This window comes from Ostrea edulis, chromosome 6 (genome assembly GCF_947568905.1).
Source record: "Ostrea edulis chromosome 6, xbOstEdul1.1, whole genome shotgun sequence".
NCBI lineage: Eukaryota > Metazoa > Mollusca > Bivalvia > Ostreida > Ostreidae > Ostrea > Ostrea edulis.
The window spans coordinates 11,786,614-11,858,702 of NC_079169.1; the positions used below are offsets into that span (position 1 = coordinate 11,786,614).

Below are 72,089 nucleotides of genomic sequence, written 5' to 3' on the forward strand. Positions count from 1 at the left end.
CTCATACGTGTGGTGTATATTGAAAGTGAGAGAAAGCATTAGCTTTATCACACGCCCGTTTGATAAAGCACTTCCGGTCCGAACTACCTTTCACACCGCCCCCGCTTGGATGACATATTATCTGTGTTTATGCATATCGACGCATGAAATAAAGCGTATAACACTTGTTATTTAGAATTTCTTTTATAGCAATTAAAATGATGTTGCCCCCACTGACATATAATGAAAGTTACCGGCCATAAAAATGCGAACTCGATCAGTAACTACTCAAAAATTACGACCAGAAAACAAAAATATATCCACACTATTATCATCGACAAAGAATCAACTACCAAAATCGAAGGTACCTCGACATGCTGCGGTACCAAGTATTCAGAAGCACAGTTTCTTTTCTCTGTAGTCATATTGAATGTACATGTAGGCCTAATAAATCTCAACAGCTTTACTTGCTGGGTCTAAAGTGCCTCGGGATCATTTCCTCTCGCCCTCAGATCCAAAGTAACCACGTGAACAAAACCCAAATGCACAAACACTTCTACTTTTCATTGTAAACTGTTGAATATTCTAATAACGTTGCATTAAAATATTACTTTCATTAATCATTGTTACACATTTTTATTTCAAAAATACGACATCAAACTTTCATCAGAAGGTCGGGCCTACGTCAAAAAATAAATACTCGGTCAATAGTTGTTACTTTGTTGGAATGGCAAAACCATTATTAAGTATAAACTATAATCCCTTTTAAACCAATTTTCATCCATGGTTTCTTTTATTAAAATGCCATTTTATACTGTATATGAATGGATTATAAGCGCACCATTTTTTTCCCGCGTAAGGAAGACTGATAAGCACGACGTCTGAGCCCCGGATTCAAAACAAATTCAATTTGCTATTTCTACCATACTGGAGATCATCTCAAAATTAAGCGAAAAGAAGACGTATGAGATAAATAGAACATCTATAATTGCATATTTTGGTTTATCCAACTCCTTGATATGGTGTATTTATATAAATACACCATATCAACTTGCTGGATAAACCGAATATCAAAACACGCAATATAGATATCCTCTTATTTATTGTATTAAACTATACAGATATTATATGTGGGGCAAAAATGTACGAGAGAAATTACATCTTTATATTAGAGACAAACGATACAAAAGTTTCAAATTTAGGGAAAAGAGTAAATACATTTATTGACAATGTCTGTCATAAATCTAGGCGTAAAATAATCTGAAATACTTGTCAAATTCGGGCACGTATGCGTATTGAAATGTAGCATCGGGTTGCTTTTAAAGTAAAAGGGGTGCCTAAGGGACAAAATTGACTTGTCTAAATATCTTGTCAAGTGAGACAAAATAAGATTGATTAATTGTATCTTGCTTAACGTCTCACTCGAGAATTTTTCACTCATATGAAAAATAGGATATTATAAATTGTACTTTTGTCCAAACTTGAATATGCTAAAATGATAATTCGGGGAGGGGGTGGTGGTAGTTGAGGTATTTATTAACTGAAACTGCGTCATTTTTTTGTACATGTACCAGCGCCCGTTCTTCGCTATATGTACATGTATTAGAGTTGAATGTATAACTGCAATCTCTTACATTCTTTTCTCATTCAGAACGTCTCCCCCACTTTATTACCAAACAATAGTTATGTTTGTAATAATAAAAATGATTTATTCTATTCTTTGATATCATTTCAAAATTAAGGATTATCTCCCTCACGCATAGCTCTTATCCTTAGACAAATTTGACTCCACTTTTTGGCACACTGTTTTCCCCTATAATAGCTCCAAAGCTTCATTGTCATTTCAGATTTCAAACATTTCGGTTGAGCATCACTGAAGAGACATTATTTGTCGAAATGCGCATCTGGTGGATGAAAATTGGTACCGTATAAGTTTTACATTGGTAAGTGATCGGCAGTTTTCCTTGAATTTTCGCAGTTGATAATCCTGATATTTGTACTTTATAAATTAAATTTCTGAAGGTTTACTTTCACTCTTACGCACACACGTTCCTTTTTCATTTTTGCATTGCTATGAAAATCTATCCTTTCATTTTGGTGTTCCGAATGACAGTGAACGCACAACGCACGATGGGCGCAAAACTGTAAACGGTGAGCGAACGGAAAAATGGTAAAGTAGAACGTTTCAGGGACTTTAGCTACGAATAAGGTCACTGTGACGTCATGACAGTTTCCGAAACGGCCTACATTCTTTTTTGCTGACGAAAAAGGTGAGATGATAATTATGGGTATTCTGATTTTTTTAAAAAATATTTCAAGTATTTATCTTGATGTTTACGAATTATATTAATTGTTTTGAATATACAGTTCAAGAAAAATTTGTTTGTTTTTTGCGCATCGCCATGTTTACATGTATATCGCTCTCGAAATGCCAACAGTTGGTTTATACTAAATACCAAATGTTCTTCAGCCATTTATGAAATTGTTTTTACATATAATGATTGATTTTTATGATCATAAAATTAAATTATCGGTCATCAACTTTAATTTGCATTAGCAAAATACGAAGTGCAAACGAGATGAGTATCAATTTTCTCATAATCAGTTATTGCGCATGGAGGTATGTCGTAGAATAATGACCGCGGCATTCCTCTGATCTTTGCAGTAACCGTTGTAGAATGAAAGACAAGCACTTGCGTGTGAGTATTAATGTGTTAACACTGTTCGTTATGTTCACCTCTCCATCATTACTAGTCACTGTATAATCAAAGAATTGTAGCGCGAGTATATAAAGGCACTGGAAAGTGCAACAGGTCAACTTAGTAAGACAAACATTTATACCAACACGATTACGCATTTCAGAGATAGTCACGAGCTATTATAAAAAAGATGCCTGTAATTGTTCTAAAAAAAATAGGACTCGTTTAAGTAACAGCAAAACATTATAAATTGCCTGACATTGTAACAAACTTTTCAGACTGAATTGAATCTGCTGGTAAATACCAGTCATAGTCCGAAACCATGTAGACCAGTCATATTCAGAAACCACGTGAAAAAACAGATACAAAGTCATAATATGTCAACTTTATAAGATACTGCTGCTGTGCATTTTCTAAGACATACATTGACTTATCAGTAGTTCTTGTGTTTACCAAATCAAAACTTAGTCCATTATATCATATATAACTATTCAGTTGTCAACTGTACTACGGGAATGAAATCCAAATCAATGAATACTCATCATCATGTCAACTGTAAGTATGATTTAATCGGTCTAACTAGGGCAGTCCTTCAAAATATAAATGGGGATACTCGATTCGTCTTTGTGAAACACGCCGTCTATTTAACAACTCTTTTATATACTTTACTAAATGTCATCATACAGTTTGCGCAGACAAAATTTCCGTTTTATCCGACAGATGTCTTGACGTAATTATTATTTATTCTCTCAGAAGGCTGGCCGTGTGTTATTCTTGAGTTATACAACGTATATAATTCGTAAATATAGAGTATCCGGAAATATTCAAAGAACTCAGAAGGGAGAATTTTGGCCAGTAAATTAACTTTTTAAAAGCAAATTATATTGGGGTTCTATCGCGCCCTTGAAGTCCTAATGGCGGTGCTAATGGTCAACGACAGATGGGTAATGCTGTTTACAAATCATCGATGTGAATAGAGCAGTGGTTGGAAATCCATGATTGTGAGCTGCAGATATACATTCGTGGTGAACCGCTTTAGTGATTTATTGAGCGACGCATTAAATTTGTTGTGACTTGTTGAGGGACGCGTTTATAGTGAAGTGTTTGAAGTGAACTATAGAAACGCGTTTCTTGTGAACTGTGGGGAGACGCATTTTCTTGTTAACCGTAGAAAGACGCGCTCGAAGTGAAATGTAGACGGGCGTTTCTTGTGAACTGTGGAGAGACGCGTACAAAGAGAACTATAGAGAAGCAGCTTTTTGCAACATTATAAACCAAATTCATTCGTCGAAAAATGATCTATCAACATGTTAAAGAACAATAATTCTAATTGAATACTCTCTAAAACTCTGTTGGACCGATAATAAAAGTTGCACTGTTCTTGTAGTTAACGTTGGCAACGAAATGTCACGATCTGAGGATACACAGTTTAGGGACGACTTTTAAGGCTGAAATGCAAAATATGTAATAATAACGAGATCTTGTTCAACATGAAGGCGACCTACAATAAAAAAAAAAACAACCCATAAATCCTGTGGTTATCGTTACCAAAAGGATTTACAAGTCAAATAAACAATAGAGCTAATTGATAAATGTAGTTTCATTTCTAATGTAAAACTATACGGTACCAATTTTGATGGGCTTTCCTTGTCATCAATTACATCGTTGTCTCAAATTAAAGTATGTCTACGTATTCGTATACCAAATAGTATTTTTCGTGTTCTAACACAACAGGCCAACGTCTGATTCCGCTAGACTCTTTTATGTGATGCACATGTTACATGTATATGTGTATTCGCGACGCTGCATACTGAAAGTTCATATGCTTTTATGACACTGTAAGAGAATCGCTACGTCTGCATCCAGCCTGTCACAAATCAATGCTGACTCCTCCGGGTACCCACACTGTATGTATAAATTAACAATTTAACCGTTGGGAAAACGTCCGATAATTTGTTGTGCGTTTTTAAAATATATTGACGGTAAAACATACTCCCACGTTGTCGCACTCTGCAATAGAATGTTGTTCAAGCCAATTTCATTGATGAATATTATGTTGCCGAGTTAAGAGGGATATGAAAAGGATGGGGGAAGGGTCATGAATTTTGTTGAGTCAGTTGGTTCAATGGTTGCATATTGTTTAATGTCCCACCTTAGAATTTTTCTCTCACATGGAGACGTCGCCATTGCCGGTGAATGGCTGCAAAATTTAGGCCTAAGATCGGTGCTTACGGCCTTTGAGCAGGGAGGGATCTTTATCGTGCAACATCTGTTGTAACACGGGGCCTCAGTTTTTGTGGTCTCATCCGAAGGACCGCTCCATTTAGTCGCCTCTTACGACAAGCAAGGGGTACTGAGGATGTATTCTAACCCGGATCCTCACAGGATGGCGGCAGTCAATATTTGTATATCACTGTGTGAAATGTAAGGAAACAGACAAAGCATCTATCTCAAAATCACTTTTAACCACGTAATTGTTTCGTCATTGGGGTATTTGACATTGCGGAGATTCGAGACAGTTTATACAGCAAGAACTATGTCGCGTCAACACATTATTGACCTTGGAGACGCATTACTGGTTGTGTGATCAGATAATTTCATAACAGAAATTGTGAAAATATTGATATTGTTACAATACTCAGTTCCTGTTATTATCTTATTAATCCTTTGAGAAATCCTAAACTGGTTAAAGAATTGAAAGCATCATGGGCAGACAGACGCAGATGTTTACCTACAGACAGTTTTAATAGTTTTGCAATTTTTTAATGAATTTTGAAGCGTCCAATTAAAACATAAATTTCTTTAAAATGCATTCATTTTGAGGTAAACTCATACCAATATAAGAAAAAAAGGAAGAAAATAGTTTCTTTTTCGATTGGTAAATATCAGTATTAGAGATGTAGGAAATCTAAGTCAGTATGTTTTCATTAACAGAATAAAAATTCAATAAGAATCCATATCCGAGAGAAAGTAAAAATTAATTCTCATTCCCGGCTGGATTTAGGGTGATTATGGTCTCTTGTAGAGATCGATTCTGTCTGATCTGTTCCATAACATCATTAAAAGTTGTGAGAGTATCATATGCACCATTATCGTAACGCAATTTGTGAACACAAATACGACCTTCGCTGTGATTGCTTACGTCACACAGTATCCTCTAGCCAAGTAATATGAGAGATATTATAAAAATTAAATAACAAAGGAGAAATTAATATTATAATGTATGATAGGTATAGGATTCATTCTAGCGAGCCCGTGGGGGACCCGGGTTAGACAAAGTCCGCAGTACCCCTTCCTTGTCGTAAGAAGCGACTAAATGGGGCGGTCCTTCGAATGAGACCGCAAAATCCGAGGTCCCATGTCACAGCAGGTGTGACACGATAAAGACCTCTCCCTGGTTAAAGGCCGATAGCGCCGAGCATAGGCCTAAATTTTGCAGCCCTTCCCCGACAATGGGGACGTCTCCATATGAGTGAAAAATTCTCGAGAGGGACATTAAACAATGTATAACTAACCAACCAACCAACCAACCAATCTAGCGATGTTGATGCACTGTACATGCGAAATATAGAAATGTATAGTGACGGCGAACCATATAATCATAATATTGTATTAAAAACAGGACAGTATTAAAGATCATGCGTATTTGAAGATAATTAAGAAAGGTCATTTATTACAGGTATGGTTTTATTGCGATATTTTGAGAAACAACATCTAAATGCTGGTAATGAAGTGGGCTCTTAATCCAATCGTCAAGGCAACCTACAACAGCGAAAGAATCAAAGTAATGAAATTGATGCAATAAACAGTATGAATATTGATTAACGCACATAATATGATTTCATTAATCAAGCCTACATTATTTGACTATTTACACTAACACGCTCATAGTACTGGACAATCAACATTTCATTTAAACTCTTTGTACTGCCATGGATGTTTTGGAACCTGTCTGAATTTTTTTTCTCTTGAGAAATTGTAGTGAATTCAGGATTTGAAAATCATAATCCGATAAGGTGGTTTAAGTGCAATAAAAAAGGTTTTGCAAATTATAGGGGAATTCAATTTTGATTTCATTACCAATACGTCATTAGGAGGTGACCTGAACGTAATATACTATATAAGATTACTTAGTTCTATGTCGATTTATTGTGCTTATGTATGCAAAGCAAAACGTTAACATTCTTGGCTCACCGGGAGAACTATAATGGCAAGGTACATGTAGTATATAACGTTGATACAATGCTATACTCCTACAAGTGTTAAATCAATAGTCCCCAGCTAACATTTCTTTGAAATAAAACATCGGTAACACACAATGTGAAATGTATATATACATGTACATATATTGTATTATCATTAGAACTGACCGGTCCGGTCTCAGTGGTAAAGCATTCGCTTTGTAACCGGGGGTTGTCAATTCGAGTTCAGCTCGTGCCATGGCCGTTTCAAACTTAAGACGTTAACATGGGTATTGATTGCTCCCTCTTCAAACCCACGGAATTTAGAAGTGAAAATCACTTGTCTTTCACCTAAAGCTGGTGACGACTCAGTATGAATGGAAAATTCTTGACGGGACGTAAACCAAACAAAACATTGGAACTTTTGTTGTTGTTACCGAAATGCTCTATCTAGAAATTAAAAAAATACCCAAGTCCCATAACTCGTAACGATAACCGATAAATGGAACGTCTATCTTCCCAATTTGAGCATTACTTCGAACTTCTTTGAAAATCTCCTCAACTTATTGTGTGCCATAGATAGTGCTGTTATCTTATTAATAACAACAAACCTGGTAAATCTAAAAATCGCAAGGAGTTTTCCTTCACCCAATCAAGTATTATGTGTACAAATATGAAAAAATCAATATATGCAGCCAGGGGTGCACGAGCCGAGTTGCATGGGATGCAAGGTGAAGATAACGAATAGTGATCAATCTCATAACTCCTACAAGCAATACAAAATAGATAGTAAGCATCCCCTGTTGACCGGTCACACCCGCCGTGAGCCCCATATCCTGACCAGGTAAACGGAGTTATCCGCAGTCAAATCAGTGTGCCAAGAACGGCTTAACAATCGGTATGAAACACGTCAGACAGCATTTGACCCAATGCGAGGTTGTATTGACGAACTAGATCGTTATAACGACCATAGAATTTGCGAAATGCTGACTTCAATCGAGATTGTTGAAATCCCTGTACCATCAACTTGTTTGTCAGTAGCTTACCTCGTAAGGAAAAGTAAAGTCAGGAATGATATGGCATATTTATAATTGTGAAGAACTAATTTCATTTTTAAATTTTTCGAGTTACTGTCCAAAAACCATATTTGTCTGAAGTTTTCAACTTATTTTTAGTCACTGTGACCTTGACCTTTTTTCCTCCAAAATCAATAGGGGCCTTGCTTTACTGGTATCCAACAATATATCCAAGTTTCATTTGATTCAAATATGAAAAAAAATTGAATTATCCTCCGGAAACCAATTTTTTTTTTTGGAATTTTAAATCTATTTTTGGTCACTTTGACCTTTGACCTATTTTCTCCAAAACCAATAGGGGTCTTCCTTACCTAGTACATAACAATATCTTTAAGTATCATTTGATTCGGATTTAAACTTTCTGAGTTATCATGCGGAAACCAAATATTTCTGAAATTTTCATTCTATATTTGGTCACTGTGACCTTAACCTTTTTTCTCCAAAATCAATAGGGGTCTTCCTTACCTGGTACCCAACAATATATCAAAGCTTCATTTGATTCGGATTTAAATTTTCTGAGATATCATCCGGAAACCAAATTTTTCTGAAATTTTCATTCTGTCACTGTGACCTTGACTTTTTTTCTCCAAAATCAATAGGGGTCTCCCTTACTTGGTACCCATCAATATATCAAAGTTTCATTTGATTCGGATTTAAACTGTCTGAGTTATTATCCGGAAACCAAATGTTTCTGAAATTTTCATTGTATTTTCGGTCACTGTGACTTTGATCTTTGACCATTTTTCTCCAAAATCAATAGGGGTCTTCCTTACCTGGTACCTAACAATATATCAAAGTTTCATTTAATTAGATTGTAAACTTTTTGAATAATCATCCGGAAACCAATTGTTGACGCCCAACCGCCCGCCCGCATCACCAAACCAAAAGCCGAGTTCAACTTAAAAATCTTTCCAAGGAAACTTAATTATCGTGACATAGAAAGTGCTAACGTACGGACCGACAGTGTTTTACTATACTGCATGGCGGGGCCTAGCTAAAAAACTATTCTCTCGGATTCTTCTTTCATTGCAGGTATAATGATGTGAGCTTAATACCTGATACAACTACACACGTTGTCTATACAGTGCCTGTCTTGTTGTCGACAATTCCAGTTTGTCAAGGCTAAACATTCATCCCTTGTTGTACAATCTACAATGAAGAATCAATTACTGAAGTATCATGAATAGCCGTAATAAACCACGTAAAGATCAAAGAAAGATAACTCATTTATCAAGTTATTCAGTGGCATTGGTAAAATACCAAAGTTTTAAAATCTCGAAATGCAACTTAATTTACACACGTATATTGACAGAATAAAGAATCTATAATTCTAGAATATAATTCGAAACAATTATAAAAAAGTATGTTTTGTCACGTGATCCTAAGACTAAGAGACAAACTAGTCAGGGTTGTAACTTTTACACACAACAATTTCGAGAAAATTCACCTTTTATATTTATTCTTGAGTAAACTAGAATAGGTACAGTGTTTGTATGTACCCTCGAGTACCCAGTAGTCGTGCGTTTAAGAGAGTATCCGTTTCAAGAAACAGTTAAACGAAATATTAGCTTATTTCACATGATATTTTGACTTACCATGTTATAATATTACTTTCTCTTTATTCAAAATATTTCAAAGCGGCTTATCATGTTTATTATTGAGACATAAAGCAAGTGGAGTTCAACGTCAGCCATATTTGTTTAGGACCAGTAGTCGTGCACCCGGATGTAACAGTAAAATGAGGCCAAGAAAAACACATTTTTAGTGTGTGGTAACTTTTTTCATTCATTTCTTAAATATCACATTCGTTTTATGCATTTACACTTACTATATACAGCTAATGGAAATTAAATATTTCATTAAACTGATTGCATTTCATAGTTTGATGAATTTCAATATGAAACTCAAAATACCATAAATTTCACAACAGAATAAATATGATAGGCATCAAAATAACATCAAAGTCAACTATATTTCGAATAATGAAACTGTTCAAAACTTGGTAATATACAAATTTCAAAAGTACATAAGTTTACTCTATTTACAGAGGGGGCATTTATATTGATCACCAATACGAATCACTCTGATATCAGTGCAGTAGTTTAAGTGAACCCAATGTCTGCACATATCACATTGCACCCACTTCACAAAAATTGTCGGACGGCCTCAGGTGTGTACTTTTTACAAATACAGCAGTTGTTCATCGGAAATGGAAACATCTTCGGATAAAAGATATCCGTTTGTTGGCCCAGGTTCCATAGAATGATCCTTAGTATGATGAGAAGTGTTGATTTTCTTACTACTCTTTAGGCCCATGTAGGAAGGTCCAGGTTCCTGAGAGTCATTGTTAGTCCGACATGAAGTTTTCTTATTCCTTGCATTTGCGGGTCGTTTTCCTGTATATATTACTTACTGGATGAAACATGCTCTTTAAGTTTATCGGACAATTCAAGCTCAGTAATTGCTCTGCCTGATGTTATCTTGCTGAGAGTATTGCGTGGTTCTTTAGCCCTCGATCCTTCATATTTTACATGGACAAACTCCCTCGTGAGTTCAGCAAAAAAAAAAAAGACTATTGTTCTCAACTATAACTTCATTATCATTCTCATCAGCCCTTGCCATTTTTCTTCATGAGTGACCGTCAGGATTGCACATGAAGGTGTCATGGCTTCTGCTGGAACTACATCAGCATTAAATGGGTATATCCCACACTTGCGGAAGACAGACTGAAGGTTTTCTGCTGAAAGAGCTTTCGTATATGCAGGACATGCTAGCGAACAGATATCCTGCTTCAATATAACTGTTGATGTTTCTCTCATCTGTTTATGACACAAATTGTTATAGATTTTCTGGAGGGGACCATAACAACCAACATCCATGGGTTGAAGAATATGACGTGTGTGCTGGCAATACATGGAGTATAACATTGTGTTCCTTGGACAATTCCACCGTAGCAACATAAAGATGGGACTTGTGTGTCCATCCAACAACAACAAAACTGGTTCATTCAATCCACTGGGAACATGTTGAAGGAAGTGGTTCTGTAGCTATTGCAGGAAAATAACAGAGTTAGACCAACCACTCTCTGATATATCACCAGTTGGTCCAGGTGTTGCGCCTTTCATCAACTGTCCTCATGCGCATTCCAAGAAATACAAAGTATGGTGGAATGGCAACCCCCGAGGCACTACCACATCCTAATATAGTGACTGTAGAGGATTTTTCTGTTGTAACTGCCTGTGGAGTTTGTACGGTGCCAGATACTACATGAGGAGGCGCCTGATTAAGGGCAATTCCTTTCTCATCAATGTTGAATATTCTATGGGATTTGTCCAATAAACTGTATTTCTTAAGAATAGTTGAAAGTTCGTCAAAGTACTTCTTCACATTTCCTTATTTTGCTTGTTGGTACTCTAAGGCTCTTGGCTTTACAACCTTCAAATCTGGCCACCGCTTCAACAATCCTCTAAACCATTTACGCGTGGGGGGGGGGGGGGGGGGTTATGTTGGTTAGTCTTTTTACCAAGTTGAATAGCATAATCTGATGCAATGTTAGTCACTTCTTGTCGTATGTATCCATACCCCAGTGCTGCCATTTCCTTCAAGTGGGACACTAGCATGGCTTCTTTCTGTCCTAATACAGGTGCTGGTCCCATAGTGACCTTCTCCATATCAACTTTCCCTTTCACACAGTCACGAAGAGTTTGGACGGGACACTATATTTCCTCGCTGCCTTACGGACACTAATACTCCTATCCTTGACAGCCAGATAGGCATTGATAAGTAATTTTTAATTAATACTCTTAGAATTGGAGAAGTTTGATTTATTCATAGATGTAATATTTTAATATATATGGTAGATTAGTGTACATTATTAGAGCATATTAATAAATTAAATCGATGAAATTTATGAATAAAAGTATTATTCTTTAATCACAATTACTACACACTAATTCCCTACGTCTTAAACAACCTTCCAAATAAAAAAAGGACTACCAAATTTTCAATACACCAACAAATAAAATATTTGGCCTCGTAAACAATCCAAACTACGTGGTAACCTTCACCTTGGGTTGTGCCAATTAGCCATGTGCTTGGTATGTCCACAGGTTGCGGTTCAGTATGATTAACATATACTTTCACAGACAGGGGGGGGGGGGGGGCATTAATAAAATGGCCGATATTTGGGTTTATAATTGTATTTTTATCATTCCTACTTGTTTTTCCCCCGCATATTTCACTTTGAGTAAAAATACAGACGCTCTCTTCTTTTATCTTCGAAAATTAGCTGCTCGTGACGTAATATTTGGGCACGCGCCCCAATTATGACAACAAACAAAATGTAGCACGACTACTGGGCACGCACAACTTTAGGATCTTCAGCCATATATATCCTCCTAGTAAGTGAAGAAACAGTAAATGGCATCCTACTAGTGAAGAAACAGTAAATGGCATCCCAGGATCGAGCATCAGTAATACCCCACTCCTAGGATCTAAAGCACCCATTTCCTAAGATCTACAGCACCTCTATGATCTACATCACCATTAATGCCCCATTCGTAGAATATAGATCACCCGTAACACGCCACTCCTTGGATTTACAGTACCAATCCTTTCTTAAGATCTCACCATCTACAGCATCAGCAATACCCCACTTCAAAGATTTACAGCATCATTAACACCCTACTCTTAGGATCTAAAACACCGTTAACACTTCACTTTTAGGATCTAAATACAATTATCCCACTTTTAGGATTGATAATACCCATAACACACCGCTCCAAAGATTGATAATACCAATAAAGCTATCCTCCTAGGATCTAAAATACCAACATCCCATTTCGAGGATCTACAGTATCAATAGCACTCCACCCATGGAATTATTACACAAATACCATCACACCATTACATGTATATGTAGGTTCTACAACACAAATAACACCCTACTCTAGGGTCTAGTGCATCGATAACACCCATAGCTAAATGAAGGTGAAGATAACGAACAGTGATCAGTCACATAAATGTTATGTGTTGTTATATTTCTATAGAAAAATCCAATGCCCCTGGTACTTACTCCTCTGAGAGGCTACTGTACACGTGCAGAGACCATCAATACAGTGAAGCGCAGCGTCATTCCCACACGAGGTATGGATGCATTCGCTGATGCCGCCGCTGGGGCAGGTTTCACTCCACACAAAGGCTGAAATAGTCAAAAATAATTTCACTACTATTGTCACGCCAGATACAAATTAAATATCATATCTCATGTTTTCAAAGTATACAATATTACATGCATTTTGTCTTCTTTATGCTTATAGTAATTAATTCTAATAGTTCGTTCGCCGAAATTTTGCGACAATTAACCACAATACAGACTTAAATCTAAGCCCCGATTTCAAAAAGTCAATTTAATTAGGTAGGTAGTCACGTGGTACAGTGACGTCACATGCGCCCTTCGGATTGTGAAAGTACTGCGAGATATTATTAAAAACTCAACTTTTAGGGGCCTAATTAATTTACCACGGGCAACATTTAAATCGATGTTGATAAATTGTCCGAGTTTTATATGTGTTCGCCACCAGTGCACACATATAACGATGTAAATACCCAAATAAAGCGAGTAAAGCGTGTATGAAATCGGCAAAATTGTGAGTAAATAATGTTTATATGGGTCGCTGTCTACAAACTGTTTGGGGATGTTATTCCTTTATACATCTGTAATTGGCGCTGTTTTTCTAAAATAAACAGTGCAATCATTATTTATTTTTGGATTAGACAAATTATGATACGTTAAATTGTTGACAACTAGGCCCTATGCCAAGCGTGCATTTCGGAAAGAAAGAAAAAGACAACACACACACAAATCAATAAAAATATTCAAATTTAAAGTGGTAATCACATTATTTTATTTTGATAAAGCAATCTTATTACTATTTTTGAGATTGTGATCTGCACGTCTTTAGGAAGTACGAAGTGGGAGCACGGCGTTATAGCCTACTGACGCACTCAAGATGCTACGAGTTCAATAAAGCACAGGAGTCGGCAATTTTATCAATAAAGTAGAAATATATGAGAAATGGGCATAAATACTACCACTGAGCTTCGCGAGTGTAGCGAGCTCGCTACACTCGCGAAGCTCAGTAGCGAGCTCGCTACACTCGCGAAGCTCAGTGGTAGTATTTATGCCCATTTCTCATATATTTCTACTTTACTGATAAAATTGCGGACTCCTGTGAATAAAGAAACAATTTTATAATTCAATTTAAAGTTAGGAAATACAATATTCTATTATTTGTATAATTAAAAGTTCAATTATTTTGTATCTTTATTTTTTGTTGTTGTAAATCTACCAGTTGGTAGAAGTTACATTGTATCGTCGATATATGTTGTTACAAGGTGAAAGTCAGTTGATCCGAGTGTGTATTGAATTTGAAGAGCAAAACAATGTATGCTATAGGCCTACCAGTGCTTATAGCTTCGATATATCCTTTTTCTCGCAGTTTATCAGGGTCTCTGTCCAAGTGATGTTTGAAAAGGTGACTGGGTGTGTTTTTTAAGGTAAAGTTCTTGCTCCAACAAAAAAATTATCCACGTCTTTTTTCTCGTACCTTCCTTCGAAAAATTGAAAAATACTCAGTCTAAATCCTTTCTACCGACAACTAGTACACCCGAGCACGGCACAAAACATCTTAATGCATTATTATTTACAAGCCGTTAACGTGACAATTGGTTTTTTGTCGATTAAATCTAATCTGTTTATGAAATGGCTAATAGATGTTTTCAAACCCGAGGGCGCATATGACGTCACACAAAATGGCACGTAAACAAGCGAAAGAAAATATGCATATCGCAAGATTTGAATTTCATCGCTTTCAAACTCGAAAACTACGCAAAATATTTCATTTAAAACACATTTAAAGTAGTTTTAGGCATAAAAAGAGTTAATTTTGCTGAAAAAATGAAAAAGTTTAGAAACATGCGTTGTGTCCTTTAAAATAATAGTATTTGATGTTGGACAAATATTCCTCTAACACGCTTTGACAAGATGACAATATATTACAAGGTAAAATGTTTTCAGACAATTGTTACAAAAAACTATCGAATCGATGTGTCTAATATCAATTCTTTATATTACCTACATACTTTAAACGGCATGAGTTAAATTGATTTTGCTATAGAAATAAAGGCACTCTGTTTTCCCTAACTAGCTCTAAAACTTCATTGTTATTTCGGATGTCGAAAATTTCAGTTGAGTATCACTGAAGAGACATTATTTGTCGAAATGCGCATCTGGTGCATCAAATTTGGTACCGTGTACGTTTTACATGAATAAGTAGGTTTAAATACAGGATTTCCTTTATATTTACATAAAATCCTGCTCCCAAAATCGTGCTTGTAGCCACGGTGTCCGTCTTAATCTAGAATATGTTAAAAGCATTCAACAGTTCAGGATAGGTTAATGATAAATCACTTTAGGTGCATGTATTGATTGATTGTTTGGCTGTTTTACGCCACACTCAACAAGTTGTCAGTTACAAGTGTCTGGTGGCGCCCATTGGTGGAGAGAAAACCCAGATGCAATGTACCTGGGTAATAGAGACCACCGACCTTCCGAAAGTAAACTGGGAAACTTTCTCACTTACCGACGCGAGCGGGATTGGAAGCCGCGTTGACCAGAGATGAGAGGCCGTGTGATTTTGAGCACGATGCTCTAACCACTCGGCCACGGAGGCCCCTTAGGTGCAAGTAAAAAGAAATGAAATGTTCGCTCTAAAAGCAGCCATAAACTTGACACCATGTTGATAGTTATGTAATTTAAGAATTGAACAGCACTTTTTGGCTGTTCAAGGTCAATATGGACGAGTTTGGATTTGAGGCAAATTCTTTGAATCGAGCTAGCTCAAACGTGCTATTCAATTCTTATATTTATTTTCATTCACTAAATCACCGTTTGTTTATACTGCTTCTATAAGTGACGAGATATTTCGGGGTGGGGCTGGAGTGGTTGTAGGTACTTATTGGAGCAACGTCCTGGAATGTGATTGATTGATGTTTTCCGCCTCATTCAACAATTTCTCAGTTATCTGGTGGCGCCCAGTTTTTTGGATTGATTGATTTAGACTGTTTAAGGTCCCTTTCGAGAATATTTAACTCGTATGGAGATGTCACAATTGTCGCTGAAGGGTGCAAAATTAAGGCCTAAGCTCGGTCCTCCCGGCCATTGAGCAGGGAGGGATCTTTATAGTGCAACACCTGCTGTGACACAGGACCTCGGTTTTTGCGATCTCATCCGACGGACCGCCCCATTTAATCGTCTCTTACGACAAATAAGGGGTTCTGAGGACCTATTCTAACCCGGAACCCCACGGGATCCTGGAATGTGAACTTGCACAATTGGTAACACGAAAAAGCAGTACGCGATTCCAGAGTATGTATTTGATAATATGAATAATATAACTGACAAAGAAATTTGCTTCAAGATTAATGATCAATTATTCTTGCAAGTTCTTTAAATGGAATTAAGAGGGCAGTCTATATCCTTTCTTTCATATCTTAAAAAAAGTAAAAACCAAAGATAGGTGGAATTATCAAAGACTATACACATGTATAACAGTTAGAAGAGCAATGTCTTCTATATGCACATGATCTAGAAAATGCAAAGAAAGAACTAGAAACTATTCGATTAAATTAATTAAAGGGACAGGGGATGCTTACTCCTCCTAGGCACCTGATCCCACCTCTGATGTGTCCAGGGGTCCGTGTTTGCCCAACTATCTATTTTGTATTGCTTGTAGGAGTTTTGAGATTGATCACTGTTCGTTATCTTCACCTTGCACTAGGATGAGATCAAAGGCCAAAGGATTGAAGAAGGTAAAAATCCTAGTAACGATTTCTGTCATTTCGAGAAAAGAAATTATATTAATATAACAATTCAAAAGAATCGAGAGGGATGACGGTTATACTATTATCAGTCAAAAAGAAATATTAGAAATGGTATGTGATTATTATGAAGATTTATACAAGAATAAAAATACCGAGGGGAATAAAAGGGCATGGGAGAATGATAACATGTGAAATAAGAAAACTGTCTTTTGTAGAAAGCCAAATATTAGAGGGGGAAATCACATATAGTGACACTGATAATTTGAAAAGAATGAATAATGACTCTAGCCCAGGTAGCGATGGTTTTAGAACCGAATTTCTCAAGGTTTTGTTTTTTGGGAGTAGGTCAATTTGTCTTACGATCTTTGAATTATTCATTAGTAAATGGTAAATTATCCATCACTCAGAGATAGGGTGTTAACGCCTGGCTTCCAAAGCCAAACAAGCCTAAACAATACTTGAAGAACTGAGGGCCTATTTCATTAAATAGTCTATAAACTTGGGTCAGGATGTATAGCCAATAGAAGAAAGTTTGACCTAAGTTGATAAATGGGGATCAAAATGGTTTCATATCAGGGAGAAATATATCAGAAAATACAAGGATGATTATATGATATTATGTCATACTCCAAAAATATTCCAGGTGTGACCCTGCTTATTGATTTTGAAAAAGCATTTGAAACAATATCTTGGGTTTTATTTTTTTAATGTACTACGCTTTTTAAATTTTGGACAGGGCATACAAAAATGGTTCAAGATAATTTACACAAATACTATGACAATACACCAAGGTGGGAATTTATCAAGATGATTTTTGAATGGGAATGACTGTAGACAAGGAGACCCAATATCTCGTTATTTATGTTTACTATGTGCGGAAATTCTAGCGATCAAAATACGAAGTAACAAACAAATTCATGGTATACACAATGAAATGTTTCTCATAAAATAATTTGCAGATGACACTTCTATTTTCCTTGATGGTTCAAAAGTATCATTGGAAATAACACTACAAGAGATTCAGGATTTCAAACTTCTATGATATGGATCGGTAGCAAAAGGTTTAGTGTGGAAAAGATAGTGGATAACACTGAGTTGGTTTGGGGAAGTAAGACATTTCAAGTCCATGGAATTGAATTGATATTTATTTGGTACAAATGGTTAAAGCAAATTATAACAAAAAGGTTTTGTCTATCCAACTTTTATTAAATCAATGGAAAAGAAGACCAATATGGCGAATAACGGTTGTTAAGTCCTTAGCAATCTCCACAGTAGTACATTTATTCATTTCAACAAAAGACATTATGATAAATAATTTTTTCGATTTTGTATGGGAAAGCGCTGTGAATAAGATAAAGAAAAAAGTAGTTGCTCAAGAATACATAGATGGAGGTTTAAAAGTGGTAAATATTGAAAACTTCGATACAAGTATGACAATTCCATGGGTCAAAAAATTGTTACGAACTACAAATGCACCAAAGTGGCAGAAGATTTTGGGAGCAAACATAGATCTTTACAAAATAATTAAATTAGGGCCAATCTTTGCATTAAAAATTACAACCTTTAACAGTCATTTCTGGATTGATTTCGGGATATAGGGCTCACGGCGGGTGTGACCGGTCAACAGGGGATGATGTTTACTCCTCCTAGGCACCTGACCCCACCTCTGGTGTCCAGGGGTCACTGTTTGCCCAACTATCTATTTTGTATTGCTTATAGGAGTAATGAGATTGATCACTGTTCGTTATCTTCAGCTTGCATAAATCCTGCAAAAAACTCTGCATATGTTTTGATAAAAACAACGCAACTAAAGAAATATGTAAAAGTGTAATGTGGTATAATGACAATATGCAAGTACATGTAAATAATAAACATATGTTGGTTTTTTTTAAATCATGGTATGAAAATGACATTTTTGGTAAACTCATTTTAAATGAAAATGGAACATTTTTATCATATCATCAATTTACAAATATTTATGGTGTGGTGCAAACAAACTTTTTAGAAGTTTTAGTGTATAACAAGCAGTTAAGAAACATTGTAAACATGTTGCTCTGTATCATTGGAGCAAACAATATGAGCCTATTATGCCATAACATATTTTACCACTTGTCTTTGCTAATGCTGGAAAAAATAATATACAAAATTTTGAATTACAGTGGTGAAACACCAACAGGTCAAAAGAAATGGAACGAAAAGATTGCAATTACAAACCAAGAATGGAAAAATCTATTTAAATTTACAAATGATAGAAAAATAGTGGCTATAATATAGAATATATCAAAGAATATTAACTACAAATACTTTTTTGAAATTTTTTAAAAAATTAATCGATCATAACATGTGTTGTTTTTGTGTTCGAGAAAAAGAAATACTAAAGCATATTTCATATGAGTGTGAAAAAATGCAGAAATTCTTTTTATCTATCGGTTTATACATGCTTTATATATATATATGTACAAGGTGAAGATAACGAACAGTGATCAATCTCATAACTCCTACATATATAATCTTTTACATTTAATATTGTCACAGATAAGAAAGCATTTTTACTTGGCTGTTCTGAGAATGAATTGATTAATATGAAATTTTCATTTGCAAGATTATATATATTCTTCTCAATGAAAAGGCGAAGATAACGAACAGGGAGGGATCAATCTCACAACTCCTCATCTTCACAAGTCAAGAGTTATTGATTCGTTACCTCGCACTAACCCTTGACATCAGTCGCTATTTAAAAGTTGGGCTCGAGAAGAAGCATATGATTGGTTTGCAGCCTGAAGCGCAAACCAATCAGACAACGGCTTTTATAACCGGTTGAAAACAAAACTAAACAGTAAACACGCATGGCGACGGCATTATGGTGTAGAATTTGTGGCCAATTAGTACAAGACAGATACCGTCGATTGATTTTCGGGAGTTCGTTTTGCTTGAAAAACAATTAGACGAGGTTTTGGGGTATGAGCCGAATGAAAATGATGGATTGTCGAAGTACGTTTGTCGACTATGTTTTAACAAATTAAACAAGTTGTCTAAAATTGACTATGAACTAAATAATAAACTACAACAATTAAAGGACGAAAAATATTAATTATTGATTGCGTTACGAAATAATTTAACACGCAATGATGTTGAAAAGTGGGGCGACTATCAGCGTCACTGCATTTTCCTCCAAAATAATGGGAACAACTTCGTAAGATAGCGATTTACCACTGCCGGTTTTAGTTCCAATAAAAACACCTTTTTCTTCTCTGATACATGATATCGAAAGCTTTTGGTTTTCAGTCAAATGATCGATTTGATGTTTTTCACATATCTTTTCGTCAACGGACGCCATTTTTTTTTACTTTCTGTTTATTCCCTTACCAAACTTTCATCTGAAACAAGAAATCCCATTGGCTGATTTATTTTAGCGTATTGCGTCATCCTTTTTCTCGAGCCCAACTTTTAAATAGCGACTGATGTCAAGGGTTAGTGCGAGGTAACGAATCAATAATCCTTGACTTGTGAAGATGATAACTCCTATAAGCAATACAAAATAGTCGGGCAAACACGGAACCCTGGACACACCAGAGGTGGGGGATCAGGTGCCTAGGAGGAGTAAGCATCCCCTGTCGACCGGTCACACCCGCCGTGAGTCCTTTATCCTGATAAGGTAAACAGAGTTATCGGTAGTCAAAATCAGTGTACCAGGAACGGCCTAACAATCGGTATGAAACACGTCAGACAGTATTTGACCCAATGATAGGTTGTATTGACGAACTAGATCGTTATAACGACCATAGATTTTGCGAAATGCTGACTTCAATCGAAACTGTTGAAACCCCTGTACATTGTACCATCAACTTGTTTGTCAGTAGCTTACCTCAATTTAAAAACTGACTATACGCAGAACAAGCTCTTGCGTATCGAATCAGTGAGATATAAAAACTATATGCCTGTGATAATGGAATATTGCTACATGAATATGGGAAGTTGACGATGGAGAAGCTGAAATAATAAACAATTATTGCTGGTTTTTTTTTTTTACGCCAATACGATGAATAAGCCTCCTGAGGAGTACAATATTCATTGAAGTGAATATTGTACTTCGAAGGTGGCTAAATCAAAATTGGTACCGTATAAATTTTACATTATGACCCCTGAGTCGAGGCCTCTGCTGGTGGACTGTTAGTCCCCGAGGGTCTCTACAGCCCAGTAGCTAAGTACTTCGTTACTAGCTTGAAAATACGGATGTATATTTAATTGCTGTTATAAAATTTAGAAATTCATTTCAAAATTAAGGATTATCTCCCTCATGCACAGCTCTTATCCTTAGACAAATTTGACTCCACCCTTTTTTTGGCACGCTTATTTTTGGCTATAATAGCTCTAAAACTTCATTGTTATTTCGGATTTCAAACATTTCGGTTGAGCATCACTGAAGAGACATTATTTGTCGAAATGCGCATCTGGTGCATCAAAATGGGTACCGTATAAGTTTTACATTGACCTAAAAAAACCAGCAATAATCGTTTTATTATATGATTTAAAAAACCCTTTAAGATTGTTCTTTGCTTTAATTGTAATTTATCTTAGCCGAACCCAGTGAGAAACGCGGAATTTTATTGGGCGGCAAAAATAAGTATAATCGATCGCGTGAAATTGGAAGTTCCCGATCTATGTATGTTTTTTGTTTGTTTTGATGTTTCTGCCACACTCAACAATTTTTCAGTTATATGGTGGCGCCCAGTTTTTATTGGTGGAACAGAGAACCCAGATACAATGTACCTGGGTAGAGACCACCGACCTTCCGAAAGTAAACTGGGAAACTTTCTCACTTACCGGCGCGAGCGGGATTTGAACCCGCGCCGGCAGAGGAGAGATGCCGTGTGATTTTGAACGCAATGCTCTAACCACTCAAGCCACGGAGGCCCCGATCTATGAATGGTCCTATGTGGAAAAAAATAATTCCTTATGTTCACCTGGAAGGTCACGTGCAGGTAAACATAACGTAGTATGATTTCTACATTGTTGGATCTCAGCCAATTAGAGAGCTAGGAATTATCCAATCAGTAATAATTCCGTTTGTCATACAGTTAAGTCTTCAGTTTGCCGTTAATGTCTACTTTCAATAAAATATATAAGTTTGAACCAGAAGTGGACGACTCTGTGATGTATTTTATTTCGAGCTCGTCGTGATATATCGAATCAATATATAATTGAAAGTTATTATTATTAATAGGCGAAACGTCGTCGATGTATTTAAATGTTAAATTGATGGCGAGAGCAAAAGATTTTCCCTTCTCACGTAGAAGTTTTTAAATAAATTTTGGTTCATATGAATATAGAAACAGGTCAGTTAGTAAAGGAACACAATTGGTACCCATGGGAATTCCAACAGACTGTTAGAAGACCTGATTACCACAGACTACAACGATATTGTCAATGAGGAACTCTAGTATACTTTTTGTTTCAACTTCAGAGTACTTGTGCGTGGAATCAGAGGGGTGTTTAAATAAGTAACGAAAGACCACTGCTTTATTCTATTCAAAACAAATTATTCAAATCGTGTAACATCGTAATGAAACGCAAAAACGAAGTGATTATTTCGAGAATTCCACCGAGTACTCAAAATTGACCCATATGTACCTTCTAAACAGAGAACCTCAGCCTGAATGCATATCTTGTGACTGTCCATTAACTATACATCACATTCTTTCAGAAGTTAGTGATTTTACGCCCATGCGAAAGAGATTTTTAATAGTGTGCAAATAATGAAAGAGCTGTTTACAAATATCGAGAATCATTATATTATGATTTGTCGAAATGCGCATCTGGTGCATCAAAATTGGTACCGTATAAATTTTACATTATACAATAATGAAAAGAATGCGACTTTTACAGAAAATTTTTTAATAATGCAATTGTTTATATACACGAAGTTTTTGAAACTTTATTTATATTTAACTTTTATGTCCGTCGTTAAAGGGTGCCCCGTGTGTGAAGGATCACAACCCCCTTGACACGCAAAAGATCGTTTCCTTAACGTTCGAAAAAGAGTAGGCTCACTGGAGGCCGTCAATGAAACTTAAAACACTCATAACCAAACTATAATTCAATTAGCTAACGCGGTAAAATGGCTGAAATATTGCCAAAAACGGCGTAAAACCTCAATCAGTCAGTTTATCAATATTCAAGAGAAAGAGAAAGGAGATTGAAAGAATGCATTCGGACCAGCAGGTTTTACAGACATACATGCGATTGCGTCACAATTTGGACATTCTTAATTTTATTACAAGCTGTCTGTGAAGTTGATTGATTGAATATTGTTGCGGAATGCTCGAGAATATTTCACTCTTATGGAGACGTCACCACTGCCGGTGAAAGGCTGCAAAATTAAGACATATGCTCGGCGCTTATGGCCATTAAGCAGGGAGGGATCTTTATCGTGCCACACCTGCTGTGACACGGGACCTCGGTTTTTGTGGTCGCATCCGAAGGACCACCCCATTTATTCGCCTCTTACGGCAAGCAAGGGGGTACTGAGGACATATTATAACCCGGATCCCCACGGGATTGTCAGTGAAGTGTTCTATCAGTGAAGTGTTCTGATCTTGGATTGATGATATGAACTTATTGTTAGGTACAATACCAATCTGGCCACATAGGGATGATTTGATTAACAGTATGCTACAGTAGTTGAAAGCAAGAGTTTTGAACTACGATGACAATAATTACCCGGAGCTAAAGAGCCAAAAGCCATCATCACTCAAGCTACAGTCACAAATGTATTCGGACTACAAGTCAGATACTTTAACAGCTAGTGGAGACTCGGTACATGAAATGAAGGGATTCAGTAATGACAGATAAAGGATTTACAATATCAAAAGACTTAGAAAACATTGATTTCAAGCTTAGAGGGATTTTACCACGATTTTTATTGCTTGTAAATTTATATGAAAATGTGGTGTTTTGAATCGTGCTATTATTATTTTTTTTCGATATAAAGCGTGCTTTAGTGATTATTATGTTCCCCAAACAAAGTTTGGGAACATATTGTTTTTACTCTGTTTCTTATTATTATGTCTCCGAACACAAAGTGTCGGAGACATATTGTTTTTGCTCCGTTTCTTATTATTAGGGTCTTCCGTCTTCAGCGGAAGACCCTTCTATTATTCTATTGTTGATTTTTCACTTTTCTTATTATTAAGGTCTTCCGTCTCCTGCGGAAGACCTTACTATTATTGTTCGCGTTCTTCTTCTTCATTAAGGTCTTCCGTCTCCTGCGGAAGACCTTACTATTATTGTTCGCGTTCTTCTTCTTCATTATTATTATTATTATTATTAAGGTCTTCCGTCTCCTGCGGAAGACCTTACTATTATTGTTCGCGTTCTTCTTCTTCATTATTAAGGTCTTCCGTCTCCTGCGGAAGACCTTACTATTATTGTTCGCGTTCTTCTTCTTCATTGTTAAGGTCTTCCGTCTCCTGCGGAAGACCTTACTATTATTGTTCGCGTTCTTCTTCTTCATTATTATTATTATTATTATTATTTTCCTTGGTAGTACACGCGTTTTTCTCAGCCATTTCTCGATCGATTTTCACGAAATGTTCAGGAAAGATGTCTTTTGGTGACGAGACTTTGCTTGCAAAATTTCGTGCTTGACATCACTTCCGGTCAGGAGTTATCTCTCTTTTAGTGACTTTTTGAAGGGCCTTGTTGTCCACACATCTCCTCCGTCAGTTTTGAAGCTAGAGTCTTGAAATTTCTACACAAGATAGAGTAAACATTTTAGAAGATTTGTGGGGGATTCGATTTTACCGGAGGCGATTTGCCTAAACGCTCGCCTGGACCTGAAAAAACGGATGCCAAAATTGTTCACCGATTTCGGCGATTTTTGACCTTTGATCTCCAATATCTTTTTTCTTGCAAATATTTTGTTAAGACATGTAGAACAAAAGTTGTGCACATTTACGAGATCTTTTCGAAAATATCAAGATTTAGGGGCTAGCCCCTTCAATTAGGGATCTAGAAGGGCTCAAAGTCTAGATCAAATATCTCAAAAATCGTTAATATTTTGGTATAAGTCAAAGAACAAAAAATGTTCATCTCAACAATCCAAATCTATTCATATAAAAATTTAGGTCATATGTTACGTAATAAGGGATTTTAAGGGCCAAAACCATAAATTTTTTACCCCTTGTATCTCGAAAACGACAAATATTTTGAAAAGCAATAAAGAACAAAAGTTGTTCAGAATGATAATCTGAACAATATGCATATTTCGTTTTTACCCTATGTGGCCCCGTTAGGGAGCTACAGTTTGGCCCCTAAAAATTACTTCTAGAAATAACTCGAGAACGGTAAAGAATTTCTAAATACTTGTTGAACAAAAAATGTTTGAAATGTTATGACCTTTCTTACGATATCAAGCAAAAGGGGCTGACCCTTTAAATTAAGGGCCCAGAAGGGTCCAAAGGTTTATGAGAATATCTCAGAAACTATTAATATTTTGTAATAAGTCATTGAAGCGGAAATGTTCATCTAAACGAGCTTGTTCTTATCAAATCAAAAAGTAGGTCATATGTTACGTAATAAGGGATTTTAAGGGCCAAAATCATAAATAATCGACGCCTCATATCTTGAAAACGACAAATATTTTGAAAAGCATTATTGAACAAAAGTTGTTCAGAATGATAATCTAAACAATATGTACATTTCGTTTCTTCCCTATGTGGCCCCGTTAGGGAGCTACAGTTTGGCCCCTAAATATTTCTTGTAGAGATAACTCGAGAACGGTAAAGAATTTCTAAATACTTGTTGAGCAAAAAATGTTTAAAATGACAAGGCCTTTCTTACGATATCAAGCAAAAGGGGCTGGCCCTTTAAATTAGGGGTTCAGAGGGGTCCAAATGTTTTTGAGAATATCTCAGAAACTATTAATATTTTATAATAAGTTGTAGAAGCGGAAATGTTCATCTCAACGAGCTTGATCTTATCAAATCAAAAAGTAGGTCATATGTTACGTAATTAGAGATTTAAAGGGCCAAAATCGTAAATATTTGACACCTCACATCTTTAAAACGACATATTTTTTGAAAAGCATTATTGAACAAAAGTTGTTCAATGTGTCATAACCTATCGATCAATATCAAAAAATGGGTCTGTGGGCCTCATGGCTCGCCTGTAGAGTCGATTTTTGTCGATATCAGTCGATTTCAAAAACTTGTAACTGGTAAATATTTTGTAAGGACATATTGAACAAAAGTTGTTCAGTTTATCGAGATCTATCGATTGATATCAAGAAATAGGCCTATGGTCCTAATAGCTCGCCTGTAGAGTCGATTTTTTGTCGATATCGGTCGATCTTAATAACTTTTTACAGGTAAATATTTTGTAAAGACATATAGAACTAAAGTTGTTGAATCTATAGAGGGCTAACAAATGACATCAAGAAATAGGCCCGCGGGCCTTATGGCTCGCCTGAAGAGTCGAATTTCAAACGAATTTCACCGCAACTTTGCTTCAGAAGCTTATGATATGAAAAATTGATTATATCTAAAGTGTCTTAAAGTCGGAAACTAAATTGGGACTCATTTGTCTTTTCTTTTTTTTTTTTTAACTCCGAGTGCATCAACAAATCGGACGGAAGACCTACTCGTTGCTCGCAATGAGATCGTGTCTAGTTATTATTATTATTATTTTCCTTGGTAGTACACGCGTTTTTCTCAGCCATTTCTCGATCGATTTTCACGAAATTTTCAGGAAAGATGTCTTTTGGTGACGAGACTTAGCTTGCAAAATTTCGTGCTTGACGTCACTTCCGGTCAGGAGTTATCTCTCTTTTAGTGACTTTTTGAAGGGCCTTGTTGTCCACACATCTCCTCCGTTAGTTTTGAAGCTAGAGTCTTGAAATTTCTACACAAGATAGAGTAAACATTTTAGAAGATTTGTGGGGGATTCGATTTTACCGGAGGCGATTTGCCTAAACGCTCGCCTGGACCTGAAAAAATGGATGCCAAAATTTTTCGCCGATTTCGGCGATTTTTGACCTTTGATCTCCAATATCTTTTTTCTTGCAAATATTTTGTTAAGACATGTAGAACAAAAGTTGTGCACATTTACGAGATCTTTTCGAAAATATCAAAATATAGGGGCTAGCCCCTTAAATTAGGGATCTAGAAGGGCTCAAAGTCTAGATCAAATATCTCAAAAATCGTTAATATTTTGGTATAAGTCAAAGAACAAAAAATGTTCATCTCAACAATCCAAATCTATTCATATAAAAATTTAGGTCATATGTTACGTAATAAGGGATTTTAAGGGCCAAAACCATAAATTTTTTACCCCTTGTATCTCGAAAACGACAAATATTTTGAAAAGCAATAAAGAACAACAGTTGTTCAGAATGATGATCTGAACAATATGCATATTTCGTTTTTACCCTATGTGGCCCCGTTAGGGAGCTACAGTTTGGCCCCTAAAAATTACTTCTAGAAATAACTCGAGAACGGTAAAGAATTTCTAAATACTTGTTGAACAAAAAATGTTTGAAATGTCATGACCTTTCTTACGATATCAAGCAAAAGGGTCTGACCCTTTAAATTAGGGGCCCAGAAGGGTCCAAAGGTTGATGAGAATATCTCAGAAACTATTAATATTTTGTAATAAGTCATTGAAGCGGAAATGTTCATCTAAACGAGCTTGTTCTTATCAAATCAAAAAGTAGGTCATATGTTACGTAATAAGGGATTTTAAGGGCCAAAATCATAAATAATTGACGCCTCATATCTTGAAAACGACAAATATTTTGAAAAGCATTATTGAACAAAAGTTGTTCAGAATGATAATCTAAACAATATGTACATTTCGTTTTTTCCCTATGTGGCCCCGTTAGGGAGCTACAGTTTGGCCACTAAATATTTCTTGTAGAGATAACTCGAGAACGGTAAAGAATTTCTAAATACTTGTTGAGCAAAAATTGTTTAAAATGACAAGGCCTTTCTTACGATATCAAGCAAAACGGGCTGGCCCTTTAAATTAGGGGTTCAGAAGGGTCCAAATGTTTTTGAGAATATCTCAGAAACTATTTATATTTTATAATAAGTTGTAGAAGCGGAAATGTTCATCTCAACGAGCTTGATCTTATCAAATCAAAAAGTAGGTCATATGTTACGTAATTAGAAATTTTAAGGGCCAAAATCGTAAATATTTGACGCCTCATATCTTTAAAACGACATATTTTTTGAAAAGCATTATTGAACAAAAGTTGTTCAATGTGTCATAACCTATCGATCAATATCAAAAAATGGGTCTGTGGGCCTCATGGCTCGCCTGTAGAGTCGATTTTTGTCGATATCAGTCGATTTCAAACACTTGTAACTGGTAAATATTTTGTAAGGACATATTGAACAAAAGTTGTTCAGTTTATCGAGATCTATCGATTGATATCAAGAAATAGGCCTATGGTCCTAATGGCTCGCCTGTAGAGTCGATTTTTTGTCGATATCGGTCGATCTCAATAACTTTTTACAGGTAAATATTTTGTAAAGACATATAGAACTAAAGTTGTTGAGTCTATAGAGGGCTAACAAATGACATCAAGAAATAGGCCCGCGGGCCTTATGGCTCGCCTGGAGAGTCGAATTTCAAACGAATTTCACCGCAACTTTGCTTCAGAAGCTTATGATATGAAAAATTGATTATATCTAAAGTGTCTTAAAGTCGGAAACTAAATTGGGACTCATTTGTCTTTTTTTTTTTTTAACTCCGAGTGCATCAACAAATCGGACGGAAGACCTCTAGTTATTATTCTTTTTTTTTCTCCTTACCGATTTTGTGCAGAAGATTTCTCGGAGATGGCTGGATCGATTTGCTACAAATTTTCAGGGTTAATGCGCTGCCATTTGAAGTTTGTACCGCAGTTTCATTTTTTGAAAAATCACTTCCGGTTAGAAGTTATCCCCCTTTTATCGATTTTCAGATGACCATTTTGTCCGGACAAAAACTCAAAAACGACATAAGCTAGAGTGCTGAAATTTTCAGTGATGTTAGACGACATGTTGTAGTTGTGCACCTGGGTTTTCAAAATTTCCGGAAGTGCCTAGTATGGAAGCTCGGTAGGGGTCGAAAATGGAGTTTAGAAAAGTGCCCAATTTTTTTCCACGTTTTCCATCAGAACTTTTTACTCGTAAATATTTTGTTTAGACATATATAACAAAAGTTGTACAGTTTATTGAGATCTTTCGTGCCATATCAAGAAATGGGCCCATGAGCCTCATGGCTCGCCTGAACCATTGAATTTGTTACAATGATTAACTTTTTTCTCACGAAACTTTTGATAAGACATGTAGAATAAAAGTTTTTCAGTTTTGCAAGATCTATCTGATGATATCAAAAAATAGGCCTCCGGGCGTCATGGCTCGCCTGAACAGTCGAATTTGTATCACAATTAATAACATTAATAACTTTTTTCTCGAGAAACTTTTGACAAGACATGTAGAACAAAAGTTGTTCAGTTTCGTAAGCGACAATTTTTCTCCGGTACTTTTTTGTCCGGTAGTGTTCTCAGAAACTACAAAAGGGATCGATATGAAACTTTCCAGGATGATAGTATAGCGTTTGTAGATGTGCATAGCGATAGTCATTTCGTCTGCACGTGCATGCACGCGCGCGCACTGCAATTTTGGTACAAAAAATGGAAAATCAGAATATTAAAAGGATCGATATGAAATCTAAATAGGATGGTAGTATATCATTTGTAGATATGAAAAATGATAGTTATTTTGTCTGCACGCGCACGCATGCGCGAGGACGTGCATTACAAAATTTGTACACTAACTTTGGAATCAGTCTAACTTTTTTGTTGTTCATTGAAATGGCTTGATATTCATATCATAGGTAGATATTGAGACTCTTAACTGATTTGCATGGTCAAAATTACCAATTTGCACGCGCATGCACGTGTGCTTCATTTTGATTGGATAATACTAAAACGTTTGTAACTATCTTATTTATGAAGCAAATGAGATGATATTTACAGCATACGTATACAATATGTGTATCTATATATTGGTGTAACAAAAAATGCCAACGCACACGCGCATGCATCGTTTTTCAAATGTTCAATTTTTAAAGGACGATAACGTTTTTGTTTTTCATCATATTCTATTGATATTAGGGGTTTAGATGTGTCTTGGTACTCCTTACAAATTGCTGTGGTTAGAATTACTGCTCAGCATGAGCATTCACGTGTGCTGAATTCTGATTGGACGATGTTAAAATCGCTATAACTTCCTTATATTTGGTGGCAACATTATGAAATTCATACTGTGGGTATATGATACAAATGCCTGTAGAACGACATCAACAAAAATTCGGAACCATACACGCGTTTGCGTGAATGCACGTGCAACGTTTTATTTCATTTCTTGGTACTGAAATAACCATATTGAACATACTACATGTAATTAAAGGCTAAAATAAAATGATGTTTTGCTATAAATTCACAAGGACATCACTTTTTAATTGGGGGAGGTTTGGGGAACATATGTAACGGTCCCCGTTACAATTAGAACTAGTTTTGTATCGAAAGTGCAAAATGACAGATATGCTTATTCTCGTTAGAGATTTTCGCGCCATTAGTATGTGACGTCATACGTGTCAATCGCGGTGAAGCGAGAAAGCATGAAAACATTTAAACAAGTTGTGAACAGCACATACAGCAGGCTATTGATACAAAATGGAGAGATTCAACGGTTACAAGTCCCATTATATTGAGCTGTACAGTATATATATGTAGCCGTAATAATCAGCACACACAAAAAAGAGTTTCTTTACTATTTTGTAGGCTTAGAACTAAATTTTAAAATACTTCAAACCAACGGAAAACCATCTTCAATGACAAACTTACACATTTCATTCTAACCCATTTAATTCATTATATCGAAATTTCTGTTTACAAATTAATATAGGCTTGTTGTCATTCAGAATGGACATAATCAGAGACTGCCTTCGGTTCGAGAACTCTTGATATCCTACCAGGTATTGAGGCAATCAAAGTCGCCGCGGGTCTGGCAACCACAGAAATTTCACTGTAGCATAAACTTTATATATATATTTATATTCACCTTTGATTTCATATGCAACGATATACCCCCCCCCCCCTCTTGAAGTTTTGAGTATTGACCCCATGTACGAAATGACTACACGGTTACCCCTACCTCCCTCCCCCGATCAAAATAGCAATAAATTGAAAAGTTGAAAAAATGCCAGTTAATAATTATCAAAAATGCTGAAATACGGCGGCTTTATTTTTAAAAAATGACTGTACGTGCCAACGTAGTGAAAAAATTGCAACAATATAATGAATGACAGCCCCCCCCCCCCTTATTTTTTTAAGTAATGAGAGGGACAATGGTCGTCATCGGCGAGTTATCGCTCTTTTACACATAGGCGGCGCTGCAACTAACTTGGTCCTTTCGCTATATGACGTTACGCGTACCAGCCTACCAGAAAACATTTTCAAAGTTTTACGTCGCAGTCATGGCAATGATATCAAAATATGATGGCATGCCCTTGCAGCAGCTGAAAGAACTAAGAAAGAAAAATGCTAGAGTTTCTGAACGAAAGAAAGAATTAATCGAAAGGTAAATATGATATGGTATGCATGTCTGACACGATATCGTGATACTGTTACTGTTAGGCTTAGTAAAATATGCAAGCGAATACACAAACTAGTATAGTTGAAGCACAAAGATACATTGCTTACTCCTCCTAGGCACCTGATCCCACCTCTGGTGTGTCCAAGGGTCCGTGTTTGCCCAACTATCTATTTTGTATTGCTTGTGGGAGTTGTGAGATTGATCACTGTTCGTTATCTTCACCTTGCATTGAAGATGTCACTTTCCTTAAACATCCGGGAATTGTATTATGACTGGAAATTATGAGTGAGATGTTACACGTTCAAAATTCCTCGGGCTCTTCAAAGCTCCTCTCCATGTCGTGACATGTAAGTAATCCTTTAACCTTTGCCATAGGTAAGTTCTCAAAAGAAAGTTTTAAATACATTTCATATAAAACACAGTAGCATCTAATAATCTGCAATCACCTTTTGTAGTAATATGTGTTGAAATGTGACACACAACTAGTAATGTTTGTCGTAGTACCATAGATGAGTCAACTTTCACGGTTTGTGATATATATTTCATTGAAAAATATACTTTGCTTCACCAATTATTCTAATTAAATTTTTGGCCGGTATGCACAAAGTGCAAACGGCTTATAAAATGGTGAATGACACGGGGGGTGGGGGGTGGGGGGGTTGTAGGGGGACCAAGTTGCATTTAGCGCCACCTATAATTTTCGTCATGTTCGGTAACTCACAAATGTACGTAATTATAAGGTAGAGGTTACGACTATTGGCCCCATCTCTCCCTCTGAAACACACACTATACGATTTAAGAAGTCGATATATTTTCATCAGATTGTTAATTTTAAAATCCCCCCCCCCCCTTAAAAATAAAATTATGAATTAAATCGATATCGGTAAATCGACTGTTTCCTTCGAAACATTGTACATGTAGGTCAATGCATCAATTTAATTAAAAGCAAATCTTTTCTACCTTCTCCAGTGTAACGGTTAGAGAAGAACTGATTTTAATTAGATCAACATTGGCTAATGCATGTTACACTCTACATATACAGACCTCTAATGCTTAAAATGTTATGATCTACAGGGGAACACAGTCAAAATGTTTGCAAACGAACTGCATGTGTCATTCAGATATATACCAAAAGTTGAAAATCCCATACTTTATGTGAGTGGGATCTCCGTCCGAGTCCGTCAATGCCGATGTACGTATTATGCTAATATCAAATGTTTGCTGACGGAATTTCTTTAAGATTTGGCTCAGCGGCAGGTTCAAATATGTATGGCGGAATCTTAAATACTAACGGGATGTCATCGATGTCGGAACATTAATTACCCATATCATTCTGTATAATTTATGACTTTCAATAGAATCTATTCACACACACATACGTAGCTGCTGCAGCACATTGACACGTATGACGTCATGACGTATCACGTGACTAGATAGATCATTAGTGACGATTTGAGAAGCGGAAGCTTTGAATATATGCAGATAAAATGCATGTTTGTATCAATTAATGGGAGTAATGAAACAATATAACAGCAGAAACGTGCTTTACTAAGGTTATTCCTTCTTATTTTAATTACATTTAAAATCGTGGTAAAACCCCTTTAATATTCCACTATTTATGACCGCTGCGGTGGCCGAGGGATTAGAGCGTTCACCCCTGTATGCGGAAGGCCCGGTGTTCGAATCCAGGCCGCGACAGACCTAAGTCGTTAGAATAGTAGTGACAGTTCCATCGCCAAACGCTCGTCATCAGGTGTGAATGTCATGGGTCCTCAGAGATGCCCTTACAAACGGATGCCCGTGTCACAGTGGGTGTGGCACGCTAAAGAACCCTCACTGCTCAATGGTCGTCAGCGCCGAGCATAGGCCTAAATTGGTCTTTGTGACGTCTCCATATGAGTGAACAAGAGTACCGCAAACGGTACATAATACGCCCGTGAAATGCTTACATAGGGTGTTTTCCTTGTGCTATAATTTGTATAATTTAGCTTCAAGTAGTATCAGCCATCATGAGGCTGTGACAAACTTTCATATGAACAAAGGGTCTTAGCTTAAAAATTGAGATTTCCTCAAATTGGACCAAGTTCAACAACCTGCAATTTCTTCAAAAAAGGAAGAAAATCAAAATCCTTCACCAGATGCACATCTTCAGTACCTTTACAAACACTCCACAAATTAAGAAGGTCCTCAGTTGAAAACTGTGGGAGGGGTTGGGCAGACAAATTATGTACCTTTCATAGAATATTAATTTCTAAATAGACTAAGTTCAACAACCTGTAATTTTCTATAAAAAATTGTAGAAAATCAAAATCCATCCCACATGCACATCTTCAATACCCATACAAACACTCCACAAAATAAGAAGGATCTCACTTGAAAACTGTGGGAGGAGTAAGGCGGACAAATTATGTACCCTCCATATAATAATTATTTCCAAATAAAGTGGCAAAACTCCAGGAAAAAAGGTAGAAATGGATCAAAATTGCAGAATGATTCAGAGTGACCCAAAGAGAAGCTACACAGCAAGTTTCAGCATGACATGTGAAAGGGAAATGAAATTATAATGAGAAAACCCCGAACAGACGGACGGACGGACGTACAGACATCGCTGTGCCATAATACGTCCCGTCTAAAGACGGGCGTATAAAAATTTTCGAGCGAGACGTTTGACGATGGAACTGTCACTACCTGTTTTAACGACTTAGGTGTGTCGCGGCCGGGATTCGAACCCCGGCCTTCCGCATTCGGGGCGAACGCTCTAACGTGTAAGATATATTGCTGTTATAAAATTTAGAAATTCATTTCAAAATTAAGGATTATCTCCCTCATGCATAGCTCTTATCCTTAGACGAATTGACTCCACTTTTTTTGGCACGCTGTTTTTGGCTATAATAGCTCTAAAACTTCATTGTTATTTCGGATTTCAAACATTTCGGTTGAGCATCACTGAAGAGACGAGATATTATTTGTCGAAATGCGCATCTGGTGCATCAAAATTGGTACCGTATAAGTTTTACATTATGACCCCTGGACCGAGGCCTCTGCTGGTGGACTGTTAGTCCCCGAGGGTCTCTACAGCCTAGTAGCTAAGTACTTCGTTACTAGCTTGAAAATACGGATTTATATTTAATTGCTGTTATGAAATTTAGAAATTCATTTCAAAATTAAGGATTATCTCCCTCATGCATAGCTCTTATCCTTAAACGAATTTGGCTCCACTTTTTTTGGCACGCTGTTTTTGGCTATAATAGCTCTAAAACTTCATTGTTATTTCGGATTTCAAACATTTCGGTTGAGCATCACTGAAGAGACATTATTTGTCGAAATGCGCATCTGGTGCATCAAAATTGGTACCGTATAAGTTTTACACATACGAGGGCGAGTCAATAAGTAATCAGCCCATCCCATTTCCAATTGACCGAGGCGATCACGATTTTCATACATGTTTTATACCTGGGTACAAAATTGCACGCGTATCGAGTCATTCTTTAATAAGATATTGAATGTCAACGATAGCTAGTGATGCAAAGACATGCTTTTCATCTAAAGTTGAGTACCGTGCTATAATTCCGTACTTGTATTTAAAAGGTAAATCTTATGCTCATGTTAAATTCTGGGTAGGGGGATGTAAAACGCAATAGAACGTCTTTAGAAGATAAACCATGGTCTGACGCCCACTGGATGCCACCGAGGAAAAAAATGTGCAAGAAAGTTCGGGATACGGTATACTGTGATATGCATTAGATATTTCACATGGATATAGCGTTTCCACAATCTTGTATGATCGTTTAGGTATGCGCAAGCTAACAGCCCATTGGGTCCCCAAACCCTTAGTGATGAGCAAATGCCAATCAGAGGATCACTACGCAGCGCCTTTTTAAGGCATACTAGGCAAACAGATGATTTTCCTTTGCGTCTGGTGAGTAGATAATTGAATAAAGCTCAGAGAACGCAGTGGATACGGCCTGGACCTCCAAGACCAAAGAAGTTCAAGATGCAACCATCTGCTGGCCACAGTATTTTTGGACGCAAAATGCGTTATGTTAGTCTTTTTACCCAAGAGAAGTGCAATAACTGGAGTGTACTATGCAAATTGCTGGACCAGCTGAGAACCACCACCCGTGAAAAACGCCGATGTAAACTCTCTAAAGGTGTTCTGCTGCAATATGACATCGCGAGAGTCAATATTTGCAAAGTTGCAAAGGATGCTCTAGAGCGAAACAGGTATGAATGAATACCACATCTTGTCTATTCGGCTGACCAAGCTCCTAGCGACTTCTTCCTATTCCCCGTGGATGCCATTTCTGGTTTGACGAAGAAATCGTGACGGCAGTTGAGGAGTGGGTCAATGGAGAGGACCGAGACTTTTAGTTCTGGGCTGATTAAGTGCATCACACTAGATAACAATTACATTTAAAAAAAAAAAAAAAAAAAAAAAAAAAAAAAGAAGTGGGTCTCAACCGGAAATAAATCAGGCTGGTCGCTCATTGATTTGCCCTTGTAGAATCAGGGAGATTTTAGTTTGTTCAATATAGGAATTTTTGTACATCCCAACGTACCCCTTTGGGTGGGTGGGAGGGGGTCGTCCTATACTTTCGTCAGGGCAAAATCACCATGGAAGTCTGGTCTCATAAACTTGGATATGGTTTTACCCAACGTCTTTGAATTCAAAGTTTGAAATTGAAACAAAATTTACTGCAAACAGGTTAGCAACTACAACTCAACATTGACCGATCGCTTTGGCAAAATACCCAGCAGCGCATGAACTATGAATCAAGGATAGTCTTATTCTCGATGTGAAGCTTATGGGGATCATCTCCTTTCTTTTTGCTCCTGTAAAATCTGACTGTGATGTGAACTTTGCCGTTTTCAGAAAATTCATTAACTTTTTTATTTTGTACATGTAACCCTCTTTGAAATAAACAACCCCACTTTCTTTGGATTTCCAAGAAAATACATCTTTCTCATAACAGTCAAACGGGAAACAGTTGTAGACCCCTCATCTTCTTATTTTGGCTCGCCATTTGTTGATGGAGGTCGGAGTCCCGTGCGACTTCTTTCTACGAGTGGGCTGGGCGTGGAAGATTGAATTGCACGGTGCACTGTATTTTGGAGCTACATGTATGAGGCCACATGATTGGGATGATAATCCACGTAAGTTTACAATCTTGATGTAACCCTCTTTGAAATAAACAAGCCCATGTTCTTCCGATTTCCAAGAAAATACATCTGTCTCATAATAGTCAAGCGAGAAATCATACGGTGTCAGTTGCAGACCGCTCATCTTCGTATTTTCGCTCGCCATTTGTTGACGGAGGTCTGAGTCGCGTGCGACTCGTTGCTACCGTGACATACTCCAATTATACATGTATACTGTATGATATGATGGGCATATATATAAAGAATCAGTTCATTTTTTACACACATGAATAAAATGCTTATGCAAGGTAATGTAATTTAAACATGCAGTCAAGCATAAAATTTGGTCACTTTCCCAGTGTAATGACCTGGGGTATATAATTATATTTTGGCCAAATGTTCCTTGTGTCTTTTAATTTCATTGGTGTTTGAGTTTGTTTCATGTCATTGGATTGGTCTTGGAGAGTTCCGTTCTTTGTGGTCAGTGTTTATTCAGTTTTTGAAGAGACTTGATTTCAGTGGATGCAAGGTGAAGATAACGAACAGTGATCAATCTCATAACTCCTACAAGCAATACAAAATAGATAGTTGGGCAAACACGGACCCCTGGACACACCAGAGGTGGGATCAGGTGCCTAGGGGGAGTAAGCATCCCCTATTTTGACAATTAGACATAGACCGACATTTTTCCTCTTGATTGGTAAGTAACTAATTTATTACTAATGCTTAACAATTCTATAATTCCTTTACTAAATGTTAAATCTGTAATTTTGCATAAAATTCCTTTTGTTGCCACATTCCTGGAATAAATTATCAATGAGAGTGAGACTTAGGTAATGTAAATATCTGTGATAGTAATGTATATGATTTGTCTCACTGTAAAACTTATACGGTACCAATTTTGATGCACCAGATGCGCATTTCGACAATTAATGTCTCTTCAGTGATGCCCAACCGAAATAACAATGAAGGTTTAGAGCTATGGCATACTATAAAACCTGCCTGGCCCCATTGGCCTGGCCTGGCCCCGATTTTGGCCTCTAATTATGCTCCATCCCAAATTTTGGCCTGTCCTCAAATTTGGCCTCTAAAAAAATTTTTGGCCTCAACCAAAAGAATTTTTTTAATTCAAAATTTTGATCAAATTCATTGATTTATTATTGGTTTAAGTTTTTCAGTCATATAGCAGATAAATGATATGTTTCTGTTCTTTTGTAAATGTGCACTTTAAAATAATCATTAACTACCACCAATCTGATTAATTTTATTGAATATCTATTGATCAGTTTATTGATCAAATCATTTTCTTTTCCCTTCATATCCTCTGGTGTGTCCAGGGGTCCGTGTTTGCCCAACTATCTATTTTGCATTGCTTGTAGGAGTTATGAGATTGATCACTGTTCGTTATAATCACCTTGCATCTGTATGTACTAGTACACTCCAAACACGTATACACAACTAATGAAAGATTGGTATATTGATTTTTTTTCCAGAATTATGATTGATTTCATTGATTTATTATTGGTTTTGTTTTTTCAAAATTGTTGAACATAAATGATATGTTTGTGTTGTTTTGTAAATATGCACATTGAAAACTCTCATTTTACTAATGATCCAATACACTTATTGATAATGAATTTAAAAACAGAAATTCACACTAGTTTAATGATGAATCATCACACTTCACACACTACAATGTAGAGTACCGCCTTCACTCTCATTGATAAGAACAATGAGTTTAATAGCTAGGTATAAAAATACTACCATAAATCATACAGATTGAAACTACAACTTTGATGAATTAAGGATGTTCATATTTGAAATAAACATGTAACACTAGTACTGTAATGGGATATCAGATTATTTACAACATATTATTCTACAGCATGGGTCTTGACAGGAAGTCAAGGTTGAGGTTAATCTATGAGATACGGTTTGAAATATCACACAGCTCTGCACAGAACGTTTATTTTCATTAATTATCAGAATGAAAGATGTTTTTGATGACAGTCTAAAAACGTTAAGAACAAAATTAAAGCTGCACTTTGTGAATTTGTAGATGCATAAACCTTTTTTCTCCATTATAAGAAAATATTATGAATATTACATGTATCTGATATTTGCTTATAGCTGCTGCAGTGGTTACATGTAGAGGTACAAACGATTTTTTTGTTATAACTAATTAATGCAGGCTTTGATATAAAATAAGAAGAGGGTGGACAGATTGAATGTAATAATTGTAATTAGTTCTGTTTTACTGTTGCTTTATCACAAAACCAGAAAAAATCACAATTTTGAAAATTCCGACAGACAGTTTTGTATACCTTATTTAGTTTAGGCACAATCTTAAAATGAGTTACTAATTAAGATTTTCTGTTGTATCAAACACACCCTATTTGCAAATGTTGGACTGTTCCATTGTTTCTGTATAATGGAATTTCCAACTTCAGCAAAAGTTTTCATCACCATCCTTTAATATGGTGATAGATATTTCCTTTATCCTGACAGGGCAGGCCTTCATAGCATGGGAACTTGTCACATTTACAATGCGTATTGAAAATTAATTATGAAATCAAGAAAGAAATATTTATAATACATCATATCCGTTTTAATCTACATTGTTCATTCAAGGTAAAGTATAGATAAATGAACACTAAAATACAAATCTAAAATCCTTAGTTTATTGACAATTATCATTATGCTAGCAAACGTTTCACTGTTTATTTTGATTTTTTTTATATGTCATTTATCATGCTTTGGAAATTAAACAAGTAACACTAAATGTGTGGTATCTGCACATTGAAAACATTAAGGCCACGTGCTCTGTTCTGAATGTTCGCTGATCTAAAATCGAATTCATTATAATGACAACACAATTGTAACACTTTTATAATTTGTAAATTGATATCAAATTGAATTCTATTGAATGCAAAAAATATCAATAAATCAATCATTTCATCAGTATACTTTTTGGTGTACTAGTACATAAGTTAGGAAGGAAAAAGCAAATAATTTTGTCAAATAAACTAATCAAATAAAATCAATCAGATTGGTAGTAGTTCATGTTTATTCTAATGTACATAATCATTTAATTTCTACAACTTTGAAAAACTAAAACCAATAATAAATCAATGAAATCATTCATAATTCTGAAAATAATCCATCAATATGTCATTTGTTTCATTAGTGTGTACTAGTACATTCAGCTATAAATTAAAGGAAAAGAAAATGATTGATTCAATAAACTGATAAATAGATTTTCAATGCAAGGTGAAGATAACGAACAGTGATCAATCTCATAACTCCTACAAGCAATACAAAATAGATAGTTGGGCAAACACGGACCCCTGGACACACCAGAGGTGGGATCAGGTGCCTAGGAGGAGTAAGCATCCCCTGTTGACCGGTCACACCCGCCGTGAGCCCCATATCCTGATCAGGTAAACGGAGTTATCCGCAGTCAAAATAAAATCAATCAGATTGGTGGTAGTTCATGATTATTTTAAAGTGCACATTTACAAAACAACAGAAACATATCATATATCTGTTATGACTTTGAAAAACTAAAACCAATAATAAATCAATGAAATCAATCAACATTTTGAATTAAAAAAATTATTTGTTTGAGGCCAACAAAATTTTTAGAGACCAAATTTGAGGCCAGGCAAAAATTTGGGATGGAGCATAATTAGAGGCCAAAATCGGGGCCAGGCCAGGTTTTATAGTATGCCTTAGAGCTATAGCCAAAAAACAGCGTGCCAAAAGGTGGAGTCAGATTCGTCTAAGGATACTGTGTATTATTTTAAAGCAAAGGTATGTTTTATGACTTACAAGGTTTATAGATCAGACCAGTTTGGTGTCATCTGTAAATATTGTTCACTCAAGCCTACAGTTGTATTCCCATAGAATGATATGCTCACCATAGGTTTTATTTAATTCAATAATTAATAATGTCAATACATATTATAGTGATAATTATTGTAAAGTTTTATGATGAAGGTAAAGTCTATAGGATTTGGGAGATTCAATGTGATGTATACATGTATTAAGTTATCTCCCTTGATATGGATCACCCATGTGATGCTGCAATCGTATGTTGGTTGTACATCAGGATTTATGTGAAATTGTAGTATTCATGTTTTATATATCACTGTTCGTTATCTTCACCTTGCATATAGCATATTGCTTAAAATTGTTGTTATAGGGTTTCATCAATGGACAATTCGTGCATTGGTAACTCCTGAATAAACGTGTTGTCGAGAACCCAAACTGGTGTTCCTGTTATTACTTGAAGGGATCGAGAAACCTGTTACACTACGAATGGGCGGGGCGTGGAAGAGTGAATTCTTTGTAGATTTTCCAGTCTTGAACACTGGAATTTGAAGAGTTTCATCAATAGCTGGAGAAATTGTGGAGGAGTCAAAGGGTTAAATTATATAGTGTACATTGTTAAGCTGTACGATGAAGCTTCATTTGATGTTAGCTGTAATACTGTAGATATTTGCAGGTTACATACTTCCCAAGAGGTGCAGATGATTCTTCTGACACTTCAGTATTGCAGGATGAAAATTTGACACCTTCACAACAAAGCAAACAGATTGATCATGCATGTTGGAGGCAGACTATGTTGAAAAAAGAAACAGAAGGCAATGCAACAGATTCTGGTAATTTACAAGATGAAGCTGAAGGTAAGGCAGCAGATTCGGTCATGTTTGTGGAAGAAACTGATGACAAGTTGCAAGAACTCCCAGACGAATTTAAAGTACCATCCCGTTGGGACAAGACACTTGGTGATGATAAGGAAACGGTTGACGGATTCTGAAAAATGTAACTTGACTGCATTTTTACAGTGGAGAGGGGTTTACTTTGGTTAAATGGGAACAATCCACTCTCTTTAAATGCTTTTATGGCAACGTCTGGGGTGACGGATTTCATCCATGCGTTTCTAAATACACTAGTAAATTTTGTTTTTGTGACTTATTCACCAATAATTTGTAGTTGGCAATCCCTAACTGCTTGTCGCCAAGAATCTTTCAGACAATTAAAGAGGCGCAGATCGCATGGTTGAATAATGGAAAGCATGTGCAAGAAAGCAGTAAAGTTCAACCCCATTTTTTCTACATAGGTCACATACTTCTAGAGCGAGATGGGATGAGTGACCAGCACGCAGAAGAACAGGTTTCGTCACACCCGAAGCATTTATGTGAAGTATGAAAATATCTTTCATTCATATCTAGAAAAAGCTCCTTGTCCGTCCAGCCTGTAGCAGTTCTACCCATCACTGCTTCTGGAAAACCATCTAGAGGATTATACGAAAACCTCTGGCCAGGAAATACAATAAGAGGCTTACGAAAATGCCCATTAGCACACATGCAAGCTAATGCCGTAATTTGAGACTTGTCGGAGAAAGTAAAATTGTACACACTTGCAACGCCTCTCGGTGCTAAGATGTTTCCGCTTTCCGGACACAACGGAAACCCTGATTCATCTGCGTTGAACCACCTTAACGGATCAGTCCAAGAGAAGGGTCCTTGATGTCATGATCAATATAATGTTTGAGGTAATTGAACCACAATTCCACTTTTTGAGGAGTTATCACAGCTCTCGCTTTTGAAAGCTGTTAAGGCGTCCTTTCATTAATTTGAACTATATCCAAAAGCTAATTTCTTGTTCGTACAAACCCCATTGCAGCCATTTTGCATGCCCAGTCTGCAAGTTTTGCATCTTTGTTTTCTGTAAGAACTGGACGAGGTCCACTTTTATAGAACAGTGGCAGCTTTCCATTAACTTTATATGACAAAGTGGCCTTTGGGATTGAGTATATTTCTGAAGCCTTGTTTAAGCTGATGTTTTTATTTTGAATGAGCAGAATTACTTCTTCCAACAATTAAGTATCATTCTGAGCGGGAAGTGTATCGGTCATTCAAAAACAGGTCTTCCAGGAAAAAATCGCACGTGCTTCCAGCTTGCAACTAAAATGAATGGGTCACGCTTTCTTTAGACTGTTAATTGACAACATTTGTAATTACCTGTAAATGCTTCAGAATGGCATACATATTAAGATTTTTTGCTAATTCATAAAAAAAAAATTTTTTTAATATAAATTTTACATTTTGACGGTACCAAAAAAAAAAAAACCCTGGCGAATGTAAATAAAGAGATATTTCAACTGCAAATTGCTCCGGAGAGAAATATTGTCCGTTCCAAAATTCTTATGCTGTGCTTTTTCCAAACCAGTGTTATTTTTAAACTGATGGGTACACAATTATGCTTAAATCCATAGATTACCCCACCCCCAGTATCCACTTTGTGTATGAAACCTCGAGTCACGTGCTTCCTTTAACAAATTGTTCTCTTCAGTACGCCTCCGTGGCCGAGTGGTTAGAGCATCGCGCTTAAAATAACACGGGTTCGAATCCCGCTCGCACCGGTAAGTGAGGAAGATTCCCAGTTTACATTTCGGAAGGTCGGTGGTCTCTTCCCAGGTACATTGTATTTGGGTTCTCTCTTCCACCAATAACTGAAATATTGTTGAGTGTGGCGGAAACATTAACCAATCATAATCAACAATGAATACGCCTTTTTTCTTCTTTTTTGAAAGTTTTAAGGATATATCGTATGGATTTTTCCACAAAGTACTACAAGTCTTATTTTTGGAGTCGAAAATGTTTGTTGCAAAATTATAATTTACTTTTTCAATAACAGATAAAAATTAAGTTTATAAACTTTTGTACAGCCGCGGTGATCTAGAGGTCCAACCCCGACAGCGACAGACCTAAGTTGTTACAACGGGTAGTGACAGTTCCATCTCGGTCCTCGGTGATGACCTTAAAAACAGATGACCCGTGTCACAGCAGGTGTGGCACGCTAAAGAACTCTTACTGCTCAATGACCGTAAGCACCGAACAAAGACCTATATTTGAAGCCCTCACCGGTCTTGATGACGTCTCCATATGAGTGAACTATTCTCGAGAGAGACGTTAAACATGATAGAATCAGTTAATCATTAATATTTGTGTCCGAAGATCTATCAAGAGGCTCTGGATGAAGTTAACTTTCGTCCCGAAGTAAAATTGATTACTATATAATGCTATCGAAAGAGCACATTTTTATTGAAAATATATATTTTCAGATTGAGAGCTATTATAACTTTAACAACAGATTATCTTGCGTGCGTTACGTGTAATATATGCGTTACATTCATTAAATAGTCAATTATATACGGCGTTTTATTAAAAAAAAAAGAACGATGCCTTAGCTTTTCTTGACACGTAAAACTTAAAAGAAGAATATCTTACCAATAAAACAGCCTACAAACAACGTGGCCACAAATCTGTACATTTTGTTGTCAAAACGTTTGGACAGTTTCACGAACAGGGATAGTTGTGAAAGTTCTATATATGTAGGTTGAGGTTATTGACATCACGCTCAATGTTCATATTATGATAAGGCATTGTAGGGCACAAATTCGTATCATACAACGTACTAATGCACATTTAACCTGTATTCATCTTTAAAACTTGCATGTAATTTAAGGAATGAAAAGAAACATTGCAGCAATTCACTCTGAACACTTATGATTTATAAGAAATGAATTATTTAATGTCCTAAGTGATGACAGGACGGTTTGCAGGTAAATCTCAATGCATGTAATCTGAAAACCTATTAAAGTAAAAAATAATACTTGATAGATGAAAATGCCTCCAGAATACTTTTGTTGGACATTCACCTCTATGATGTTCGTTTGGTGGTACAATGACGTACATGTACATGTAGGTCCCATTTGCTGGTAGTGCACAATGCTACTTTTGTGGGCAGTTCCCTGCACAATGCCTATCGATATCGAATCATGACCGTTTTTCTAATGGTTGTATGAGGACTAAAGTAGGTTTTATTTCTATTCCTGTCGATATCGAATCCTGATGTGTTTTGCTAATGGTTGAACGAGCGAGGGCTGTTCGATATGTAATGTGTATTGTACGATATCTCAAAAGCATTCGACTCAAATAGTAAAATGAACATTATATCCTTCAAAGTATTTTCCGCGGTTTGAAATACATTATTTCGACTAGATAAGAACGTTTTAAGTTTTGGAAAAAGGAAAAATCGCATGGGGCTACATCTGGAGAGTATGGTGGGCGTGGCAAGACGGTCACCTTCTCCGACTTCAAAATTTGTTTCACAAGCTGAGATGTATGCGATGAAGCATTATCATGAAGTAGACGAATATGCCTAAACCCTGGCACAGGGCGTCGTTTATGATTATATTTCTTGAGCTCTTTTAGTATAACATCTCGGTAATACCGACCTATAACACGTTTTCCCTTCGGCACCGGAATTTTTATGGCTATACCAATACAGAAGAATATGCAATATAGAACCTTCTTTGTCCTTATGGTTCTTTTCACAACTACAGGCCTTTTACCGTGTTTAGTTAACCATATTTGGTTTTCAATTTTTCTTAATGGTTCGAAATAGTGAACTCATGCTTCGTCACCAGTAACAATGTTTGCAAATAGTCTTTGATTGAATTAAGGACATAATTTTTAGCAAATGCTTAGCGGTTTGTACTCGTACCCGTGTTTGGTTATCTGTCATTATATGCGGTATATCCATCTGGCAGAAACCTTTTGTACTTTCAAAATGAAATGCACCCGTGATAGCGATGTGCCAACAGCTTTGGCAATATCACGAATCGTGTATCTGCCATCACTTTCGATTATTTCCCTGACTTTGGAGAAATGTGCTTTGCCTGTTACACTTACGAACTGTCTCACAAAATTGTTGAAATATAATTGGTCAGATCTTGGTCACATGACGCCGTGGAAAAAACCCGTATCATACGAGAAAAATCCGTATTGAGCGAGTAATTTATTGTAGGGTTCGACTTGCAGCAAAGGATTTGGGCAGATATATCGTATGATTATTTCATTTTATAATCATTATATTTGGAATGACTTACTATCCTTTTACTTCATATCTATATCTATATTGTAATTTCTTGTGTCCATAATTATGTGGACTTTACCTTGTGTAACGTATTTACATTACATTCTGGGATCGTACCTGGTCAATTCCAGGGTTTGGGGTATTCAACAATAACTCATTTAAACTAATTGGTAAGATTTTAGTGGACTGCCAAAATATACAAATATGTTCTAACCTTATCTAGGTTAATTATAATCAAATAGAGAATCACTATATCAATCAGAGGCAAGCAACGATACACTGGTAGTGCTAACTTAAAATGTAGAGCCCAGTCGCCCTCGGATTACCCCATATACTTTAGGACGCCTTATTCAGGACGGACAGTATATGTGGTAGCCCTTCAACCACTATACTCATTGTAGGATGCCTTATTCAGAACGGACAATGAGTACAGCGGCCTGGACGACGGTCTGTTCAGCCAATGCGGACGACACCAAAAACGAATTATGGCTAGTCTCTTTACTGGAGGTCAACCTCTTCGTGGCAGGCCAGACTTCTGATGGCCTTCCAAATTCACTCTCTAACTGTAAGAACAGGCGAGGAATTGTTTACTATGAATACTTTATTAGTACACATAATCTCGTCCTCTCAACTTGGCTGGGTCTTCTCTCTGAATGACACTGACGACTGCGGAGTCTTGGTATTTATATACTAATAAGATCACGTGATGTAAAGTGACTAATTGAGAACTCTGCATGGTCGTACCTCAAATATCCGGAATCATTACACTAGTACCTTAAAGGAGAAGGCTTATATAGGCGTTGCCTGCTGCTTAGTCCTTGTTATGTTATTCATAATATTGATTGATTGTATCTTGCTTAACGTCTCATTCGAGAATTTTTCACTCATATGGAGACGTCACCAAGACCGGTGAAGGGCTCGACGCTGAAGGCAAATGAGCAGTGAGGGTTCTTTCGCGTGCCACACCTACTGTGACACGGTTCATCCGTTTGTAAGGTCATCTCCGAGGACCCGTGACATTTACACCTGATGCCGAGCGTTTGGCGATGGAACTGTCACTACATGTTTTAACGACTTAGGTGTGTCGCGGGATTCGAACCCCGGGCCACCGCGGCGGTTTATTCATTATAAAATACTGATTAGCATCACTGAAGACACATTATTTGTCGAAATGCGCATCTGGTGCATCAAAATTGGTACCGTATAAGTTTTACATTATGACCGCTGGGTCGAGGCCTCTGCTGGTGGACTGTTAGTCCCCGAGGGTCTCTACAGCCCAGTAGCTAAGTACTTCGTTACTAGCTTGAAAATACGGATGTATATTTAATTGCTGTTATAAAATTTAAAAATTCATTTCAAAATTAAGGATTATCTCCCTCATGCATAGCTCTTATCCTTATACGAATTTGACTCCACATTTCGGTTGAGCATCACTGAAGACACATTATTTGTCGAAATGCGCATCTGGTGCATCAAAATTGGTACCGTATAAGTTTTACATATACACACACACACACACACACACACACACACACACATATATATATATATATATATATATATATATATATATATATATATATATATATATATATAGTATTATATAAACCCCACAATTACAGTGATATAGACCCCACACATATAGTTGTAGAATAATTGAAAACTTCACTTACTAATTTCTCTTATAAACCAGATTGTCGTCGCTTCACTTCTGAGGTAAGTTTATTTTTATTCAATATATTTAGTAAATACCGTAATGCAAGGTGAAGATAACGAACAGTGATCAATCTCATAACTCCTATAAGCAATACAAAATAGATAATTGGGCAAACACGGACCTCTGGACACACCAGAGGTGGGATCAGGTGCCTAGGAGGAGTAAGCATTCCCTGTTGACCGGTCACATGCATTGCAATCAGCTTTGCCACTTTCTCTTTTCCTACAACTTTATAGTAAAAGTAATCTCAAGTTTGCATATTGTACATGTAATATTGTTTCACACATCATAATGTACCAGTAGTGAGTATATTATATCAAAGTAATGAGTAAATATGGGTAGAACTTCATGCTCATAGAGTAGTAGTAAAGTTACATATGCGTATGTGTAGTACAGTGTATATACGATGTATAGCAAAATATGCGATGTATACAGAAGTAGTGGTAAAATGGAAAAAAAAAAAAAACAGTATTAACGTTTAAATCAAGTTAAAGACATTATAAAGTCACAAGCTTGTCAAACATGGTACAATTCAAAACATTTTGTGACAAGAATTTTCAAGATTTCTTTATAGTCATAATCAGTGTTAAAGCTGCTTGCTACAGACAAACTACAGGACAAATCAAAAACAATATGCCCTCTCCATTTTTTATTCTGACTCTGTATCTTTGATTCTAAGACATAAAAAACATTGAATAGTTGCACAGGATACTTCTGTGATGTATTAATAAGCACGAATAGTCCTTGCTGTTGTGCACAAATACAAATGGTTATTAAACAAACAGACATATATATATATATATATATATATAATATGTTTTACGGCGTGACCGTGTTTGAGGGCGAAGCAAAAAAGTTTTGGCATTAGTATCTATATCCAAAACAGGACAAAAACAACTCGAAGTTAGCACGCGGACGGAGCTGTATCAAAGCATCCTGGACATTTGATCCGCCTATATTATATTGAGCGCGGGAAATATAACGCAATCGATGTAAACAGTACATTGTGACGTCATATTCAGCGTCGTTATTTAGCAAATTTACAAACATAGCGTTTGAACCACAACAAAAAACATGGCGTTAATCGTGGAGTGATTATATATGATTAAAGAGACACTACAGCTCATTTTCCACATTTTAATGAAGTGTTTTTTAAACCATATATTGATAAAATGATAAAATTCACATCGATACTAACAATTTTGAACATTTGGGATACATCAATTTACTCTCAACTGCGCGTTGAAGATCGTCCGGAATTCAAAGGTTTCTTCATGCTGACTCGGACTTTTGAATGCTTATTTACATCACGTGGTTTTGAATGACAGCAAAGGTGTTGTGTAGGAAATTATCTAAATTCCCCTTCAAGGGGTCCACACTCACCTTTCAAGTACATAAGATTATTCCCTGCTCCTTATAATAACTAATTATAAATAATTATTTCAACAGAAACCCTTCCATGTTCCCATTGACCGATGTTTTTACAACTAACACGTGTCGTGTTCAGATAGAAATAGCACGTACTTACTTTTCGCAGCTAGTCTCAATGGCAGATTTAGGGGGCCAGTATCCCCCTCCCTTTTTACGCCACAGATTGTGAATGAAAATCAAAATTTTGCACCCGAATGGCCAATTACTTTGGCTAATCTTTGACTTTCACACCCCTCTTCGGAAATCCTAGATCCGCCACTGAGTTACATGCGTTTCTCCGAGCTCTCTGTTTTCCAACGGTCATACTGATCCCTAGGTAAATTTTATTTCACGCATGAGTTTTATCTCATTCTATGTTTACCTCTTTTCTCACAGAATCTGTCAAAATGCTAGATCTATCAATTACACTTTCTCTCACTGGACGACATGCTGCACTGTTTACTGTCTATGCGCATGCGTCTGAAGACTAAAAGGAGGAGACTCGATATTTTTTGTATAGGCCATCAAAAAGTATTAATTTTTACGTTAAAACGATAATTTTTAACTTTAGATAAGTGTTATTTTCGTAAAGTTCATACTTTCAACAATGCAACAAAAATTGAGAAAGCGCTGGGAAAATTGTCATTTCATGATTTTTGCGCAAAATGAGATGTAGTGTCTCTTTAAGAAAATAAGATTTACATGCTTTTACGGATTTTATGTGACATCTCAGAACGACGTGAACTAGAGTAGACGAGATTCAAAATGGAGAAATACATGTCCACGCGATAGTATTCGAATCGACGCCATTGGTACCAAACTTTTCAAGTTCCATAGGTATGGTTTAATTTTTCATTATTTTCCTATATTTTCCTTTTAAACATGTATATACGTAAAAGAGGAAAATGAACAATTACGCAAAGCCAAGGAAAACTATTTCATAAAACTGTTTAAGCCGAAACTAAACTGTTAATATTTTTACTTCATGTTATTTAACATGTATATTTTACATAGAATGTCTCCTTTAATGTACAGGAATTTAGAGGCGCTTAAAACTTATAGACGGAACTGTTTAAAATATGTCTGTATTTTTAAAAGTGCCTAACATTAACATTGTATAATGTTCTGACGTCACAATCATGACTGTATTATGTTTAACGTTGCCCACATAACGTCACGAGGATGACATCATAATGGAACTTGTTTACATTGTTTAAAAATCTATTGACGAGCCCGCAGGGCGAAAGCGCTATAGATAAAAGTTTGAGCATTGCATTTTATTTTTTGACTTTATTCTACCCCGATACCAAGAAAAAATAAGTTATTGAATATATATATATATATATATATATATATATATATATATATATATATATGCCATATGTCTCCAATACATAATTATGGCTATGGGCTATCCAGTACAAAATTGCTTTCATTGGCGATAGGCAAAAAATACAAGAATACCATAGGAGAGCAGTCTCAAATTATTCCACAGCCATTTATAAATACACCCATCTCTGCTGCTGTGTGTGACATTCTTGATTAATTGTAACCAGTTTTTATGACCCTTTTCACAAAGACTAATTTTTTTCAAATTACAAAGTTTGCTTTTGGTAAATCAAAATGTATTTTTCATGAAAGAAATAAAAACTAATGGTGTTGATAATTAGCCCATAAAAAGGGTACAAACACTTTAAGGACTTACCAAAATATTCATCACGCTTTGTTTCAAAGTATCTATTTTTGGAAGGTACAACTGGTTCTAATCCCATGTCGGACAATGATGTAACACTATAACTCCACAATCGATTAACAGGGGATGTTTGTGAAAAACTGGTCTCCATACTGGGTGCTCGTGCACTCCAACTACTGCTGCGATTACGAAATCCAGGATCTTCCAATTCCAAAGGAGAAATGTTGACATTTTGTAATCATGTCTAGAATTTAATGATACACTGGCTGCGTTCCCTAACACCAGATTCCTCCGAAAGATCCTCATTTTTTCTGGATCACATTGAAGAGACATTATTTGTCGAAATGCGCATCTGGTGCATCAAAATTGGTACCTTATAAGTTTTACATTGTTAGGCTTTCATAAGATCCCCACAATTCGCGATTTGAAGGCACACATGAACTGAGAATTTTATACTCATCAATAGTAGGCAGTGCTCATTTGTTTGGGGTGAGCTTGGGTGGGGTCACATGAACAGAACTCTTTTCTGGTGTTTGGGGTGCAACATTTTCCATACTCCTTGAATTACTGCAATCATTTTGCAAGTTACTGTTGTTAATCAAAAGTTCTGAAGGTGCATTAGTTGGAGATGATCTGTTGCTAGGTGATACAGAACGGTTACATGGATACAAAACACTGTTACTAACTGATGAATGATGTGATAACCTGTTGCTATGTGACACAGAATGGTTGCCTGGAGACAAAGCACTGTTGCTATGTGATAATAATGAGTGCGGTGAAGTTAAGCTACTGTTTGGTGAGGGAGATCTGTATAAGGATGAAGGAGATTTGTTTAACCGCCTGTCAACTAGTATAGGTATAGACTTACGATCTACATTTTGGCCAAGTTCTTCACCATCAGTTTTCAAAGCCCGGTAAACCAACATTCGCCTTGCTTGTACTACCTCCTCTGGTGATCTCTGTGTGTTGACCTTCACCTTTGAGTCTGATGATGACATAGTAGGCTGGGATACCCTGCGCTGCGGTTCTACAGGACTTTTATTTTGCACTAAATTGCAGTGCCTATTGTACATATCAGAGTTCACTAGAGACCCAGTCCCCACTCGAAGATCAAAATCGCCACTGTATCTAATTATATGTAGATGTATTGGCCTATTTTGTCTTAGCACTATCTTTCCATACACAGGACCGATATTCTCTTCTTCCTCTTCCAAACCAATATTTCCCAAGCTATGGAGAGACTGCGACATAGAAGACATATGACCTAGACTAGCTTGTGACATTGACAAGTCTCGATTCTGGACAGCCAGTCCCCGCCGCTTTGATATATCTGCTAATTTCTCACCATACAAGTCCTTTGAGATCTGTCTCATCTGTTTTGGACAAAGTCTTGGAGACTCACTGTCTTTCCGAGTCAGAGACCTGCGTATGGTGTCTCTGCCCAGAGTGTCTTTCTGCTTGGAGTCCAGCAATGGAGGGAAATGTCTGGAGCGAGTTGGACACGAGGTGGAAAACAACCTAGAGGAATCGTTTTCCTCCTCTCGAGATCGGACACCAAACTTGATGGAGATGCTTTTAGTAGGACTAGAACTTTGGTTGCCTCCTGAGGGAATGTACCCATTTGGAGAGGAAACGCCTCCATTATGACTAGAAAATTTGAAACTTCCTCTTTTAGGCCTGGTATCTGTAAAAGACGAGCTCCGTTCTCGGGGTGGACTTTTGCTCCGTTTACGAAATTTTCAGGTTATTCCAGTGAAAGAGCGACTTCTTCCCCGAATTGCACCTCCATCAAAATCCTTTTTTGGTGAAGTTGCTTTACTTCCCATTCTTCATATCTGGAAAAAAGGTCATCTAAATAACAGAACAAGGTTTCATTGAAAATACAACACAGGTCAGCATGTACAAACCGATTAAGTGACACAATAAACTATCCTCAGAATAGAGAAAACCCATGAAGCACATTTTCAAGACAAATATTTAAATACACTAACTAAACACCTTCACTTAGAGTGCTTAAGTCAACTAAATCCCTCACAAATTATGATACTAGATGCATGTTAATCACTTGGGTTATGTTGGTATTCCAATTTAAGCTTGAAAAATTCAAAACTAAAATCCTACTGCTGCCACGGGGCTTCACTTAACACTCTCGTGTATAATATAGTGGATTTATCAAATGTACAGTATGACGTTTACGTACATAGTAAACTGTTGTGTAACGATACAGTATGTATTCTTGAAATGACATTTATATTATAGGTCCAAGTTACAAGTAGATCAAATACAAGAAATATTGCCATTCGCACGTGATACCTCTGCCCACCAAAGTTTGGGAAGAAGAGCATATGTGGAAGCAGAAACAACTTTAATTATTTAATGAACTGTAGTAAAGAAAAATGTAATCTGTAAAAGTGAAGAATAAATATATATATATATATATATATATATTGTAAAGTGTAGTGCAGTGTATCATTTCTTTTATATTTATTTGAACAAGAACTCGGTCAATCTATGACACCAACTAAAACAATGACGTTGATTATAAAATTACATGCCGAGGGTTTATTTTATGGTAAAATCAGAAATTAGGCGTTGCAAAGGCCACATATTATAAAATTGTCAATTATGGAAACTCTTGCACCGAAAGTGTCGCCAACGAAGCTCACACCGGATGTACTTCTAATTACCGAATATGAAATGAGAAAGAAGTCGTGTATATAATAGAGAAATCAGACAAAATTTATTAAGAAGAAATATTTGTACCCCTGACAATGTGCTGTCGGTGTTTTTAATTTGTAGAGCTGCGGGGAATTTTTTTTGGAAATGACTTTCAAGAAACTGCAAACAAAATCCAAGAGAAGAATATTTCGTCTGAACACGAACGAAGTGTTGAAAACTTCTTTGCTACTGATTTTATAGCAATTTAGGCCGAGTCAGTTATATATTTTTTTGACGAAGCGAGTGTCGTTCGTACAACGGGTAATCGCAATCATGAACATGCAGTTAGGGGCGGACCAGCGATATAGGTTCAAAGGTACGCCAGTAACGCAACATTAACAATCAACCTATGCTGTGGTTTATTTTGACGTTATAGAAGGCGCGTCTAATGCTAACGAAATGCTGAATATCTTTCATAATCACTGGTATTAAACTGATGATAGTAAAGATCGTGGTCTTTGATGATCAGATCTTCCAACAATCTGTTGAAATTACCATGGGAACGAATTGTGCTCATTTGTTAGCTACGTAAAAAGAAAAAAAAATCTCTTGTGACCTTCAATTCGACCTTTAAATATATCGACGTTTTATTTATTAATAATAACAACTTTCATTCATATGTCGATTCGATATATCGTTGTGAGCTCGAAATAAAAGACACCATAACTCAACTTTATGACAAACAGGATGATTTCAGCTTCTCGATCGTCAACTTCCCAGATTGTACGGGCGGATGATATTAATCCAAGGATCGGTATCGTGACGTTAAATTGACCAAAAAGAGGCAGTTATTCAAATTACTTCAATTGGATTCATATAAGCTTTGGTAATTTTAGTTACGCCAAAGTAAACGCTCTTGTAAAAATAACGTTTGTTTGATGGTTTAAATAATTAAAAATGTTATGTTAAGAAACTATGATTGGTTTCTACACAGAAAGATATTATATACAATTATTTAAAACGCCAAGCACCCGTGGGAATAACCCGATATTATGATCCCCAATATATGCATCTCTTTGAGTCTAGTGCGGACACTTTCGACTAGATCCACGGGCATTTCCATTGCTTTTTTTTCTTTCATATCTTTACCATATTGAAATGATAGCCATTCCCTATGAATGTGAATGAAATGTGTATGAATTTAATATACATGCAGTGCGACTATTTTAGCAGCTGGAAATATCCAACAGAAATGAAAATAGATTGTAAATATAAGAAAATAAATTCTGTAACTCCACATCTTGTGTTGGTTCTGACAGCTGAAATTAACACTCATCGGAAAATATTATTTTAAAACTTATTGGATGCAATAAGTCGCAAACAAAATTCCATCATTTTTACTTTATTAGCTTGTTAAACCACTTGTCCATAACTGGGTTTTGAATGGGTGAAACCGGAGGCCTCAATTGCCCACTTTGTTGTAGACAGTTCGAAAGTGTCACCATCGTCGTTAAGAACTCTTTAGCCTGTGAATATCCCTGCTAGATAAAATCTCGTCTTTTGATAAACAGTCTTTAATAATGTTTGTATCTCTTTGGCTCACACTAGTTGAAACTAGGTCATGTCGCCAAATAGACCGATGTTGTATTTATGGATCCAGGATAGGAGGTTATAAAAGTCGGATCGGGCTCCAGCTCCAACTCTTAACTCGAAAAAAAGATCTGGAGTATGGCTCCAAATAATTTTAGGTTATAAAAACTGGCTCGAGCTCAAGCTCCAAATCAGGCTCGAAAGTTTTCTTCAAATTCTGAGCCGGAGCACATACTCGAAATGTGGGTTATAAAACTTTTGAGTAAGGAAAACATACTTCAAATGGAGTATGTCATGCTTAAATCTCGAGTAAGCTCTATAGCTTACTTGAGATTTAAAGTATGTGCTCAAAGTGTTGTTTGCTTTTACAAAAATGGCTGCATGCCGTCAAATGCCAAATAGGAAACGTTCTCTACGCAATATCAGAGACAGATCATGCAACCCTTTAGAAGAATTATCTGCAGATGATATTTTTGCAAGATATATATTCCTACCACACACCATTATGGATCTCTTGCGTCAGCTGCCAGACATATCATCTCCAACTCAGCGGAACCTTCCAATTCTACCCCTCCTTCAACTACTAGTAACACTGAGTTTCTAGGTTGGATTATACAGATTTTATAGGGCTTGAAACATGTCCTATGTTGTCATTTTTACTATTTTCTGTCATTTTAAATGTGAAATTGATGAAATAATGTAAAATTTAAGGGGTTTTGGAAAAAAGTAAGTTCTCCCCCAAAAAGTTATTAAACAAATCAAAATTTTGTCATTAGTTCTCTGAGAGTAGAAGAAATTATTGCTTTCTTTTAGCGTTTACATTTTTCTAAACAAGATATAAACAAGCTATAAACTGTAAAATATAAGTATTCATTCAGGCCAGTGACCTTGACCTTTTGACCTCAAAGACATAGACCATGTCTTACTTCAAGCTTTAACCTTTATGCTCAAAGAATAAAAAGGAAAGTGACATTCAGAAATCCTGGAAACTATGGGATCATTCTTGTTCATTTTCATCCAATTCCAATCAATTACCTAGGAGGAAATGTGATCGACTTTTTTGTCATGGCTCCTTGGGGGTTGAACTCCATAAAATTCATTAGAACCAACTAAACCACTAGGAAATCATTCCGGTAAAGTCTCATGCAATTCATCTCGTTAACTTAGAAGGAAATGTGATGACAACAGATGGACAGACAATAGGGTAATGTATCAGCTTCAACTGTAGATCTAAAATCTGTTTATTGCTTTTACTTTGTTCCTGACATTTTTCTCATGGATGTTGCTGTTTTTGTTCTCACAGTTTTTCTGTCATTAAATAGCTTTGTTCTGACATTGGTGTATTGTTCATGTGCGGTTAAACCTCTGAAGCTCTGTAAGTTAGTTGTTGCGAGAAATTGAATGGACTCGTTGCCTACAAAAGAAACCAAAGATGTCCTAAATACATTTAATTCAAAATTATTTTTGATGAAAATAAGGAATCTGTGAACCAACGCTCACTAGTGATACCCCCGCTCTAAACGTCCTTACAATTTCTCAGCAAACAGGAAGTGGATGTCCAATGGATCTAAAAATGCATCCCTAAATACATCATACCTATATAAATCTTCATGCAAAATATCAGTAGCCTGTGATGTATAGTTGCTGAGAAATATGTTACGAAAAATGTTGTATCTGACCACTGTATACGAAAAATTCTAAGTTCTCGGCAAACAGGAAGTAGATGTTCGATGGATCTGAAATTGCATCCCACAATACATCTCATCCATATAAAGCTATGTACAAAATTCTAAGATGTTAAGTTGTATAATTTTTTAGATAAGGCAAACAGAAAGGTGTTACAGATGGAATGACAGACAGACAGATGGAATGACACATAAGGGTAAAACAGTATACCCCCTATCCTTGTGGGGGTATAATTAGCCCTTAATCACAACCTTGGTAAACTAAGGGAGATCATAATAAAATTCATTACGATCTTATCTCACAACCTTCACACAGGATGGAAACGCTAGTTTCCGCAAAACTGAAACCATATGGAAACCTTGCGGAAACCTGACGTTGAGGTTTCCCATATGGTTTCCGCAATGCGTAAACGATTATATAGTTTCCGCAAGTTTCAGTCTGCGGAAACCTGAAAGGACACAACGCATGTTTCTAAACTTTTTCAGCAAAATTAACTCTTTTTATGCCTAAAACTACTTTAAATGTGTTTTAAATGAAATATTTTGCGTAGTTTTCGAGTTTGAAAGCGATGAAATTCAAATCTTGCGATATGCATATTTTCTTTCGCTAGTTTACGCGCCATTTTGTGTGACGTCATATGCGCCCTCGGGTTTGAAAACAACTATTAGCCATTTCATAAACAGATTAGATTTAATCGACAAAAAACCAATTGTCACGTTAACGGCTTGTAAATAATAATGCATTAAGATGTTTTGTGCCGTGCTCAGGTGTACTAGTTGTCGGTAGAAAGGATTTAGACTGAGTATTTTTCGAAGGAAGGTACGAGAAAAAAGACGTGGATAATTTTTTTGTTGGAGGAAGAACTTTACCTTATAAAACACACCCAGTCACCTTTTCAAACATCGCTTGGACAGAGACCCTGATAAACTGCGAGAAAATGGATATATCGAAGCTATAAGCACTAATAGGCCTATAGCATACATTCTGTTTTGCTCTTCAAATTCAATACAAACTCAGATCAACTGACCTTCACCTTGTAACAACATATATCAACGATACAATGTAACTTCTACCAACTGGTAGATTTACAACAACAAAAAATAAAGATACAAAATAATTGAACTTTAAATTATACAAATAATAGAATATTGTATTTCCTAACTTTAAATTGAATTATAAAATTATTTCTTTATTGAACTCGTAGCATCTTGAGTGCGTCAGAAGACTATAACGATGTGCTCCCACTTCGTACTTCCTAAAGACGTGCAGATCACAATTCAAAAATAGTAATAAGATTGCTTTATCAAAATAAAATAATGTGATTACCACTTTAAATTTGAATATTTTTATTGATTTGTGTGTGTGTTGTCTTTTTCTTTCTTTCCGAAATGCACGCGTGACAATAGCTTGGCATAGGGCCTAGTTGTCAACAATTTAACGTATCATAATTTGTCTAATCCAAAAATAAATAATGATTGCACTGTTTATTTTAGAAAAACAGCACCAATTACAGATGTATAAAGGAATAACATCCCCAAACAGTTTGTAGACAGCGACCCATATAAACATTATTTAATCACAATTTTGCCAATTTCATACACGCTTTACTCGCTATATTTGGGTATTTACATCGTTATATGTGTGCATTGGTGGCGAACATATATAAAACTCGGACAATTTATCAACATCGATTTAAATGTTGCCCATGGTAAATTAATTAGGCCCCTAAAAGTTGAGTTTTTAATAATATCTCGTAGTACTTTCACAATCCGAAGGGCGCATGTGACGTCACTGTACCACGTGACTACCTACCTAATTAACTTGACTTTTTGAAATTGGGGCTTAGATTTAAGTCTGTTTTGTGGTTAATTATCGCAAAATTTCGGCGAACGAACTATTAGAATCCATTACTATAAGCATAAAGAAGACAAAATGCATGTAATATTGTATACTTTGAAAACACGAGATATGTCCTTGAAGTTGAGGTTTCCCGTATGGTTTACGCCGTGCGTAAACGATTATATAGTTTCCGTCAAGTTTCAGTCTGCGGAAACTGTAGGCTTTGATTCCTAATGGTTTCCGCAATGCTGAAACTTAACAAAAATTCGGAGGTTTTTAAAGTAATAATTTAATATGCAATAAATAATTCAAATGCGAATTTAAAAAGCACACAAAAAACTTAAAAATGTAAGTGAGAGAAGAATAGTAAGCACTTTATATACATCATATTGTTATAAGAATTTTTTCAGTTAAACAAAACAGATATGAAATGAGATACAGAAAACAAAGTATATTCCGTGTGTTGTTACGTTTGACAAGCTAGCATGCCTGTGTACTTCAGTTAATCCCTCCGTGTATTTCTTGTTAGTTCCATGTTAATTGCAAGGATTTTCCTCCGTCATGGGAACAATAGAGATAAATACACAAGGTAAACTGGAAGAATAATGTCCAGCTTTGTCACCGCATAGAAACAAAGATCGAAGTTCATTGTAATTAAAAATAAGTGCATATGTGGGGTTGGGGTTGAATTGAACATAAACCTTCAACTGGGACATTTATATACAGTCATGTATTTACGCAGATTTTACGTTGCATGTGCATTACTAAGAATGTAGATTTTTTTATTTTCATAATTTCAAAACTATGAATACTATAAATTAAGATTTCAAACACTAATACTATAGTCAGGTGGTAGAATTAGACACATATGTCTGCGTGTGAAATACTTTCGTACATGCAAGTAATTACATGAAATATGCCAATTGGAATTTTTTCGAATATGCTCAATTGATTGATTTAGCAATCAATATGTAATTTGCATACATGTATAATTATGCATGCATGTCAATGGGTGTTTTGATTTTATCATATGTTATAATAGTATCAAGGATATACAATGTGATTATAGGCATATGTTCTGAAAACTTATGTTGCCCTCTCTCTACATACAGTGTACATGTAGATTATGACATGTGTACATACATTATTAGTCACAGTACATTTTAGGACATTATACATGTGTAATAATATTAATATTATTTGTTTAAGAACATTTCAATTCAAAGCTTAACTGAATCTGTCAGGTTTTCTCATTTATCTTTGAAAAATACAAAATAATTTAACACAATACGAATCATCGTCTCATAAAACATATGGTGTCAACGGTTTGAGTTTTATCAAGTCCATAAAAATGACCGAAGAAATCCTTCCTAGCCTTTGCGAATTTCGGACAGAAGAAAAAAATAATGGTATGCATCTTATACTTATAATATTCACATGAACATAACGAGGTTGCAGTAATAGATCATTGTTCATAGTACACAATTATGACAAAATCTAATACCTATATGTACCACCATAAGTGGTGATTTAGCTTGCCGCTTTATTTATGTTTTATAATTTGAGATTGAATGAGCATTTCTAATACCAATAGAAAGGCAGTTGACATGTAAGGATGTAATGCTTCCTTCATTTTATCGACATCAAATGAATATTTTACGCCTATGGAATCGACTCGTTACAATGCCGGACGACAGGCTTACGAGAAAAAAAATTCATGTGGGATATGGAATAATCACACAACATAAATTGGTCAAATACAGTCAAATTCCTTTTTGAATCTCTTGATATGACAGTATATTTCCTAAATCGTATGGTCTGTAACTTGAACACAGTGGAAGAAAAACTTCGTCGGGATTTTATGAATGGCTGGAATGAAGAGGTCCATAACGTTCCAAAACTTAGAACCTACAGACCGTAAAAATATGAGTGATTTTCAAACAGAAAAATATGTAATCATGGATATTCCAAAAAGTCATCGTTCTATACTTGCCTAGTCCAGATGTGGTGTCTTACCTATAAGAATTGAAACAGGTCGGTATAAGGGGGAGGCGTTATCGGATAGACTGTGTACTTTATGTTCTTCAGATAGTGTAGAAGATGAATGTCACTTTTTACTTCATTGTTCCTCTTATTCAAATCTTAGAGTAATCTTTTTTACCAGTATCGGATTTAACCCCACTGTGATCAATATGTCAGATTTAGACAAAACAAAATTTCTATTATTAAATTTCCCAAGACAAACTGCAAAATTCCTGTTCTCCGCATACACCTACAGACAGTCTATCATATACCATAATAGTATAAGTCACGCGTAATACATGTACCACTGTATTTATTATTTAATAGGGGTGGGGGGGGGTGGGGGGTGGTCTGTTAAAAGTGACATATAGGCCCGATGGGCCGGGTGTTTAAATTCCTATTACAGTAAAACTCTGATATAGCGAATTTCTGGGGACCCTCGATAAAAATTCGCTAGAAGCGTAATTCGCTATATGTCTATAGCGAATTCATAATTCAAATACAACGAATTTGTTATAAAACTGATTTGTTCTACATATATACCAGTTATATAAGAAAGCAGCAATCGATATACTTGCGTTTGTATCGTCTTTAAAAGAAATGAAGCCTATATATTTTCGAGAAGAAATATTTTTATACAAGAAATATACACATTGATTTATATGATAATTTATCTTGATGGATTATTAAGTCATGCAAGAACATGTCGAGAGAGAAATGTCAACAAAATTTTGCGCAATACATACATGTACAGTCTACTGCAATTGTCATTTACTTGTTGCTTTACACAAATAAAGGAGTGTACTATAAAATTAATGCAATCAAACACCAAATTTAATTAAGGAGAATATTAAACAATACCGACAATATATTTCCTAAACATATGTGTAAGTATTGTTTTGCGTTAACAACCTTTTTGAAAAAATACAAACATAAATTTTGTAATAAGTGTGGATCCTTTATGTCAATGGAAAACGATTGTTAAAAATCACAAAGAGTTTAAAATGAAAAAAATAAATTCGTTATAAAAGGTGATTTTTATGTTCACTTTTAATTCAAGGGGAATAGGAATTTACTTCGTTATATCCGTAAATTCGCTACATGTATATCCGTGTTCGTTATAGATGCAAATTTTTATATAGAATATATAAAGAGTTTTACCGGGGGAATCGTTTTCACTTCGCTATAGCCGTAATTTCGCTATATCCGTGTTCGCTATATTCGAGTTTTACTGTATTCTGTTTAATGTATTTTTCAATTCTGTAATGTATAAAACACATGTCACTATAATAAATCATTTACTTACTTACTTACTTACATTCCTAGATGTATTTGTGTTCGATTATGCAGATGAATTTTAAATTACCTCGCATGTTTGTAACATTTGGGCACTAAACTGTATGCGAATATTTGTCGCATATAGTACTTGTTCACAAAATTCAGGACTAGTAAATTAATTTTGGAATCTGATAATATGAATTTAATGCAGTGCAGTTTTAAACCATGCAAAGTTTCACACATTAGAAATGAATTCAGCATTCTAATACAAACATGCACTGAAGAACACTTCTCAATTTAAGTTCCTGAGAGTACATATTGTAACCTGAAAGTCTATTTACTGTTATTTAGAAGTTTGAATCTAAACCTACAACATTTGCAAAATCTGCATCTACTCAACAATACAATTCGGTGTGCATTATTTCGACAATAAGTTCTATGGGAATGTATTCTACACAACTCGATCTAGAACTCGGGTATTGGTAGTAAATTAAAGCAAATCTAATTAGATAATATCTTCACCATCTCTATATTATAATAACCCTCAACAATATATATCCATGCACTTTGGAAGTGATATCATACAAATGAACATGATATAAGCATACAATAATCGGCAAACTTAGAAGCTGTCAAATGTGTACTGTTGATTTAAAAAAAAAATTAGTTACGAATTTTTCACTTCATACATATATCACTGTTGCATACATATGGGAAATAGGTTACATGGATATTTTCACACATATTCATTTTGAAATACGAACTCAATAACATAAGGTATACTGTCTACATTTCACATTCATCTTATTCTTTTATGTAAGCATATATATGATGTAAACTTCTTTTTCAGAGAGAGAGAGAGAGAGAGAGAGAGAGAGAGAGAGGTACATAAGTATTATTTTCTTGGTAACATATTTTGATAACTATAATACATGTACATGTAGAGCTAGATATGATTTACAATGTATCTATTGATCAAACCAAACAACACACAAAAAAGAAAGAAAAGAAAAAAGAAACAAACGTATTTGATGAAAAAGTACATATAGACCTACATGTATATACTGATCATGCATATGAGTTTTCACATATTCTCTGCCAGTGGATTTCATAATCATCATGTCTACAGTTTCTTAGCAGCAAGTACTTCTCAACCACAATTCTGTCCGTAACTATTTTTCTAATCGCAGATATATGTACTTGCGGACTATTTTGATATTTAGAAGAAAAAATATATTGTTTTACTACAAGCAAATCAAATTTTGAATGTCTAACTGTTGATTTTTATTATACATTTGTAGAATCAATATTTTATTTTTACTGACATGCATCCCGACTGATATATTAATTAGAGAAAAAGAAACTTAAGCAATTACTTGAATTTAGTATATAGTTCCTGTGTTTCATCTATCATCTAAGGATTTCAACGTTTTAGTTCAGTAAAAATTGAGACTCCAGTAGTAAAGAAACCACTTTAAATGAAAGTAGATGGTTGAGGGGCACACGTACATGTACATGTGTTTACAAATATCCTTGACAATTGCGAGGCGAAATTAATGTGTTGCTAAGAAAAAAGCAGTTCATTCTTCAAAACATTTCCATGTATTTGGATATCTCACATGCAGAATGTCGAGTCTTGTATATACCCTTGCTTTATAGCTCATATTGTGAAAACAGAGAAAAGTCGGGCAGAAGAGGGGCACCTTATAATACCCCATAAAGATTTGTGTGACTGTATGCTACACCGGTATTGAGTTTATTTCATGATTTTTAGACCTCTAATAAACGTAAACTTTTCATTATAATACAACATAAAGCACACTACAGATTATTTACATTTAAAATTGTAAACAAAGGGCGGCCATTTTGAACTTAGGGTCGCAGGGACGCTATTTAAAAAAATCCTATGATATAGAAAAACGATGCAGAAATTTAACACATGCATGATTTTTTAAATTCAGACGTTTGTTAAACAATTTACACGCAAAATAAATTATATATCTATAAAAGTATGTTTTCCCATAAATCCTCTTCTCATCGCTGATTGGTTGTAATTTTCGGCGGGCAAAATTGATTGTTGTTTGTGAGAGAAAACCTAGCGTGACTCAAATGGAACCATGTCATGTTTTGATTGAATGGAAGATCCAAAGATTTTTCTGAGAATAGGAGACGTCTACTGTTGTTGGGCATCATTCAGGTATGTCTTTTAGAGGGTATTGAGTAAAAATTTCTGGAACTTTTTAAAACAATCTTCCATTATGCATCCTCACTGAATATTTTAGTATGAGTCTGTCCATAGCCAATACCACAGGAGTTTGAAATTTTATGAATAAAGTCAATAAAATTCACTTGATTGACCAAGCCATGAGCTATGTGTTAGCATAGCGAACAGGAATGAAGCGCCGTTTTGGAGAAATCTCGAATTTCGCTTTGAACCGCCGCGCAATGAATATAACTCATAAGTATTTATCACTAACAACATTTGCCTACTTAAATTTGCCTCCTAACCCCTCTCTAATGCTGTCGGTATCCACTTTATTCGATTCCGTGTAAACATTGACTTTACCGAGGACCCATTGTAATACGTCACATTCACTCCGGGCCTGACATTTTTGTAATCCAATGATTTCGCGCACATGCAACTTTCTACACAATTATCGCCCTTTGTTTTTAAACTCTGAACATAGTTTCTGGCCTCAAAATATAATAATTGATATGACTGAGGATTCTATATGTTGTGATTTATTTCATTTGATTAAAAAAATATGTGAAAGGATTAATAGCATTTTATTTTTTGTTTAACTTTAAATTATAAGGAATACTAAAATGTCAGGCCCGGAGTGAATGTGACGTATTACAATGGGTCCTCGGTAAAGTCAATGTTTACACGGAATCGAATAAAGTGGATACTGACAGCATTAGAGACGGGTTAGGAGGCAAATTTAAGTAGGCAAATGTTGTTAGTGATAAATACTTACGAGTTATATTCATATCGCGGCGGTTCAAAGCGAAACTCGAGATTTCTCCAAAACGGCGTTTCATTCCTGTTCGCTATGCTAACGCATAGCTCATGGCTTGGTCAATCAAGTGAATTTTATTGACTTTATTGATAAAATTTCAAACTCCTGTGCCAATACTGACAATTGCCGTCTCATTTAAACGATTTTTGACGGGATATCATGTTATCTCTGACTATACAAATTTTCCTTTTCTCATAAAAGAGCTATGATATTTAATATTCATTTCATAACCACAACAGAACACATCAAAACATGCTTGATATTCACCTTTTAGAATTTTAAATACAAAAAAATTTAAAAAATATCCTGTCCCGATTCGGAAACAGAACGTTATCTAACCTATTCTTTCTCAATATATATCATTGTAGGTATTTCCGGTGTTGACTTGATACATTTTCATTCACGATGTTGCGGATTCATCATTGCATTTGCATGGGGTAGTGCATATGTTGTGTGTGGCCTTCTAAACGATAAATCTATGGATTAAAGGATGAACAGGTCGATGCAGGAATATTCATTCTAATCGGACAACCTCCAAGCATGCAGTATGCCTTATACAAACAATGATGGGATGTTCCAGTAAGTGGTGAAAGGTTTTACATATAACGTTTGATTTTGTGTTGTGATTACAAGGTCCTTATATAGATCTAGTTTATGTTAAATTTGAAATGGTTTTGCATTGTAGTCTTTGAGAAATTTAGTGGGGGGGGGGGGGGTATTACGTATAATACTGTATACAGTAATGTATGTAGGGACCAAATGATATTACGACTATTGCATATTAGCCATACAAATATCTACAAACTATTTCCAGTTAACCATCCGAATTTTTTAGTCCTAGAAATAGTTCTCAATTATGGTGCAGCATCAAATTAAATCCCTCAGCATTAGAAGTGAAAGGCACAGGTGTTTTAGGCATGATATTAAAACCAAAGGCCCCATATCACGGTAGGTATTGGCACGATAAAGAACCCTCACTGCCAATCTCTACCCAGAGTTATCGTTCCCGCTACGCTCCACTAATACCTCTGTCAACGTCTAAAAAGTTATATCAAAATGTACAAAAACTAACTTAGCATATCGAACTGTAATGATAATATCTGAGCAAATCAAACACTTCTCTGAATTTTTTAAAATCAGAAGATGGTAAATATGAGACACCTGAGCGAATTAGAAGGTTTATATAAATATTCATTCATTCAATAATACTAGTATAATCATGAAATTCGTTGTTTTTGTGAACCTACTTTAAGATTTAAAGCATAAAACTTAAACTTATAAAATTATTACCCATGATGCTATAGGTATAGGTAAGTTTTGCCAAGAATCTTGACATTTAGACGTTGACAGAGGTGTTGTAGCGCAGCGTAATGCGCCCTCTGGTGAGAGATTGCCTCACTGCTACACAGCTAAGTTAAGGCTAATCCCCCCAAAAGTCTCAGTGCTGTACATAAATGTACCTTCAAGTTGAGCAATGCACTTCACACCATACAATGTCACGATGAAAAAGTAAGTCACAACGCAAAGGGCTATATATTCATATCATTGGGAAAATGTTGCAATATTTTAGCTGTATTGACCAAGGCTATCAAGTTCTAAGCTGTATACAAATTTGTTTAAAATTTTCTGTCATATGATATATTTTTCTCTTTGGTATTGTAACAATTTCAAATTTTCAGTATAGAACATGTACAAAGATATTATTCATATGATTGATTGATTGATGTTTTCCGCCACACTCAACAATTTTTCAGTTATATGGTGGCGCCCAGTTTTTATTGGTGGAAGAGAGAACCCAGATACAATGTACCTGGGAAGAGACCATCGACCTTCCGAAAGTAAACTGGGAAACTTTCTCACTTAATGGCATGAGCGGGATTGGAACCCTCGCCAACAGAGGTGAGAAGCCGCGTGATTTTGGGCTCGATGCTCTAACCACTCGGCCACGGAGGCCCCTTATTATTCATATGATATTATGACGTTGAAATCACCCGTAATCTATACATATAGTTTGTATTAATCCGAAATATTTTGACGTTTTCCTGGATTTTGATATTTACTGTGCCAGGAAAATGTCAGAATCGGCACCATTACGTAAACTGGAATCGTTTTATTGATTAATTATGAGTTTAACATTGAATCCGGCTCCAAAGTATTTAAAATCGGCCCGAGAATGCCGCCTCCAAAAGGAGGCGGTGAATTTCCAGTTTACGTAATGGAGCCGGTTCTGACGTTTTCCTGGCACGGTAAATATCAAAATCATAAAAAAGCCAGAAAAACGTCAGATACTTTGGACTAAGTGTGAATATGCTCATTATATGTAAATAATGCAAAGGTTCAAGGACATCTGCTAAATTACTATAATATTAAAAAGTATTTCACCCCTCCCTCTACATAACAGAGACCCACTTTATTAGATACAATAGAGAAAAGAACAAAATTCAGATTTTATAAACTGTATTAATTTTACTTATAATATTAACATAAATTAAGTGTCCATTTTCATCATTTCAGGGGGGAAAAAGTTTTGTTTGTAGCAAGTGTCATTCACTTCAATGCAGTCTTCAATACAGTTCCACATTTTTTGACATACTGTAGTTCAATTTTTATTTGCCCCACAATACAATAAAATTACTCTGTTGTTTCAGTCAGGTCTATAAAATTAGACATTTTTCATCTTTTTAAAATAAAGGCTTTAAGGGGGTACTCTACAGCATGATAATGGCTGTCCTTTTAAACCATGTATGAAAATATAAATATTAGCAATATATGTCTTCTCCTTTTGGTTTCCATTGCCTAGCTGAGTAACTTAGTGGGTTAGCACGTCGACTGCTGTGCTGTACATCACGGGTAGGAATTTGGCAGGGGTTTTAATTTTTTTTTCCCTCGATTACTTTTTACTAAAACAGCATTTTTTGACTAAAGAAAGTAAATTTAAAAGTTTTCAATTTCAAAATGTACATATCCTCCATTTTCATCCTCATCAAATTTCTCTGGTGTAGCATTCCTTCTTAATTGACACCCATCTGTTGACAAAAATAACTTTTGTCATCAATGTCTTTTCTCATAAAAATAAAATCCACCACCCAACCTACATTTTTTTGGTGACCCTGGATATTAATTAATCTACTCACTTGCTATTGTCTAACTAACTGATGAATTTAGGTACTCGGATGCATTGAGTTAGACCACTAGAAAGGTAGTAGTTCTGAAATCTAACACATAAACTGGTGTATAGTCATAATGATCTTGGTGTCCTCTAGTCAAATAATGTGTCCTGTATTATATAATTTTCTTTGAAATTGTCAGATGTCTGCTAGTTTTTTATGTAATCATGTGCATATAGATAAACACATATGCATTTATAAACAATGTCACATGTACAAAAATAAATCTAATTAAAATTACTGTACCAAAAACACTACCAGCAATAAAATCTGCTATTTTAGAATCCTGAAATGATCTTGTACATGTAAATGCATGCAGTGGTGGATCCAGGATTTCTTAAAGGGGGGATAGGGCTCCAGGGTTTTGAGGCTTTTTAGGTAACTTGTAAGGTTTATTCTAGTTTAATATAAATACATGTACAACATAATAGAATTATTATATGATAATAAGTAATGGATTTGCTTATCTTCATGTGCTTCTGTGTATATATATATATTATGTCAAATCCTATACCACTATTTCTTTTATTAGCTCACCTGAACTGAAAGTCTGATCGACTGTTGTCCTTCATCTGTCCATCTGTAAACTCTTTACATTTTTACATCCTTGGGTGAAGGGCTTTCAAGTTTGTTCAAATGAAGGGTCATGTCCCTTTCGAAGGGGAAATAATCACAAAAAATGCAAAAACTAGGGTGGGGTCATTTAAAAATCTTCTTCTCAAGAACCACTGGGTCAGAAGAGCTGAAATTTACATGAAAGCTTCCTGACTTAGTGCAGATTTAAATTTGTTAAAATCATGGCCCCCGGGGGGGGGGGGGGTAAGATGAGGCGACATTAGGGGATTGAAATTTTACATACAAATATATAGGGAAAATCTTCTTAATAATTACTGGTCCAGGAAAGTGGGAATTTACATGAAAGCTGTCTGGCATAGTGCAGATTCAAGTTTGTAAAAATCATTGTCCCCGGGGGTAAGATGGAGCCACAGTAGGGGATCAAAATCTTGCATACAAATATATAGGGAAAATCATTAAAAATCACTTGCCAGGGAAGTTTACATTTACATGAAAGCCTCATGACATTGTGCAGATTCAATTTTGTAAAAATCAGGGCCCCTGGGAGTAGGTTGGGGCCACAATAGGGATCAAAATTTTACATGCGAATAGGAAAAATCTTAAAATATGAGCCAAGGTGACTCAGGTGAGCGATGTGGCCCATGGGTCTCTTATTTATTTTTGGTCTCAATGTGTGTGTGTTTTTAAATCAGCCACTGGCAAAGTGAAGACAGAATTGAGCAAAGTAACGGTGTGTCTACTCAGTCTTGATATACCATATGTTACATAGGATTAATTTTTGTTTACTGTTTTTTACCATCAAAATGCTATCACTCTTTAAGACATTGAAACACTTTTTAGCTCACCTGAACCGAAGGTTCAAGTGAGCTTTTCTGATCACATTGTGTCCGTCGTCCGTCTGTAAACTTTTCACATTTTCGACTTCTTCTCCAGAACCACTGGACCAATTTCAACCAAACTTGGCCAAAAGCATCCTTGGGTGAAGGGCTTTCAAGTTTGTTCAAATAAAGGGCCATGTCCCTTTCAAAGGGGAGATAATCAAAAAATGCAAAAATAGGGTGGGGTCATTTAAAAATCTTCTTCTCAAGAACCACTGGGCCAGAAGAGCTGAAATTTACCTGAAAGCTTCCTGACATATTGCAGATTCACGTTTGTTCAAATCATGGCCCCCGGGGATAGGATGGGGCCACAAGGGGGGATCAAAGTTTTACATACAAATATATAGGGAAAAACTTTAAAAATCTTCTTCTCAAGAACCACTAAGCCAGAAAAGCTGAGATTTACATGAAAGCTTCCTGACATAATGCAGATTCAAGTTTGCTCAAATCATGGCCCCCGGGGGGTTGGATGGGGCCACAATAGGGGATCAAAGTTTTACGTACAAATATATAGGAAAAATCTTTAAAAATCTTCTTCTCAAGAACCACTGAGCCAGAAAAGCTGATTTTTACATGAAAACTTTCTGACATAGTGCAGATTCAACTTTGTTCAAATCATGGGCCCCAGGGGTTGGATGGGGCCACAATAGGGGATCAAAGTTTTACATACAAATATATAGTTAAAATCTTCTTCTCAATAACCACTGAGTCAGAAAAGCTGATATTTACAAGAAAACTGTCTGACATAGTGCAGATTCAAGTTTGCAAAAATTGTGGCCTCCAGGGGTAGTTGGGACCATAATAGGGTCTAAGGTTTTACATGCAAATATATATGGAAAGTCTTCAAATATGGGCCAAGGTGACTCAGGTGAGCGATGTGGCCCATGGGCCTCTTGTTAGTTCATAATACAATGCTTTTTGAGAAATAATCAGATATCAACCTACATACTTGAATTTTGACTCTGATCCTTGTTTTTATTACTTTTCTCTAACTTTAAATTCTGGGAACATCAAACATTTGCTAAACACTGACTTGCTTTGAAAAAAATTGTTATTGCTATTCTTAGTTACTAAATCGAAAGATACAGAGACACAAAACATTTACTCATGAATTCACTTTAAAAAAAAATCCAGTGAGAGATCAATCGAAGACTGTGCTGGATTCCGGATTTTTTTTTTTATATTTGTCCGGGATTGGTTTTGTTTTGTATGTTACAAAAAGCTCCCAGCACGTTCACGGCATGGTACCCGTACTCATGCATTTTGACTTCCAACTTTCCACAACTTCATGGCACCAAAGTGTAAGTTTTTAATCTCTTTATTAACTTTTATGTTAAATGCAAGTCATATTAAGAATGCATACGCATATTTGTTATTGTACACTTGTTGACCCCGATGTGATAAGCAGCCAGTATATCATGACATGCAGGTAGTTTATATTGTCTAAATTTGATTAATTGATATTTCATGGTTATCTTATCTCTGATAGATCTTTAATGATGTTATTCATTGCTGTTATTATTTCTTTCTGTGTAAATGGGGCACGCTCGCTTATTTTCTGAACGTACTATATATTGACCTTTCACGTGTTCGATATGTAAATCGCTCTGTGTAAATTGCTCACAGTTTAAATTTTTTCTCAAAGGTTGTGATGATTACATTTAAGTTTTCACATATCAGTATCAATATTTTATAAGTCTTCTAGTGTGTGTATTTAGAATTCAAGATTTTTGATAACTTTGTAAAGCTTTTGGTGCATGTTATTCTTGATTTACTGAAATTTGATATCTTTAGCATGAAATGTGTAGATATGTTCTGAATAACATATTACATGTTTATTATAAACCATGCCACTTATCTTTTGTGCAGAACCTGTTGTAATAGGATCTTATTTTTGTTTACAGTATTTTACCCTCCCTGGAGGTTGTCTCTCTGCCATTAAAAGTAAAGAAACATACATCGTCTTTCTTGTGACAAAATAGTAAAATAACTTCGACATGGCTATGGAACGGGAAAGGAAACTCACAGAGGCTGGAGCCGAGTTGTTCATGGACAGATGCAGGAAATATGATCGGGAAATAAAACATATTCAAAAGGAAATTGATGTCCTAATATCCACTCTTCAGGAATATCCAGAAATATCGGATGCAGAGATGGTACATAAGCAGATAAAACAAGCTAGTGGTGATTTTAAAAGACTTTCAGATCATTATGTTGACTTTCTTGTAAAACACAGATCAGTTGAAAGCGAAACAGAAAGGATTTCACATTTGAAATTAAGAGATAATGTAACGAGGGCTGTTACCGAGGTTCTCACTCAACGCACACAAGTTGCAACAAAAGATCCTAGCTGTGACAGACAAAGCGTTAAATCTGGATCAGGCCGATCAATCCTTTCATCTACTCAGTCTGCGATTATTCAGAAAAGAGCTGCACTTGAGGCTGCGAAAGTGAAAATGAAATACGTCGAGAAACAAGCTGCCATTATGACCCAAAAGGCAGCATTGGAAGCGGAAATCAGTCTACTTGAAATCCAACAAGAAACCGAAGCCTTACAATCAGCACTGAATGTGATGGAAAATGCAGAACAGTTAGATGATATAGAAACAGAATCTATTACTGAAGCTCGACAAGCAATGACAAGTGAATTTATTCAACAACATTTTGTGAATTCCACTAACACTTCTGTTCAGCCACCTGTGCAAGCAATTACAAGTACTTTGACATCCGCTGTGCAACCGCCTGTACAGTCCACTGATAGCACGTTCACATCAGCTGTGCGACCTCGTGTGCAATTCACTGATAGTGCATTCACGTCAACTGTGCAAACATCTATGCAGTCTAGTGAAACATTTGTTCCTTTATCGACATTGGCAAATTTATGTTCCACACCTATGAATGAAAATTGGCGTACAGCATATCAACCAACGCAAACCATGGTACACTCTAGTCCCTTGCTTGCAACTTCATCACAAACAAGTCATGTGTATGATTTGCCGCCACC

General features: G+C 35.9%; 1 protein-coding gene and 1 pseudogene across 3 annotated transcripts in view; one reads left to right on the forward strand and one right to left on the reverse strand.

Annotated features, from left to right (window-relative positions):
• Positions 1-9,690: 9,690 nt before the first annotated feature.
• On the reverse strand, positions 9,691-52,197 carry LOC125650196 (uncharacterized; annotated as a pseudogene).
• A 9,763-nt stretch (positions 52,198-61,960) lies between these two features.
• The window catches only part of LOC125648321 (uncharacterized), a 27,017-nt gene continuing 16,888 nt past the window's right edge, over positions 61,961-72,089 (forward strand). The window contains exons 1-3 of one of the 3 annotated variants that reach the window (XM_056141541.1): positions 61,961-63,641; positions 64,833-65,043; positions 65,300-65,412. In XM_056141541.1, the coding sequence (XP_055997516.1) occupies positions 65,012-65,043; positions 65,300-65,412 (145 nt within the window). In that variant the 5' untranslated portion in view covers positions 61,961-63,641; positions 64,833-65,011. The other 2 variants (XR_008796180.1, XM_048875308.2) reach the window with 2 other exon arrangements.